This window comes from Peromyscus californicus, unplaced genomic scaffold, assembly GCF_007827085.1.
Source record: "Peromyscus californicus insignis strain IS unplaced genomic scaffold, ASM782708v3 Scaffold_8__1_contigs__length_139910024, whole genome shotgun sequence".
NCBI lineage: Eukaryota > Metazoa > Chordata > Mammalia > Rodentia > Cricetidae > Peromyscus > Peromyscus californicus.
Genome location: NW_026294606.1, coordinates 131,188,530 through 131,257,278, shown reverse-complemented (window position 1 = coordinate 131,257,278; position 68,749 = coordinate 131,188,530). Strand labels below are relative to the sequence as shown.

At 42.8% G+C, this 68,749-nt stretch overlaps 1 protein-coding gene across 1 annotated transcript; it reads right to left on the bottom strand.

The window, feature by feature from the left end:
- Window positions 1–20,399: 20,399 nt before the first annotated feature.
- On the bottom strand, window positions 20,400–52,560 carry Usp38 (ubiquitin specific peptidase 38). Its single transcript, XM_052727542.1, has 10 exons — window positions 51,445–52,560; window positions 49,898–50,033; window positions 42,964–43,093; window positions 40,555–40,656; window positions 37,982–38,140; window positions 35,567–35,760; window positions 30,879–30,972; window positions 28,022–28,128; window positions 25,301–26,663; window positions 20,400–21,664 (listed from the first exon to the last, which is right to left on the bottom strand). The coding sequence occupies exons 1-10, from the start codon at window positions 52,124–52,126 to the stop codon at window positions 21,503–21,505; spliced, it is 3,129 nt and encodes a 1,042-aa protein (XP_052583502.1). The 5' UTR covers window positions 52,127–52,560; the 3' UTR covers window positions 20,400–21,502.
- Window positions 52,561–68,749: the final 16,189 nt, after the last annotated feature.

The following is a 68,749-nucleotide window of genomic DNA, read 5'->3' as shown; positions in this document are numbered from 1 at the left end:
TCAAAGGTGGAAAATGTTTTTAAAAAATATAAGGAAATAAAGTACCAGGAGTTTACTATTAAATAATAAGTTGTCGGGCTGGAGAGATGGCTCAGCGGTTAAGAGCACTGGCTGCTCTTCCAGAGGTCCTGAGTTCAATTCCCAGCAACCACATGGTGACTCCCAACCATCTGTAATGAGATCTGGAGCCCTCTTCTGGCATGCAGGCAAAACACTGTACACATAATAAATAACATCTTTAAAAAAAATAAAATAAAAAAATAAGTTGTCTTAAATTGACCAGAAAAGGAGGATGTCAAGAGCTAATTCCCCCCAATTTAAAATGTTAAAGGAAGCTGGGTGTGACTGTGTGCAGCTTTAATCCCAGCACTTGGGAGGCAGAGGTAAAGGCAGGTGGATCTCTATGAGTTCAAGGTCACCTTGGTCTATATAGTGAGTTCCAGGACAGCCAGGAAACCCTGTTTCAAAAAACAAACAAGAACAAAAAACAATCAAATATAATAATAAATAAATAATAGTAATAATAATAATGGTCTTAGTGTTCTATTACTGTGAAGAGACGCCATGACCATGGCTCTTATAAGGAAAGTATTTAATTGGGGTGGCTTACAGATTCAGAGGTTTGGTTCATTGTCATGATGGCTGGGAGCATGGTGCATACGCAGGCAGACACGGTGCTGGAGAAATTGAGAGCTCTACATCTGGATCACCACAGGCAGCAGAAAGAGAGAGAGCCACTGGGCCTAGCTTGGGCTTTTGAAAACCCCAGAGCCCACCCCCATGACACACTTCCTCCAACAAGGCCACACCTCCAGATCCTTCTCAAGTAGTGCCATTCCCTAATGACTAAGGGTTCAAATCTATTAAAATGTTGGTAGCCAGACAGTGGTGGTGGTGCACACCTTTAATCCCAACACTCAGGAGGCAGAGGCCAGCGGATCTTTGTGGAGTTCAAGGCCATCCTGGTCTACAGAGAAAGATCCAGGACAGCAGCCAGGGCTACACAGAGAAACCCTGTCTCGAAAAAAACTAAAAAAAAAAAATTGTTGAAGGAGTTGGGGTGCTGCCACCACTCAGATCCTGCAGTTCATGGGTTCCTTTGAAGGTCAGTGGACAGGATCCAGGCAGCAGCTTCCCCTGAGCCTCTCCCACCTGCCTGGAGACTGACCCTCTAAAAAAGTTATCTTGAACTCCCTCCTGGGACCCTCATCAACGAGGGTCCCAGGAGGGAGAAAATGGAGGCTGACACCGTACTCAGATGGACTGCCACCTCCTCTTCTGGGAGCTCCTCTAAACAACTTCCCTGCTTGGGGAAGCTTTATCTGCATAGCAGGGCCCCCTTCAGCCCTGCCTCGGAGCAACTGTCCCGATGTCCCCTCCCGGCAGCCCAAGCTCATTCCTTCCTCTGGTGCAGGCAGGATGCTGTGGAAGCGTTAAGCTTTAACCTGACCCTTACTGAGCCTTTCACTTTGTTTATTTTTCTCTTGTAAATTTAGTTTTATGTGAATTTAATTTGTAGCTCGGCCAGGGAATCCAAGAGTGTGGTGGAAGCTGCCTTTCACTCCCCGGTTCTTTTGCAAGCTGAAGCACAACTGAGGATTACAGGGAAGAAAAAAAAAATGTCCAGTGGTGACGCCTCCAACCTCCATACACACACTGTCACTATAGTTAATTTCCATTCTCACCCAGACTATCTATTAACACCCTGTGCTGTATTTACCTAAATAGAGGAAGACTGCAGGGACTTCCGCTATGGAAGGCCTGGCTGGAGATGGTCCAGGCTGCAGTGGGGGCAGGCAGAGGGCAGTGAGCAGCCCCGGCCTGTACGTTCCAGCCCTATTGGGAAAGCAGGGGCAGCTGAGATGGGGGTGAGTGAACATTTTGTAGTTAATGGGAAGTTACTGTAATTTCACATAACACTTCAAACTTGTGCTGTAGCTCAATTTCCCTCCCACAGTCAACATGCAACCTTTTGAAATACATTTGCAGAGTTAAATTTGCTTTAGCGCTTTTTAAACATCTTCCGGAGAGGGCAGAGATGAGCTTTGGCTTGGCTCAGGCTGTCAACTGACACTATTTTCCACTTCCTTAAGTCCCCGGGTTTCTGTGTCCTGGCTCAGGGAATCTGTTGAGGCTCCTCAGGGGAGAGTCACAGAAAGTAAAACATACCCAAACCTAGGTGTAGACTCCTCCTCAGGGGAGGGTCACCCCTGGCACCTTTCCATGGTTCGGATTCATTTAGAAGAGCAGTGGTGCTTTGGGTGCCTTCCTGGGTCACCTGCGACAGGTGCTGATTGGTGGCTGCTGAGAGTTCACTTTCCCAGACCCAGGTGCTGGCCCTGCTTTCTGTCCTCACCTGCACAGACTCACCAGTGACCCCAGTGAGGGACACCGTACTCTGCCCCAGATGAACTTGACTCTGTCTGTACAGTTCAATTGCCAGGGACGTCAATCTGTAGAGACCCGTGGTCCTTGGCGATCACTTCCCTGCTTTCCCACTGCCTCTCCTGCCTCTACACCACCTCCCCCTCCCCTCCCCTCCCCTCTTTTCTCTATCCCTCCTTCCCTCTTCTCTTCCCTCCCCTCTCCTCCCTTCCACTTTCCTCCCCTCCCCTCCCCTCTCCTCCCCTCTACTTCCCTCCCCTTCTCTCCCTCCCCTCCCCTCTTTCCTCCATCCCTCCTTCCCTCCTCTCTTCCCTCCCCTCTCCTCCTCTCCACTTCCCTCCCCTCCCCTTCTCTCCCTCCCCTCTTTCCTCCATCCCTCCTTCCCTCCTCTCTTCCCTCCCCTTCCCGTCCCTTCTTCTCCTAGTCTACTTTCTTCCCAAATATTTTTTTCAAGTGAAAAGAATTCTTATCTCAGGCTTTGCTTCTTTGAAACCAAACTCAGGACATGGCATGAAAGCAGGGTCCCTTAGCTTCTCAGTTATACTGCTATGGGATCCCTTTCTGTATGCTGTGAATGTGTGCTGCTCCCATTAGCTAACAAATAAAGCTGTATTGGCCTATGGCAGGGCAGGATGGAGCCAGGTGGGAAAATCCACGAGAGACAGTGAGAGGAGAAAGGAGAGTGTGTGCGGGGGAGAGACGCCAAACCGCTGTCCAAGGAGCAACATGTAATGGGGCACAGATAAAGCCACAGAACACATGGTGATACATAGATAATAGTCATGGGTTGAGTTAAGTTATAAGAGCTAGCTAGCAAGAAGCCTGAGCCACAGGCCATATAATTTCCAATTAATATTAAGCCTCTGAATGATTATTTTATAAGTGGCTGTGGGACCGTGGGGCTGGGCAGAACCAGAGAAACTTACAGGTACATCATACACTTAAAATTATTCAGAATGTAGACAGAAGTCACAATGTGCTCGAGGATACTTTTTTTTTTTTGAGACAAGGTCTCATGTAGTCCAGGTTGGACTTAAACTCACTTTGTAGCTGAGGAAAACCCTGAACTTCTGATCCTCCTGCCTTTGCTAGGATTACAGATACGCACTGCTGTGCTCAGTTTATGCAGTGCTGGGATGGGATCCCGGGCTTCGTGCATGCCAGGCAGGCTCTACAACCTGAGTTACCTCCTCAGCCCTCAGTGCCACGGAACAGGCCTAGACAGTGAGCTACCTCCTCAGCCCCTCAGTGCCACGGAATGGGCCTAGACAGCGAGTTACCTCCTCAGCCCTCAGTGCCACGGAACAGGCCTAGACAGTGAGTTACCTCCTCAGCCCCTCAGTGCCACGGAACGGGCCTAGACAGTGAGCTACCTCCTCAGCCCCTCAGTGCCACGGAACGGGCCTAGACAGTGAGCTACCTCCTCAGCCCCTCAGTGCCACGGAACGGGCCTAGACAGTGAGTTACCTCCTCAGCCCTGCAGTGCTCCCTCTCAGGGATCTGTGTGGGGAGAGGAACAGAAGTTATTTTCTTTAAACACACACTCATCTGCAAAGCGTCAACTTTAAGACCACGTGGATGTATAATTCTATACAACTTTTTAAAAATTAATTTTTAATGGAAACAAAACCACAGGAATTATACATATTAATTGGGGCACCATGTAATGTTTTTTACCCATTTGTATTTTGTGGCAGGCTTGTGGCAGGCCTTTTTGTCACGAAGCCTTTTCCTTACGGTGTAAAGTTAGTGCCTCTCTCCTGGCTTAGTACCTATGGTCACGCTGCCGTGCAGCATCGTCCAGAGAGCGTCTGTGGCAGTGGTCCTCAACCTTCCTAACACTGCACCCTTCAATACCGCTCCTCATGTTGTGGTGACTCCCAACCATAAAACCATTATTTCAATGCTACCTCATAAATGTAATTTTGCTACCGTTATGAATCATAATGTAAATATCTGATATGTGGGAGACCCCTAAAGGGGTTGCAACCCACAGGAGGTTAAGAACTGCTGCCCTAGAGGGAAGTGTTCTATGAGAAATTATACAACAAAAATGGTTCCTTTAACAACGGCAACAGGATTCACAAGGAAAATAAGAGAGAAAGATGGAGATCAAAGCCGCTAGCATGCCGGGCGGTGGTGGCGCACGCCTTTAATCCCAGCACTCGGGAGGCAGAGCCAGGCGGATTTCTGTGAGTTCGAGGCCAGCGGCTACCAAGTGAGTTCCAGGAAAGGCGCAAAGCTACACAGAGAAACCCTGTCTCGAAAAACCAAAAAAAAAAAAAAAAAAAAATTAAAAAAAAAAAAAAAAAAAGCCGCTAGCTGAGAACTTCGAGGCCGCGTCTCCATCAGTCACAGCGTATGGACACTGTTCCGTTCTTGAAACAGACCACCTGGGAAAAAAGGGAACACATGGCAAGGCAGTTGGAGAAATCAGGATACTGCCTGAAAAGCTGATGATGTTAAGGAAGTATTGATATCTTTTCATAATCACCTAGTGTTTAAATACTGATTTACAAAATGAAATCTGAAGGTGACGTAATTTACAACTCAATTTGTTCCTATGACTGATCTTCCACACACACTCCAACTATGATCCTGTGTGCGCCGTGGAATAGCTCAGAAGAAGCAGCTGCTTTGGGGACTTGGCTAGGCCACCAGACTGTGAGGCGAGGGTCACCCTGTCCTTGCTGGACACACAGACCATTTCTGGGTGATGACTCACCTTCTCCCCACACAGGCAAACCCTGGACAGAAAGCCAAATACCTGATTCCTTTTTTTGCAGGTAAACTCTTTGGACAACTTCTCTCCTACTTAATTTCAGCCATCCTTCTGCCTCAGGCCAAGATGAACTTAGTTCTCTTCTTGGCTGTCTACCATTGAGCGCCTCCTGACAAGCGATCAGGCCAGGGCTTGTGCTCACAGCTCCACCAAAATGTGCTGCCTTGGCCTTGGGCCTCTGCACACACAAAATCACCATGACCAAGGCGACTTTAGAAGGAAGTGTTTATTTGGGACTTAGGGTTCTGGAGGGTCTACTACCACTGCAGTGGGAGAGTGTGACAAGCACCTAGGGTGGGGGCAAGGGTTAGCTACAGACCCCTCTACCCCAGTCCCAGTGCTGGTGACATTGTCCTAAACAGAAGGGCTTTGGCCAGGTAAACACAAGGATTGTTATTGGGTGAACAGGCCTAAAGGTGGGTTTCTGTTTACAAGAAGAGTTGATTGCCTATGGAGGGGTCCTGTTTACAAGGAACCTCCCTTAACCTTCCCACAAAGGTCAACTACCTTGGGCAAGGGCACCTCGTTCTCAGCCAATCCGAACAACCCGTACCAGCTCAGATCCCCACCCTGCTGTCCCAGAAAATGTGCTTGCTCTTCTGCCATTTGCTCTTCTCTCTGCTGCCCCCCAATGGCATTGGCAGTTTGATCCCCAATAAATCTTCCTTTCTGTCCACAGAGTGGTCTAGTTTGGAAGTTTCTCTGGGTTACTGCTTATAGCAGGAATTTCCGGGAGCTCACATTTTGATCCTCAAACAGGAAGCAGAGAGAACAAACTCCAAATGGCACGTCTTTTTTGAACCTCAAGTCTTGCCCAGTGACACATTAACTCTCACAAGGTCCTAAGTCTCCCCTCAAAGCCACTCACTGATGACCAAGTATTCAGATACACAAGACAATGGAGGACATCCCGTTCAAACCGTATAGTAACAGACGTAGAGATATTTAATGACTAAGTGGTGTCTAGGATGTTTTCAGATATTTAATGACTAAGTGGTGTCTAGGATGTTTTCAGAATAATTCTAGGGTGAAATAGGTGATAGGTACTTGAACTTAGAGTGTACATGTTTCAAAATAATACACAGAACCCCACTGATTTGCATACTTTCCATGCTTTTATGTATCAGTTAACATCAAAAATGTTGTGTAGCAAGTGATATGAAGTGGAAGGGAACACTTGGGCTGGTAAAATTGAACAGGGATGGGAAGAGAGAGAATGGGAAAGGGAAGGACTGTGGGGAGGGTCAGCCAAATCTCAGAATATAGACGGAAGCTGTGTAGAAGTCCAGTGCTTCATAAGCTCACGAAAGTATAATTAGAAGAGTCCTAATGGAGGTCCCCTGCATAGGTGGACAATGATGCTCTCGGAAGCCATAGATGGTTTTAAATGAAAATCCTGGAGGCAGCTGTGGCCAGGAAGCTCTCAGAGACTGCCAGAACAATAGAGGCTATTGGCATTGCTCTTGGCCACCTCCTAGAACTAAATGATAAGCCCCTTTTCTTAGCATCAAAGACGTCACTTGCTCAGGGCATAGAGAAAACAAGTTGGGACTGAGCTAGAAGTGTGCTCCCTGTTGGGTAGCGTTCATAGCACCAGAGGCGCTCTACAGGTTACTGGGGGTGAAAGTTCACCATCAGCCTTACCCAGCTGTGGACCCTGCAAGCTACAATACTGATGCTCCAGACAAGATGTGCCTCCTGATGCAATCGTGGCATGGCTGTTTGTAGGTTAACACCCCCTTAACCCAAGTTGCTGCTGTCAGATACTTGGCCACAGCGACATGGAAATAAGAAACAAAGCATTGTTCTGCTTTGGGATCCATTCAGTTCCTCAGACCACACCATCCATGTTCAGAGTGGGTCTTCCACACTCATTGATTACATGCCAATTATTTCTGGGAACATCCTCACAGGCACACCTGGAAGAATGCTTTATTCTTTTCTAGGTAACTCTGAATCCAGTCAGGTACTGTAAGTCAGCGTCCTGTCCGCTGTTCCCTCGTGGGCACCTATGTCCCACAGCAACAGTGTCTTAAGTGTCTTTAACACGTGTGGTTTGGGGAGTCTGCTTTGGACTTTTGCTTTTAAAGATGCCACACAGTAGGAGGGTCATCTCTAGGAATATGTGACCTGAGCAAACCTACGCTGAGGCATTATTATTGAGGAAAAATTTCAAATAGACTCTAGTGCTGTTTTCGGAAGCAGGACACAGAAGAGCATGGGGAAAGATGCAGAAGAGGAGCTGTCTGAGAGTGAAGTCTGTGCAGAGATATCCCGCGTGTTTGACCTGAAAGGGGCAGGAGACAGAGCAAGGAGGTTTCGTAAGCAGACCTGGTGCATTTGTGCTGTCCTCTGGGTGCTTGCCTTCTCTGTCAGCTCTCAGAGTGTTGCACTCAGGGCAGCTTTATTATTCTGTTCCATGTGGACTGTAAAACAGGGATAATGGTGCCTATCTGTTAGAGTGATTGATGGCATTTTAAGGAGGGCCAAGAGTGTGGCTCACTGGTAGGCTGCTCACCGAGCACATGGGAGGCTCTGGGTTCCATCACCAGAACCAACCACCATCACAACAGGATCAATGAAACTACTAAAACCTCTCTTAAACATTACTGATGGGGCAAGAAAGTTAGAGTGATGCTCACGTACATGTAGGTATGTTTGGGAATGTGCAAGCATGCTACTCTTCGCTTATAAGCTGTTAAATTTCTGTTAGAGTAGGTCATTAAGTAATGTGAGTCATGAGAATTATCACCAAACTCAGCAAAGATGATCATGTTATCACCATCATCATCATCATCATCAATTTTGTGTTCTTAACTATGGGTGAAGAAAGTAATATACTTTTGTCTAGCTACTGGCCAATCTAGTTGTGAAACTGCTTCTGCTCTTACTAAAAGCCCAAAGGATAAACATTATCCAGGCAATATCCAGTGGAGATCCTCTGTGGAAACACCACACATACTCTTCTTTCAGAATCAATCCTCCAGGTGTTAACTGATGCTGAGTTGCCTGGAAAACAGATGCAGGAATCATTCGAAGCACTCATTATGACTCAGCAGTTGGTCTGGGAAGATAGCTGGCCAGATTATAGCTGATCTACTATTTTGTCACAAGTATTTAACACACACTTAGCTCGTTGTATACTTAGGTTGTCTATGCCTAACTATGGTGGTTTAATATTACATTCCAATGAAAGCAGAATAAATTACTGTTCAGACAACTGCTGACCTGTTTGTGGATAGCCACTGTCCTCAGTGAAGACAAAGTAGATTATCCCGACGATCAATTCCCAAGACAAGAGTCCAAGTTGAGCTTAGAAACTTTTCTTATGATTTTGCTGAGGTTTGAGGGAAGATGGTGCAAGCTGGGAGACAAGTTTTACAATTTTATTAGACTAATTAATTAATGTGTGTGTGTGTGTGTGTGTGTGTGTGTGTGTGTGTGTGTGTGTGTGTGTGTGTGGCCATGTCATGATATGGGTGTGGAGGTCAGAGGACAGCTTTCAGGAGTTGGTTCTCTCCTCCCACTATGTGAGTCCCAGCGATTGAACTTGGGTTGTCAGACTTTGTGACCTTTATTTACTGAGTCATTTCACTGGCAGAGAGACAAGTTTCCTATTTTACTATTATTACTGTTGTGCTCATCTTAGCTGTAGTTGTTGGTTTTAAATAATAAGTGGCATTGTTACCGTTTGAGAAAGGTCACAAGGCACGACAAACCCAGTATCAGAGCTTTATTAGGAGGAGGTGGGAGAGACAGAGGAGAGTGACCAGGTCTGTGGAAGACATGTGCCGAGGGAGGAGGAGGAGAGAGCAGAAGAGAGGAGAGGGCACGAGTCTGTGACCAGCTTTTTAAGGATTTCCCTGCACATGTGCATGTGGGCTTACTGAGCTACGCCACGCATGCGCAGATTGTGTGACCACACTGCACTCATTATGCAATCACGCAGCACACAGATGATGCAGGACGTAAGGCCCCTTGCTTAGCTACTGAATTGCTCATGTGTGGTCACGAAGCTGAAGGAGTGGCAGGATCCTAACACTCCAGACTTTTTGCTTGTTATAAAAAGCAGGTGAACAGGAATAGGGGCATCATTTCTCCCAGAAAAACTATTTCCAGCTGACCTGGTGGGTGTTGGTTGACTCTTGGGGGGTTAGGGAAGGGGGCTTCTGAGGTAGCTAGCCATCCTGGGGTCGTCTGCTGCTTTGGGAATTGTCTGATTCTCTGGAGCTCAGAAAAATTTTGAACATATTAAGAAGCAGCCATGAGAAAATTAAAGTCTTGGACTGGTAACCATGGCATGATATTGTAGTGTTTAGTACTCTGCTTATATTGGTTAGTGTTAGTGAGAGAGAGAGAAAGAGAGAGAGAGAGAGAGAGAGAGAGAGAGAGAGAGAGAGAGAGAGAGAGAGAGAGAGAGAGAGAGATTTGGAACATGTTTTTAATTTTTACCTGAGATAAGCTTTATCAGAGACAGATTATTTTAAGGCACCTGTTTCCTTTATTAGTTTAGCATCCAGGAGACACAGGTGATCAATTGCTGAGAACATTTAGCAGTAATAGATTGTTATATTAAAGTCAGTTTTTGCAGAGCCCAGACCCTTTTTGGTCTGGGGGTGTAAATACCTTTGGACTGTTACTGTTCCTTACCACCTGGGTATATACTTGATGGTCCCTGGCTCCAGCTCTATGATGGTCCTGTAACAATGATCTGAGTAGTTAATTAGAAGAGGGAACCAGGAAGAGAAAAGCTTATGGGGTGAAACCTCATTCTTCTGGAATTGGTGTCAAGGCAGTGGATCCTGATGTCCTCTGGAACAGAGAGAGCAGGGCCCCCTTTCCGTGTCACTGTGCATGAGAAGCACTGCTGATCGGTCTGGAGTGAGGCACATGGAGGGAGCAAATAAAACGAAAGCTCCTACTTTAGCTGGAAAATCTCTTCCCATTAGGTACCCCTTAAAGTACAATTAAGTGGTGGGGTCTGGTGAGGTGCATAAGGCTGTCCCTGTACCCCAGCAATGGGGAAATGAGAAGGAGAGGTGGGACCCCAAAACTCCCTCAGTACTGAGTAAATGGCTTGGTGTCCAAAGGAAGGAAATGGATCGCTTCCATGCTGGTTCCCCCTGGGTTCCCTGTGAGCCTGTGGCCAAGCCTAGGAGGTTTGCTGGAGGTCTTTGTTTGGTGTCCCCATGCCATGGGGTGCATGAGGGCAGTTAGCTGTCCAGTATCTTTCTCAGTGGCACTTTGAACAAGGCTCAATTGATAGCCTGAGGGGCAGGGCACGCACAAGCCCACATGACTTGTTTTAGCACACATTTAAAACAGGGACCTAGAAGACCTCATGCAGCAGCTGCTCAGATAGCGTGTGCCAGCATTTGGCAATTCTGTTCATGGGCTTTCTCATCTCTCCTATGGTACCTTAAATGCCACAGCTGAAATTTCCACCTGTGGGGTCCATTTGCCTAAGCATAGCCCTGATGTCGGTAAGCTCTGGGAGACAAGAGATGGCTTTTATTGTGCATCTTGAATTAGGTTTTGTTTGTTTGTTTGTTTGTTTGTTTTAGTTTGCTGGTTTGAGGACAGCTTTAGGAAAACCTGCCAGGAGGCAGGCTGTAAACTGATCTCTGGCTAGAGAGCCATCCGGATTATTATGATCCCAATATGGGTCCTGATTGTAAACTCATTTTTATGCATCCTAGCCTGCTTCCAGACCTGTCTGTGCTTCTCAGGGCAGCTGGGAACGGTGACAGTAAGAGTGAATGTGGGAGCCAGAGTCGGGCAGTTAGAACAGCCCGCCTGATACCAGAGAGCAGAGTGGAGGTCAGATAGGTGGAGGTTCTTTGGAGTCAGAGATTCCTCCGGTTCAGGTTGCACATGGGCAGGAGAGAAAGACTCAGAAAAGGAGGGTTCAGAGCTTAGGTAAAAGCGTGGGGATAAGGTAACTCTTTTCATTTGCCTGTTCGCTGGCAGAAGTTAGATAATTTCCGTGAAATATCGGAGTTCAAGCAGCCATCATGGGGCCAAATTTACTGGTATCTGGGGATATTTAAAGCATTTCTCAGAGGAGGAGTGAGACCAAGAGGAAGCCTTTATGTTCCATGACTGTAGCCAAGAGAAAATAAAAAGAAAAATTAAAATAACAAATGGGATTCAAGACTCCTTTCCTGGTGTCCCTGAGGGTAGGTAATCTGTGGCCCAGCATAAATTAACAGCACAAGTTACCCCACCCTCCGTCAAGGGAGGGGCAAGGGCTGGGGGTCATACATACCAGAGGACTCCCTGGGAGTCCAGACATCATTCAATACTTTGTCAAGAGAGAACAAGTCATGGTGCCCAGCCTGAGGACCCCCCGGGGGGTCCGACGCAAGAGATATATCTCAGGCTACAGTCGTGGGAAATGGCGAGGGATCAGAAAGGGAAAACTCACCAATCTAGGTAGCCAGTGTGTTGCGCAGTCCTGGAGGCTGGGCAAATGAAAAAGTGGGCTGTAGTAGATGCAATAAACCTCGGTCAGGGTCCTGGATACAGCGCGCTGGGAGAGCCTGCTTCATCACAGCACCAATGTTGGTTTTAATAATGGTTGGTTTAATAAGTGGCGCTGTTACCGTGTGAGAAAGGTCACCAGGCACGACAAAACCCAGTATCAGAGCTTCATTAGGAGTGGGGGGACAGAAGTGACCAAGCCTGTGGAAGACACGTGCAGAGGGGGAGGAGGAGAGAGCAGAAGAGAAGAGAGGGGAGGAGTCTGTGACTGGCTTTTTAAGGATTTCCCTGCACATGTGCATGTAGGCTTATGGAGCTATGCCATGCTTGCATGACCACACCATGCGCATTACATAATCATGCAGCGCATGGATGACATAAGACGTAAGACCCCTTACTTAGCTACTGAACTGCGCATGTGTGGTCATGCAGCTGGAGGAGTGGCAGAATCCTAACAATAGTGAGGAAGGCAGTACCCATTGTCTACTAGCTAATCTGCTTATGAAATTGCTTTTGTTGTTATAGAAGCCCAAACTATGGGGAAAGAAATTGCTCAGCAGAGACCTACAGAGGGACACTATCAATTTCAGTGACAAGTTAGTTTTCCATGTTCTGAGTCTAAATTTCAATATTTTCCCCATTAGCTCTGGACTGTGGCTTGAGAACAAATTGCTTCCAGCACTACCAAGTTGAGGTCAAGCTTGTCTTTCACACCTGAAAATGAAGTTCTTTGGAAATAGGAGTTGTCAGAAATACAACAGGAGCATGATTTGTAAACATGTGTCCTGGGTTTAGCCAAGCACACACTGTGCTAGAGAGATGAAATGGCTGCAGAGCTCTGCCCTGGAATGTTCTGTGGTTTTGATATTGAGACTATATAAACCACAAGGAAACATCCTGAAAAACACTCACCTCTGGTCCTGTTCATCTCAATAAACTAGGGTCCTTGGTAGGGAGTGGAAGAAAGAATATGACCCCAAACTAAACTTCTGAGGAAGACATGGTGTTCCCTTGGGGTCAAGCACATGTTATGAGTTATTCCTTTATTACAGACATGGAAAGATTGACTAATAAGCTGCCAACAGCAGCAGGAGCAAAAGTAACTTCATCGGTGTGCTGTGTTAACCATGGGGAAGCCATCGACATTCATAGACGACCTGCTCTCTGCATTGAGCTGGACATTTCCTGGAAGACAGGTACCCAGAATACTTTCCTTAGGCCTATTCATTTATTTCATAATTAGAGAATATGTAAGCATTTAATAGTCTAAGAGTGCCCTGCTGATGGACAAGGTGGTAAAGGAAGTAAGTATAAATGACAAAAGGTGATAAATTCTTCAATACCATCTAGAGCTGAGTTCTTTAGGGTGGGTGGCCATGAGCCACGGCTCATGAGACCATCTCCTCTTAAGGTGTGGCTAGAGTACCCAAGGGACTGACATTTTATTTAATTTACATTTCAGTGGATACTTAGAGACTGCAAACGACTATTCCCATCTCCACAGGGATGGGCCTCCCTCTGTCCTCCCTTCTTTCCCTTGTCATCTTTTCTGTCTCCCTCCCGTCTCAGGACTTGCTACGTAGCCCAGGTTGGCACCAGAACTCACAGTCTTCCTGACTCAGCCTCCAAGTCCTTAAATTCTTCCCTTCCTCTAGTCTTGTATCTCAGGAGGCTCATCACAGAAGAACAAATGTAAAGCCTTTTGAGAGCATAAGACAGACACTAATATTCTAAGTACCAAGAGGAACACTCTGCAGTAAATGAAGAACTCGCTATAAAACACAACCGCCACACACCATAGACCACTCCTTCCCCAAAGGTACCCTCTTAAACTTAACTTTTTTTTAATGGTAAGCTAATTCTAAAAGTGTCTGTGTAAGCTAAATATTTCATGTAAAGTATTCTGTATTTTTTTATTTATTTATTATGCATAAAGTGTTCTGTCCGCACATATCCCTGCAGGCCAGAAGAGGGCACCAGATCTCATTACAGATGGTTGTGGGAATTGAACTCAGGACCTCTGGAAGGGCAGCCAGTGCTCTTAACCTCTGAGCCATCTCTCCAGCCCCGGATGTTTAAAACTATAAACGATGGTTTGTGATTTGCCCGCTCCTGGTTTGGTTCGTGCCCATACATCTCTGAGACAGCAGATGTAGGATGATGTCCAGTGGCAGCTCGTGGACGCTGGTTTGAGCATTCTAAAGCTCTTCTTTGCTGGACAGTTTGTAAGCTGAGTGTAGGCGACAAATCCATGTCCAGCGCTCTTTGTGCAGGGATAAGTTTCTACCTGGTAGCACTTCCCATCGTCTTGAAGAACTTCCCTTCACACAGAACAAACATCCGAGGTGTTAGGAGCCACCCAGGGTCCTGACATCAATGTCCCCTTTAAGAGAAAACTGCTCCCCCCCATTCCCACGAGGTGTGCACCTCCTCTGTCTCTCCCCTTCCCTTACTCCTTCCCTCCAATCCGTTCTCCCTTCCCCAATAAACTTTCCACGTGGACATGTGTCTGCTCCACCCTGCTGCTGCTGCCGGCCGCCACATCTGCCCAACGTGTCTCCCTCACCCACGGGGAACCTTGGCCCAAGCCGCCAAGGCCTCCCGGGTTGTATCATCACGTGAGGGACGTTCTCTCTGTTCTTTTGTCTAGTGCTATTGCTGGGATGTAAAGTGCTCATGTGTCTGAGACTTGGTCCCCAGGTGGTGGCGCTCCTTTGGGAAGTCGTGGAGCCATTACCGAGCATAGCCTGGAGAAGAAATAGGCCACCGAGTAGGTACACGGCTTAAAATTGATAGGCTGTCCCCACTGCTGTTGTTTCTGCTTCCTGATCTTTCTAGAGCTGAGCAAGCAGCCTCAAGCTTCTACCGCCAGCCTAGAGCTGCGGTTATCAACCTTGTGGGTCCTGACCCCGCCAGGTCGTATATCACATATCCACAGCACAATCCTTAACAGTAGCAAAATTACAGTTATGAAGTAGCAACGAAATAATTTTATGGTTGGGGGTCACCACAACACAAAGAAGGGTCACAGTTTTAGGAAGGTTGAGAACCAATGACCTAGAGCCGTTTGCACATCCATGCCTTCCCCTCCACAACGATGATCTGCATTGTCAAACTGAGTCAGAGCAAGTCCCTCCTTCTTCATGCTGCCTGTTCAGTGTTTGGTCACCAATTAAAAACAGGCACTTCTTTTTTTTTTTTTTTTTGAGACAGGGTTTCTCTGTGTAGCTTTGCGCCTTTCCTGGAACTCACTTGGTAGTCCAGGCTGGCCTCGAACTCACAGAGATCCGCCTGGCTCTGCCTCCTGAGTGCTGGGATTAAAGGCGTGCGCCACCACCGCCCGGCTAAACAGGCACTTCTTAATAAATAAATAATAAAAAAAATTCAGCTGCCATCTTGCATCCCTGAGTGTGTGCGCCTTATCTTGGCTGGTCTGCCTGAGAACCTCTCAGTCAAAACTCTAGTCCCCTGAGGGGTCCATTTCCACTTGACAAAAGAAACAGTCATGAACGAGGAAAAACTCCAAACTGCAGGCCCAAGTGTGTGTATAAGTAAAAACTAAAAAGAGCTGCTGTGTTCAGGGGGATTGGGCTTAAAAATATTAGAGATCTAGATTTTTATCAGATCCATAAAAGAATTTTAAAAAGCAGTCATGACATAAAATAGCATTGGTGGGAAAGGAACCACTCACAGAAGGAAGGAGGTTCACAGAACAGCCACAAGCAGATAATAAAAACCTGCAGTTCTTAAAGAAGGTAGGGGTGAACAATATGGCTGGTATGGAGGAGGTGAACATGTTTACAAACAAGGAACGGTGACCCGTTTTAACAGCCCTAAAGCTCAGGCGTCTCTGGCAGCAAACACCTTCCCCATTACAGGGCACGCTGAGACCAAGCAGCTGACTAGAAAAATTTCCAGCATCTCACACCAGCTAGGAGCAGACAGTCTGACTAGAGTGAGCAGACTGGCTGAAGCTTTGCCCACTCTGTGGATGGAAGAGCACCACTTGCGGCTGCTGGAAAGGAGGAGGAGGATGAAGTTCCAGATCTGGTGAATTTTGATGAGGCTCCTAAGGAGGGAAACTGAACAGAGGCAATTTCTGAAAAAGGTGCCACTTGCAGAAGTTACAGGAGCTGCCATTTTATGTCATGACTGCTTTTTAATTCTTTTATGGATCTGATAAAAATCTAGATCTCTAATATTTTTAAGTCCAATCCCCCTGAACACAGCAGCTCTTTTTAGTTTTTACTTATACACAACTTATTCTTTGTGGCAAATGAAGCTGACGAAACTTGGGAATAAAACTTGGAAAAAGACTAATAAGATTCTTTGTTTAGTTAAAAAATTACTTTATGTCCGCTTTGAAAATTTCCCTGGACACTCTCCCTGGAGTTTTTCCTCCTCCATTTTGCAGATGTCACTCTCCAACTTCTAGCTTGTGTGCCGAGTTCTAGTCTTTACTGAGTCACGGAGTTTCTGTACTCTGATAACTGCTCCCGATGGTTTACCACAGCACCCAGGCTGCCAGAGTGGCATGCAAACAAAGGCAGTATGTAAACCAGCAGAGCCTAGGGCTTCAATGCAGCTTCATGAAAAGGTGGCAGGAGAGGGGACCTAAGCGCTGCCCTTGGTCCTGTTTACTCTTCTCTGGCTCCTTTAAGACATCCTCTATTACTGCTCCTAAGTGACAAGACAGCGGCAGCGGCGGCCTCAGGGGCTTCCTAGTCTCTGGCTTCAGTTGACTATCTTCCATTTCTCTCCATGTGTTTTTCTTCACATTTCTTTTAAACTTCTGGTTTTCATTTTCCCTCCTTTCCATTAATTTTTAGATCTAATAGATTTTCACCTGAGTGTGAGTGAAAAAGATGTTTTTCCGATACCTTGAATGGTAATTTTGATCATTATGAATTTCCTAAATGCTTATTTTTTAAAAAGTGTTGGTCTTTGTTCTATTACCTACACAATGAATTAAAGAGAATCTTTCTGGACCAGGAAAGTTATTGAAAGCAGAGACATTAAGGACGATGGTATGCTCACCAAGACCCATGTACACAAAGGCCAAGGCAGACTAGAAACCTTTCAAACTTACTATGAGCCTTTACTAATGTGTGGTTTGGGAAAATTCTATTCTTCTTCTGTCATTGTTCTTTTATTTTAGAGTATCAACTATAGTTTTGAAGATGTGGGTGAAATCCTCACTCTGATGTTGTTTATGGGCATGAACCCACTATGGAGCTGGTGTTAAAAACCAAAAATGTCTGCCACTATACAGCACATAGATGAACACTTAAGGCAGGCCCCAGGAAGAAGACCCCTCCTCTGGCCCCAAGCTCTCAACCAGCATTCACATTAAAACCACATCCTCACATGCAGATGTCCTGTGTTCACGGAATTTACTTGGTCTGGGATGAGGCCTGAACATGGATTATTTCTAAAAAGCTTTCCAAGTGATTTGTTTTGTTTTGTTTGAGACAGACAAAACAAAACACATCTCTGTATCTAGCCCTGCCTGTCCTGGAACTCACAGAAATGCTCCTGCTTCTGCTTTCTGAGTGCTGGGATCAAAGGCGTGTGCCACCGCCACCACCTGGCTGATTTGTTTGAGACAGGGTCTTTCTATGTAGCCCTGGCTGTCCTGGAACTCACTCTGTAGACCAGGCTGGCCTTGAACTCTGAGATCCACCTGCCTCTGCCTCCTGAGTGCTGGGATTAAAGGTGTGAGACTCTACACTGGGCTTCCAAGTGGTTTTAACAAGAGTGTGATGTGGAAAACAAAGCAGCAAAACCAACAAGCAAACCCCTCAAAAGCTCCTGATAATCCAGTAAGTGAGCCAAACGTTTCATCCCTCCCAATCACTGGAGAGGGTGGGGGTGTTTTATGTGTGTGTGTGTTGGGGTGTGTGTGTGTGTATGTGTTGGTGTGTAGCACACAAGAGGAAAACAACTGCAGACTCTGACAGACACTGACAAGAGCTGGCAGTACACTTGGCTGACTCTTAGATTCTATTTTTAATGTTAAATCCACACAGGTTATGTAACACTGGGCTAAAGGTTTTACATAACGACTGTTGAGTTTATAGAAATGTTAATTCTCATTCCTTTGAAAGTTACTTCTATAGGAATTTACCTTTGCCTGGGAAAGCTGTAGTTTAACAAGCTATTTTTTAAAAGCACTGTTTACTTTGAATCCAAAACAACAACAACAAAAAAACCTCCAAACTCTTTTATTTGGAGGTTCATTCATTTCCAAAAAAAGGACTCTACAAAAATTAACTTAGCAAAAGGAGAAAAGTCCCACAGTGGCGAAGCAGTGGACAGTCTGGCACATTTGCTCAGTATGTGACCAACTTATTGTTTCATGTAGGATGTCTTAATTCTGACTTCCTTGGTACTGCACTTAAACCTCAGTTACAGGATATCAGCTGAGATTTAGTCTTGTTCTTCCAGATGATGCCACTCAAGTTTTAGTAACAGCCAACACTTCTTGGGTATTTTAAAATAAAACATAAACTTAACCTTTTCCACCTCAGGAAGTTTCAGAAATCCAAACTCAACAGAAACAAAATACTATAAACAGTGAAATAAAGCACAGCATTTTTTAATTTTTTTTCTAAAGACAGGGTCATCTTTGTCCCAGGCTGGCCTTGATCCTCTTGCCTCCGCTGAGATTAAAGATGTAGGTTACTAAGGCTGGTTTATAGGTGGATGCTTGAAATAAAACCCAGGGATTTTCAAATGCCAGGCAAGCACTCTGCCAGCTGAACTGCCCCTAGCCCTACCATATAGAATTCTTAAGATGCTACATACAAGTGTATGGTATCATTGCCTTTGAAACACTCCCTTAAAAAGTGCTCTAGAGCTTATGTAGAGTATATATAAACTATGTAATGCACATACCTTGAGCAAACAAATGTCGAAGTGGTGTCTTCCCGTAACCGGACAAACTCTACCAACTTTTTTCCTTACAGTGTGATGGGCATAGAATAAGCTTCCAATTTTCATTTACAGAGGGACAGGATTAAAGGGATAGTACATGAAAAGAAATATTTTTGTAGATAACACCATTATAAAAGAATAAATAAATCATACATTTTCATTTCTAGCATGTACATGTATGTGGGTGGGTATGCTTGTGCTACGGCACGTGTGTGGAGGTCAGAAGAGAGCTAGCAGAAATTGGTTCTTTCCACCATGTGGATCCTGAAGATTGAAGTCAGGGCCTCAGGATCGGCGGCAAGCACCTTTATACACTGACTGCTATTATAGACCTAAGAATGACTTTTTCTCTTCCCAGATGTGATGTAATGGACTGCTTAGAACTGTCAGAAGGATCTCAGGACCTCGGACACAACGAGGGACTCTTGTCTCTTCATCAAAGGACTCTAGCGGCATCTTAAGGTACAGACAGGTTCTGGCTATTCAAATGGAAGATGATGCTTGGAGAATGAGCCAACTGGCTATTAAGTGTCAGGAGTCAGAGTTGCACATGCACCCACTACGGACATATTCAATGGGCTTGCAAGACCATGCCCTACATGCATTTTCTTCTTGCATAGTTCTTTGTGGAAGAATATGCCAACCTTTACAACGTATCAACAGATATCTTTCAGAGGGACAGACTTACACATCTAGCTTTAAGTGTTGGTTTACAGAGAAGCCTAATACAGTACTCTCTTCAGCAGCGATGGGCAGTTAGTTGTATTTGAGCTGTCTTGCACTGACCTGAACAGAAATAACAATGGTCCTCTGGTCAGTCTTTTAGCATGAGATCCCAACCACATTTACAAAGAGCATGGAAAGGACATGGAGTACAGGAGACAGAGAGGCCTGGTGTGAGTGTATAAATGAGGCAGCAGTAACAGATGGGTGGGGGGCAAGGCAGTCCAGGGTGCCGCCTTATTAAGTTCAGCCGAATGGGCTTCTCACTTTGCAAACACAAGAAATCCAGCAAACCATTAGTGTGCGCCATTTCTCATCTTAAAAGAAAGCCCTCAACTTTGGTATTAGTTATCCAACTAAACCTTGCATAATCCTAGTATTATTACTAGAATTTAGACTTTCTCATTTACAATTATGTTTTGACACACATAAAATCCTTGAAATATTTGGTAGTCATAGGTAAAACTGGGGGCATACTGCCTTTGTGGAAGTTCCAGAAGCACATTCACCCAATTTTAATCCAATTTCGGCAAATGCTCAGACTGACAGAATCTGTTAGAAGTTACCATTCAGCCTATGGCTGACTGAACACGGGGTGACTCAGGAGATCACTCTCAGGACTAGAGGAAGCCAGTGCTAACCATCTGCTTTCAGTCCTCTGGTGACTGGAAACAGGTTGGGGTTGGGGCAGCAGGATGAAGATGAGTTGTTTTTAATCACTGCCACAAAAGCTTGGGAAAAAGATAAACCTTAAGTCACCAAAGGCCATTATTTCCTTAAAGTGTTTTCAAAATAAATATGTGACCAATCTTCAGAACAATACATGGTCATGGATGTGTTAAAACAGCCAGGAAGAACAGTATTTGGGACAACGCTTGAGTACTGTATAATCAAGACCCAGGAGGACTGACATGTTTCCAGTTTCCTGGCCAAAAGAAAAACAAAAAGAACTCCCCCTCTCCACCCAAAGAAGAAACACCCCAGAACCAAAAACGGATAGTAGGGATGGTGGGGTGAGGCATTTTGAGTACTTTATAAAGCAGAAACTGTGGAAGGCATGTATCTCAAACAAAGAAAAAAATCCCAAATATACAACTCTAAAAATGTTATCAATGTTTAATGTTTTGAGGATTAAGTAACAAATCAATTGAAGATTTTTTACTTAAACTAGCTTCATTTCCTCAGACTTTTTCTAAGAGTTAGAAATTTATCATTATACTTACTGCTTTAGAACCATCAGCTTTTACCTCTGAAAAAATCTAATACCTTTAAAAAAATTATAATTTTAATGTTAGCACAAAATTTATTTCCTAACATTTTGTTTTAGAAAACTTCCTTCAGCCAAAGATACCTATTTTTGAATTACAGTACTGCAAGGCACATACAGGACTCGTCTCCTCTGAAACACACAGGAGATACACTCCCTGAAACAGGATTTTACAGTCCGTGGACAATGGGAACGACTACAAAGTTAGGTTAAAAACACTGCCCTTACAGGGTCGTGCACCTTCTGTGAATTCACTCACCACGTGTGTGTAAATAATCCTTTAAAAGACACCATTCCTGAAACTCAGAGCGACGCCGAGGGCAGCGGAAGCAGAGGCCCAAGTCTGGCAGCTGAAGTTTAAACTGTCATTGCCTCCAGAGACTGGTCATCCCTACTGTTTTCAAAGACCTGAATTTCATAATGGGGCAATTCTACCAGAAACAAAGATTGCCATTTTTCTTAAAACGTGTGCGTGTGCGTATGCGCGCGCGTGTGTGTGTGTGTGTGTGTGTGTGTGTGTGTGTGTACATATATATGCATTGAACTTCTAGCATCAATTCTTTTATAAAGAATGCTAAATGGATTATTTTTGTTCAGTAAAACTGAAAATACACCATTTAAATCCTTCTACCAAATTTAATGCAGCTTAATTAGGGACCAGGTACACTTTTTTCCTCTCAACATTTTTGGTCAAGCACGTCTAACCATAAATGCAAATGGAAATTTAAGAGGTAGATTTTTTTTTCCCATGATGCATTTTGTATTTCAAGAATAAAAACAACCACCAAGTGTGTTTTCTTAAAGTATTCGGGTCTAATGAAAAGAAAAATAAAAGTTAGATAGATGTGCTATTGGTCACAGCCTGACATTTAACAGCCACAGTATTGGATGTTTTGCAATCAGATGCATTTTCAGTTCTCTCAGGGTCAAAATACGAGTCTGCCGACGGTATTAAATCCTCCTCCGCCCCCTCCGCCGGTTGGCCCACAGCTTCCCGGTGGATCATTGTCGTCAAATCCATTGGGCCGAAATGAACACGAAGCAGATGCAGCCTGTAGGGCCCGGGCTCGAGCATTCAATTCTTGTTCCTAAAATTAAAAGTAATGTCTATGAAATTAAAAAGCTAAATACAATGGATGAGTACAGCACATATACAAATCTTCTAAAACCATCTTAGTCTTTACCAAGAATCCTTCATTTGAAAATATTAACATCAAGCCAGGCATAGTGGCACATGCCTTTACTCCCAGCACTCGAGAGGCAGAGGTAGGTGGATCTCTGAGTTCTAGGCCAGTCTGGTCTACAGGGCGAGTTCCAGGACAGCCAGGGCTACACAGAGAAACCCTGTCTTGAAAAACCAAGAATGAATGAGATAAAATAAAAACTGACATTTATCTCTGCTAAGTAGTTATCACTTAAGTACACAAATGAAGTAGACACCCACCTTTGGAGGAAACAAGGCAGAGAGGGTCAATTCCTTGTAACTGTAGAGTGACAGCCCCTGAAAGTCACTGCTACTATTTCACTTCACGACAGAGGCAGGGGAAACGCCTGCAGACTCTCTAACACAGTTAAGAATGGAATTCTTTAACAGCTATGCTCCATTTTAAGTGTGTGAGTGCAACAGGTCAGGAACCACTACCAATGCCCGAACTGTCCCTGCTGCTTCCTTAGATTCACGAGTCAGGCAGATCTCAGGGAACACTCACAGTAAAACGAAGCTAGCTTCTTACAGGAGCACTTACAACTCTCTCCCACTAGTTTATCAGAATGTTTATCAGGGAACCAGATATACTAGTCTATGTGCTAAGTACATGTTAGGTGCTTAATAAATACTAATACTCTTAGAACATTATTAGCTACTGGGACGGTGAGATGGCCTGTCGACTGGAATATCTCTGGAACCCACTTGATAAAGTGCTGACTTCCACAAACTGTTTCTCACTTCCACATGTGAACAACACACATGTATACACATACACTCTTTCAAAAAAAAAAGTAAAAAATTTACAAGAGGTCATTATCCAGTTTTACAAAGAGCATCTGTGAATAGATAACGGTAGATTCATGTGGCAGGGTGTAAAACTGGACCCTGAAAGACCAGTGAAAAGAATGGCTGCTCACACTCACATCCCATGGAGCCAGAGAGGTTGGGTAAGCCAGAAGAACACGTGGATCTGGACGGCATTCTAAGTAGGAGTAGCTGTGGCTAGAAAACATGCTTGCCAGTCCAATCCTGGAAATCATTTTCTCCTCTGATAAACCTCTTATAACACTATCAGTCTGTTTCCTTCAGAAGGGGGGCTATAGTGGGCCTTGCGACAGCCCTCAGCTCTTCCTTCCATCTCTCTAACCTTTGAACACTGTGGTGATTGACAGCGTTAAGCGACACGAGGCCAGAAGAGAGCGATGGATACATCCTATTTCCTTTACCTGGATATTAAGCCCTGAGAGTGGGTATTTATTAATGCTAATCGGTCCAATTCTAAAATTCTAATTATTTTGTAAAGTTAATTTTGCAGCACCCTAGAACACTGCCACACCCCTTTAAAATGTATCATATATCATCCTTTGGATATTTTATAATTCAGTAAATTTGAAAGCCTCTGAAAAAATTTTCCCATAAAAATCAGTATTAATGGTTCATTTCTTCTGTTCTAATATTTTACGGGTTCTGTGACCTTAAAACACAGAACTTGAAAGTTACTATTAAAGCTCATAAAATTACTTCAACTAGCCACTTCTTATTCCTGTAATTTCATCTATAAATTACTGCTGATCCGTCCTTGTCTGTTTGTGGGACAGGGTTTCCTTATGTGGCACATGTCAGTCTCCAACTTGCAATCCTCCTGCCTCCAGTTCCTCAGTGCTAGGCTTGCAGGCATACATGCACCACCACCACCCCTAGCTTCTGCTGGCTCTGTGGACACAAAGTTGGAAAATCTGACAAATACTTGAGGACTCTGATTAACATTAAAGGAAATAGTTTCTTGAAAAACAATATACTCATAGATAAATTTACCTCATGTGGAACTTCTGGTCCATAGCTTTTACTCAGTAACTGTTCTACCACCCCTTGGTTCTGTGGCAGATCCTCCACATGTTCATTTTAGTTCTTCCTCTAATTCATCTGAATGTCAATGTTTTCCTTAAAATACTATAAAAAAGACCCTGCAAGAATCAGCATCAGACTTAGCTGTGGATGGTGTGTGGACGGTGTGTGAGATGGTGTGTGGATGGTGTGTGGGACGGTGTGGGGATGGTGTGTGGGATGGTGTGTGGGATGGTGTGTGGATGGTGTGTGAGATGGTGTGTGGATGGTGTGTGGACGGTGTGTGGGACAGTGTGTGAATGGTGTGTGGACGGTGTGTGGGACAGTTTGTGAATGGTGTGTGGGACGGTGTGTGGATGGTGTGTGGATGGTATGTGGGACGGTGTGTGGACGGTGTGTGGGACAGTGTGTGGATGGTGTGTGGGACGGTGTGTGGATGGTGTGTAGGACGGTGTGTGGGATGGTGTGTGGACGGTGTGTGGGATGGTGTGTGGACGGTGTGTGAATGGTGTGTGGGACGGTGTGTGGATGGTGTGTGGGACGGTGTGTGGTATGGTGTGTGGATGGTGTGTGGGACGGTGTGTGGATGGTGTGTGGGACAGTGTGTGGATGGTGTGTGAGACAGTGTGTGGATGGTGTGTGGGACAGTGTGTGGATGGTGTGTGGGACGGTGTGTGGATGGTGTGTGGGACAGTGTGTGGATGGTGTGTGAGACAGTGTGTGGATGGTGTGTGGGACAGTGTGTGGATGGTGTGTGGGACGGTGTGTGGATGGTGTGTGGGACGGTGTGTGGATGGTGTGTGGGATGGTGTGTGGATGGTGTGTGGGACGGTGTGTGGGATGGTGTGTGAGACAGTGTGTGGATGGTGTGTGAGACAGTGTGTGGATGGTGTGTGGGACAGTGTGTGGATGGTGTGTGAGACAGTGTGTGGATGGTGTGTGGGACGGTGTGTGGATGGTGTGTGGGATGGTGTGTGGACGGTGTGTGGATGGTGAGTGAGACAGTGTGTGGATGGTGTGTGGGACAGTGTGTGGATGGTGTGTGAGACAGTGTGTGGATGGTGTGTGGGACAGTGTGTGGATGGTGTGTGGGATGGTGTGTGGATGGTGTGTGGGATGGTGTGTGGATGGTGTGTGGGACGGTGTGTGGGATGGTGTGTGGGACGGTGTGTGGATGGCCTGTGACTCAGAGTGGCTGCTGTGCAGGCCTGGGGTCAGTTCAACAGACCACAGAGAGGGAGAAGGAGAGAGCTGGTTCTACAAAGCTGTCCTCCGACTTCCACATGTGCACCACTCCCCACAATAAATAAAACGGAAGAAGAGTTAGCAGCTGCTTTCCCTGCGGGTGGAACTGAGAGAAGCAGGGGAAGCAGGACATTGACATTCCACTAACTTCCTGTTTCTGTATGGCACGATTGTACAATCTTTTCTAATTAAAATGACATCTTTTGCAGCTATAAACACTGAGGCAGAGTTGTGTAGTTAAAAACAAAGTCTTCTATATTGCATATAATTGGCACCTTTCACACTACATTTACAGAGAGTTGAAATATATAAATCCAGACTTAAGCTTCAGTATCCCTGGAAAATGTGCCCAGTGTAAAATGAGAGCACAGATTAGCTTCCTACTATTCACCACTGTCCGGAAGTGACCCCTGGGTCTGCAACTCACCTGTAAGTACAGTTTGTTGTCCTTGGTTATGGCGTCCATCAGCTCCTTCTGTAGTGGTGGGTCTCCATTGACCCAGACGCCACTGGCTGGACTGTCACTGCGCAGGCCATTAGCACTGCTCTGTCTTTTGTACAACAGCACGTAAGCGGTGTCTTTTGGAAACCTACTTGTGATTTTCTGGACCGACTGAAATGAAGTAAATGTCACCCTGCTGTCATTAAATAAAAACCACTCTTGTGACATTTCCTTATTTTCCAAGTCCTGTTCAATGACTGCATTGGGGCTTTCTCCCCCTAGTAAACAACTCTGGGAGGGTGCTAACGCCAGACGTCCAGACTGGGGGCACATCTGGTATGAAGACTCTGTACCTGTGATGTTTCTGGCATACGAATAGTAGTGTCCACTTTCAGAGGACACCCCAGAGTGCACAACAACAGAACTTAACAGGTAGGGCACTAATGCGGGGCAGAAGGCTTCTTCTGCTGCAGAAGGCTTTAGTTTTTTAGCTAAGTTCTCATTAATATCAGCGAAGTCAACATCTACAGACCAACTTTCTGACAAGGAAGAGAAGGAAGCAGTTCTTTTAACTGGCAACTCCAAAACCAGCGGCAGCGACACATTGTCTAAAATTTTTCTTCTCACGTGGTACTTCTGGTCATACGAGAACCTCAGAAGCGTAAGGATAAGGTACTCGGGCTCCTCCGTGATTTGCATAGTTTTCTCAGCGTTTTGGAGAGAGGCACAGTTTTCACAATAGTACTGGTTGTCCCCAGTCAGAATCTCTGGAGCCAAAAAATAATTTAGTAAGTCAGTAACTGAAGGTGTGGCTTCACCTCCTGGGTTCTGAGGTCCGTCTTTACTGACGAGGATCTTCGCAGATTCACTAGGGACAGAAGTGCTTTCTGCACAGTGAAACTCAACAGGAGGACTGGCTAACATTCTCTGATTCACAATGGAGTCACAGACGAAAGCAGCTGTTGCTGGATTATAAACTACTGGCTCTTCCTCTGGGTCAGCCACACTGGTTTGCATTAGGCTATCATCTTGCACACTGGGTAATGAAGCTGGGTCTTGAAAAGACAAATCTTCCACAGAAGGGGTAGGACAAAAGGCCAGTGAGAGGTCTGTGAAGGCCTCCACCTTCTGTGAGGTGCTCCTGCAGTTCAGGCAGCAGATGTGAGTGCGTAGCTTCCCTCCAAACATCTTCTCTATCAGCGTCTTCTCACTGTCACTTGTGCCAGGAGACTTTGTCACTGCAGCTGCCTTACTGGCCACTTCTTGTAAGGACGTGTCAACGCAGCCCAGACCTTCGGCAGGCTCGTGTGAGGACTGAACTCGCAAGATCTTTTCTTCTTCATGGAGTCTGCAGGAGGGCACATCATCCCATGTTATTTCTATTTTGAGATCTTGGTGGCTTAGAGAAACATTAATTTAATCAAGTAAAAAGCTGAATTTAAAGTCATTTTCTCCTCTTTTAACCAAGGGTATGAAGGTTAGTCTGGGAAAGCCCTAGAGGACTGTGACTTCTCTACACTGTCACTTCACTTCCTCTGTGCTGCTGGTCTACAGCTCACGTCACACTGTAAACGACACACGCTGCTGCTGCTACGCTGTCTTACACACATCTCCATGTGCTTGAGATCTTGGCAGCCTAGCACCAAGAAAGCACTGACTGTACTCAAAGACCCTCATAATTATAAATTGGCTCTTCAAAGATTTTGGTCTCAGGGCCTTTTTATATTCATTAAACAACAACAACAAAACAAATCCTTTGAAACCAGCGTCCCCAGCTGGCGCTGTTCCGGAAGGTCATGGAACATTTAGGAGGTGTAGCCTTGCTGGAGTCCATTACTGAGGGAGGCTCAAGTCTTTCTAGCCTGGCCTCACCTCCTGCTCTCTCTGCCTCCCCTCTGCAGGCTGGCCTCACACTCCTGCTGCCAGGCCTCCTTTGCCCTGATAAACTGTCTGCTCCCTGCAACTGTGAGCCCAAACCCCCTTTCCCTTCTTGTTGATTTTGGCCATGGTATTTTATCAAGCAACAGAAAAGTCACTGACTTACTTTACTATATAAAACAGAATAAAATATATAAAACAATATATTGAAGAATGAATCCATCACATATTAATATGCAGCATTTTTAAATGAATGGCACTGCTTCACCCACTGTAAGTATTCTAAGCATCTGGCTTCACAGAAGACAGCTGGATATTGGCACCTGGACTGCATCCTTTCCTTTCTTACTGATATCTGCTTTTTTTCCCCCGAGACAGGATTTCTACTATGTAGCTTTTGGCTCTCCTAGAACTTGCTCTGTAGACCAGGCTGCTCTCGAACTCACAGAGATCCGCCTTCCTCTGCCTCTCAAGTGCTAGGACTAAAGGCATTCACCACCACTGCCTGGCCCTGATATCTGCTTTTGAAATATGTGAAGAAAAGCTGAGCTCCCACAGATATGTAGTTTAAAAAGGGAGGACTCAACAGATTTTTCTGGGGTCTCTCTTTATGAATCTTCTACTACGTTTGATAAGAGGTACTTTAAAGTGAAAGCATCCAAAACAAAAACCAAATTAGAAACAAACAAAACTTTAAAAACATCTAGTAACACAAGGGTATTTTGAAGATCAATTCTGAAAATGTTTTCTAAAGCTAAAATCAGTGTTAAGTGGAGCTAAAGTACTAAGAGAAGACATAGTTGAAATGAAATTTAAAATACTCTGTACCTGTCCAGCAGAAACCTGAGGTACTCAGAGCAGTCTTGTTGTGATCTGGGAGTAAACCACGGAGGTCTGGAAGCCTCAAAAAATATCCGAGGTGCGTATGCTTCCCTCTTGATAGCAGAAAGGAAAATGCAAGAAAGTGATTCTTACAGCACACCAGTAACTGAACCTGTAACATGACGCCTAGTAAAGATTTCTTAAAATCCCACTGCACTACATTTCTCGGGAAACGTGCCAGGCCTGGGTGTATCTCAGAGGCAGAGAAAACTTTTTGCTAAGCAGCCTTTAGTCACAAATGAACTCTGTAGAAAACTGAGGCCCAGAAAGGCTGAGGGACCTGCTTAGATCAAACAGCCGAGTGGACAGCAGGGTGATTACAACAGGTCTCAGCTGTCTCTAACTCTTTACATACTGTCCCTGGTATTTATCCCTCCATGACACGTACGTGTTTGAGTCCCTTACTGTGTGTATAATTGTGTATGTGTCTGAGTCCCTAATGAGTGTGTGTGTGTAGCGACAGAGCAACAGAAACCACCCATATCTACTTGGCGGAAAATTTGTCTGTCGTAAGTCATACACATGTGGAACGGGAGCATTCTGGTTACAACCTTGATAATCTCCTCTCTCTCTCTCTCTCTCTCTCTCTCTCTCTCTCTCTCTCTCTCTCTTAGAAGTACAAAGGCAGCTAAAATGGACTCTGGGGTCATCAGGCTCAAATCCCGGATGTTTTTTACAAAAAGGAACTGCACAGACATATGAAAAGACCCTGATTACAATCTGGAATTCTCTCAATATTTTAAATACTGCAGCAAGAAAACTGTATATTAGGGTTGTTTTATGGTATTGTGAAGGGAGAAAGATCAGCATCCCAGCTGGGTGCCAACTTCAAGTTAATTTCATTTTTCCATTGCATCCTAAATAAACTATTGACCAGACTTTTGTGGGTTCTTACTTCAAACTGGATACATATTTTAATCAGCAGACAGATTACAGATCCTCCTGCTTCTGCCTCCTGGGTGCTGGGATTAAAGGCATGCATCACCACCACCACTTTTCTCTTTTTCTTGAGGGCAGGGAAACCTAAGGTTTTCTTTCCTAATGGCTCTGACTTAATAAATAAGTGAAGTAGACATGTCTGCATACATACATATACTTGTTTATGCATAAAGTAAAAACAGACCAATGATTAAATTACTAAATGACTAGAAAACAATGGCGAGGGGGAGAGGGTTTTGTTTTTGGTTATGGTCCAATACTGTTTTGCAGTCTGTCTGATCCTCCTGCCTCATCTCCTGAATACTGAGATTAAACCTGGCTGGGAGGCAGTTTTCACTTCCCTGGGTCCTGATGTGAATTTGTTAACTATTTCTCCCAGATGAAGACATCTGAGTGTATTACCAATTCTAAAGCCATGACTGCCACCTCTCAATCCTGTTCTTATTTTTTTCCATTAAAAAAAATTATATTTGGGGGCTGGAGAGATGGCTCAGAGGTTAAGAGCTCTGACTGCTTTTCCAGAGGTCTTGAGTTCAATTCCCAGCACCCACATGGTGGCTCACAACCATCTGTAATGAGATCTGGCGCCCTCTTCTGTATACATAATAAATAAATAAATAAATCTTAAAAAAATTATATTTGATCTGTATTCCCAGCACTTGGGAGGCAGAGGCAGGAGGATCAGGAATTCAAAGCCAGTCTTGGCTACATAGTTTGAGGCCAGCCTGTGTCACATGAGATCCTGTCCAAAAAAGCAAATTATCCTTGAGATATTCCTCAGCTTGTACATGGGAAACAAGGCATTCCTGTAACTCAATTCTATCAACTATTATTCCCTTCTTAACTACAACCCTTTCCTGACAATAGGTCATCATAATAATCATACTGTGAGGCCATTAGAATGAACCAGAAAACAACAGCTCATGTTACATATGAGTGACATACACAACTCCTATGTATGGCCAAGCCTTAGCTAGAAGTTCCTTGGAAGCAGGATCACCCTTTGAGTCTCGCATAGACTACAAATAAACCTCTCAATATGTCTGTTCAATGAATCTACTACATGACCTTTAGCCACTGCCTCGAGTTGACTTACCTGAATTAATTTGTGGATATAAAAGGTCACCACAAAGTTTTAATTCATGAACTTAAGAGATGAACAATAATTTATAAAGATCTGCAATTATAATGAAAGGTACATAAAAGAAAACAGAGAAAAGCTGGATGTGGTGGCTGGTGCATACCTTTAGTCCCAGTACTTGGGAGGTAGAGGCAGGTGGGATGTACATGAGTTCAAGGTCAACCTTGAACTACACAGAGAAACCTAGTCTTGAAAAACCAGAAAAAGAGAAAAAAGTCTAGACCACAAAATCACTTTAGTTGTTCATTATTATGTGAATATATTCAAGTCCCTAAAAACTAAAAAACAAAACAAAAACCCAACCACAAGAAATCCCAACCACATTTTGAGCTCTTTCCCTTCTCCCTCCATCCCTCCCTCCCTCTGAGACAGGGTCTGCACATACACAGCCCAGATTGGTCCTAGACTCACTGCAGCCCTGCCTCAGCCTCTTGAGTGCTGGGATCATAGGTGTTCGTCACTAAGCTTAGCTTGAAAATTCTTCCTTCATGAAGGAGACTGTTTAATGACAGGAAATTAGACTTTATGTGCAGTAGGTTTTAGAACAATATACTGATCATGATACTAATCATCTGCAGGGATGGGAAACGGGAAATGAGACAAGTGCAGGACCCGAGGTAAGACATGATACATAATTCCATCAGTTCAAAAGACCCATTACAATACCTAGTTTAAAGAATCTTATCATGGAGTTAATATGTACATATTCACACAGATACTCACTTGTGTATGAGCCAAAAAAGCAAAAAGATGTTGTAATTTTTTCATTAACGAATTACACCCATTTAGATTTAAGGATAACACTTGTCTTCTGAAACTGAAAAAGAACAAAATATGTTATATACACAGACATACACTTTTTATAAAAAAAGCTAAAAGGAAATTGCTGTGGGATGGTCTGTATGTCAAGTGTGTTGCTGACTGGTTGGTAAATAAATCACTGATTGGCCAGTGGGTAGGCAGGAAGTATAGGCGGGACAAGGAGGAGAATAAAGCTGGGAAGTGGAAGGCTGAGGCAGAGAGACACTGCCAGCCGCCACGATGACAAGCAGCATGTTAAGATGCCGGTAAGCCACGAGCCATGTGGCAAGGTATAGATTAATAGAAATGGATTAATTTAAGCTGTAAGAACAGTTAGTAAGAAGCCTGGCATGGCCATACAGTTTGTAACCAATATAAGTCTCTGTGTTTACTTGGTCGGGTCTGAGCGGCTATGGCACTGGCAGGTGAGTGAGATTTGTCCTGACTGTGGGCCAGGCAGGAAAACTCTAGCAACAGGAAATGATTTGAGAATAATCCTCAGTTACCTGACTTACAGGGCGGCCTTCACCTAACAGTTACTAGTACACATGTGATGTCGTACATGTAATGTGTGACAATAAATGGATGAGTTCTTGCTACATGACTAGGTCTATATGCTGTCATATTTCTATTTTCTGGGTCAGCAAATATAAATAGACCAAAGCATTAACTTATAAAATGAACTTTTAAATTATTTCAAAATAATCATTGAGTAAAAAATACACTGCTATCAAAACATCATAAAGTTAGGGCGATTTAAAAAGTATAGGAGTGCTGCTAGAGACGGCTCAGCAGTGAAGAGCACTGGCTGCTCTTCCAGAGGACCTGGGTTCCGTTCACAGCACTCACAACCATCTGGGACTTTAGCTTCAGGGCTCTGATGCCCTTTTCTGGCCTCCACAGCACCAGGCACTAAGGTGGGGGCACAGATAGACATGCAGGCAAAACAGCTACACAGATAAAATCAAATGAGAAAGAAGTGTCATACGGAGGCCGGAGAGAAGGCTCAGTCGCTAAAGACTTTACTGCACTTGCAAAGGATCAGAGTTTGGTTCTTGGCACCCATGTCAGGCAGCTCAATGCTACCTGTAACTGCAGCCTCCATAGACACCTGAATTTCTCTCTCTCTCTCTCTCTCTCAAAAAATAAAAGTCAATCTTTTGGTGGGGAGGGGCAGGGGGACAGTTTTCAAGACAGGGTTTCTCTGTGTAGCCCTGGCTGTCCTAGAATTTTCTTTGTAGACCAGGCCGACCTTGAACTCACAGAGATCCCCCTGTCTCTGCCTCCTGAATGCTGGGATTAAAGGTGTGCGCCACTATGCCTGGCTTTTTTTTTTTTTTTTAAATAAAAGCAAATCTTAAACACAAAAGGGAGTAATGCAAACCAGGTCTGGTAGCATATACCTATAATCCAGCACTCAGGAGGCAGAGGGGGAAATACTAGTTTAAGCTGGTCTGGGCTATAGAGTGAGTTCCATGCCAGCACTAGAGGAAGAACAGGGAGAGGGGGAGTCCACTCAAACAAATAAAACAAGAGTGTAGAAGAAAAAAGCAAAACAACAAAAGGGACAAATTATTCCAAAAAAAAGTATGGGAATAATCGGTTAAACATCAGAAAAAAAAAATCACTTACAAGTAAAAAGGAATTTTTTTTTTGTGGGCCTAAAATCTAGATAACACAAAAATTAAAGATGTGACTACATAAAACAAAAATATATAAAATTCTAAAAATTTGAATAACATGACTAGAAGAAAGTAAGCACCACAGAATTATCATACAGAATTTATATAAATTGACATGAAATAAACAAAAAATTAACAGAAAGACACACGAAGAAAATAACAGCTTATTCATTTCATTTTGCTCTGAGTAAAGAGGAGAGAATTCCACAACGGTCAGCAGTGTTCAGATAAAAACACAAAGACTATCTGTGTGCAGGGTGAGCACATGTAGTCCCAAAACTCAGGGGCTGTGGCAGGAGGATCATGAGTTTGAGGCCATGCTGGGCGAGACTATCTTTTCTAAAAATAAGAAAACAAGAAGGTGTTTTCACAAAACAAATTGTGAAAAATTTAAGACTGATTAAATCAAGGGCTGTCAGAAGTATAAGGTCACAGTTACAATCATTACTGGTTCATAAGGTCACATTTGGCTGGGGAGATGGCCAGTGAGTAAGGTGAGGACCTAAGTTCACATGTCCACCACTCACGTGAAAGCTGCCTCTCCTCTATGACCTTAACACTGTGGGACAAAGACAGATGGATTCTGGGAGTCTGCTGGCCAGCCAGTCCAGCTGCAGCAGGGAGCCCCAGGTTTCATGAGGGCCATGAGGTGCAAAAGTAATTAAGGAGACATCCAGACTCTACATGTGTCTACAGGGTGAGCACCGCCCTCACACACACACACACACACATACACACACACACACACACAGACACACACAAAGTGTTTAAGGGAGAATAATTTGGCATGTCCTAGTCAAAGAAAAGCTCATCTATACATGGTTAGAGAAATGTTAGCTATGGGCAAAATAATCTGATGTTCAATAAAAGTATGGGTAAGGGGATGTCAGGCTGGCAAGATGGGCTGTACAAGTCTGGAGATCTGAGTTCTAGTCCTGGAACCCATGTAAAGATGGAAGGAGAGAGTTGACTCCACAGAGCTTCCTTCTGCCTTTTACAGGTGTGTCATTGCATACATGTATGTTCCCATCCCACACTAACAAATAAATTTAAAGCAAAAATAAATAAATAAATAAAATCCATGTCCTACTTACTCAGAGTAACAGATTTATATTCTCACATGGCAAAGTTATTAAGTGCTAAAAGCAAGTAAAATTTCAACAGGATTCTCTCCACGTGTGTGTACACATATATTAATTATATTAATTATATGTAACTGCTTTTGTATTAGATGATTGTAGAAAAATAATCAGGAACAATGCACATAGTTGACCTTTTTGAGAATGTCTACATCTTGGTTTTTATTGATGATATGATTTTTAAAACCATGAAAAAGAATTCGCGTATTCCTTAAGAGATCGTCCTGTTCTGAGATATAATTATTTGCCGCCACAACACTTTCCAGTTACAGTTGCTTTTGGTCCATACTTTGCATCATGTAAGATGAGCTGGCTGGCAAGGTGACCTCTGGTGGTGAGACATGGACTCTTCAGTCTTACATCTAATACCACCTGTGTCTAAGAGTACACCTTTAAACAACAACAAAAGTTGTCAAATACAAACCAACCAACAACAAAACTGAATGAAACCCCAAACACCCGGGTTCTTATAATTGGGGGACAAACACAGAAACTAAAGCAAAACTGCATCCAAGAGTCTGATGCCTCCAGGTGGGTGTTAACAATGCCCATCTTGGGGTCAGCTCAATTTAATTGGTACTAAGAGAAAAATTCACTTTTTTAAAAGGAAAAGTTGACCATAATTTTGTACCTTCAAGGACAGTATTTTTTATTTTTATTTTTTTGAGATAGAGCCTCATGTAGTCCAGATTAGCCGTGAACACACCATATAGACAAGGGTCACCAAGAACTTACGCTCCTCCTGCCTCCACCTCCCACGTGCTAGGATCATACACAGGGGCTTGCTTCATGCACTTGAGGCAGGCACTCTACCTCTATCTGAGCTACATTTCCAGCACAAGGATGCCACTCAGCTAACAACAAACTAATTTCAGATTTGTTGCTTACAAAAGAAAACTGATTTGAAAGTAAGTACAGGAATGTTAAGGAGCATGCCTCTTTTACACATCTGGTCAGTAACCAACATCTTGACGGGGAACTTAAGTCTCCTAACAGCAAAAAAGAAGCCGTTGATAAGATCAACAGCAGTGCCTATGGCCACAGAACACTGTGTGTGGCTCTTCAAGATACATGGATTAAAATACAGTGGACAGTAGAAGCAAAGGTACAGGGAAAAAGCACACAAGTATTGTAGGGCATGTAAACTCTTTGGAGTAGGCTCAGTCAATCCCTTGATTACATTATAAAAATATCAAGACAAACTGATTTTTAAAAAAGTGACACTGTAAATACGATGTACAATGTAATCAGACAGAATTGATATGCTGGCATTTCAATTGTTCCCAAACATTAAGAGCAGTTTCAGAATGAAACAACTGAATGGCAATTGCTGTGGTGTATTTGTGCACTGTGTGAGGGTGTACTGCTGTGACTGGCGTAATAAAAAGCTCCACAGCCAATAGTAAGGCAGGAGGTAGAGACGGGATTTCCAGGGAGAGAAAGGAAGAGGAGGAGGAGGAAATCTAGGCGCGCAAGATGCCAGGAGAAACGGAGAGGAAACGAGATGAAAGATGGAAGAGAGGTAATGCCACGTAATGGAACGTAGATCAATATAAATGGGTTAATTTAAGTTTTAAGAGCTAGTTAGGAAAAAGCCTAAGCTATAGGCGAGCTTTCATAATTAATAAGAAGTCTCTGTGTCATTATTTGGGAGCTGGCTGTCAGGACAGAAAAAGGCCTGTTACAGGCAATGTTAACATTTATGCTGCTTACATGGGAGGGGTGATTCTCACCTTCTCAGCATGTACCCAATTCTAGTTACACTCAGAAAGCTCACAGGTAAACTTACTCTGTAGCCATAAACAATGCTTGTAAAACACTGTTCATGTAACATGTGTTTCCCAGGTTAATAAGACCAGTTTTCCCAGTTTCAGATTTTCCAGAAAGTCTAGACAAGCAAGATGCCAAAGCATTGGATTGAGAAGTCCAGGCACTTTGATTGAGAATCAACTTAATCTTCTCTTCACTGGGTTTAGGAAAATCCTAGGTCATAAAGAAAAATAAAAATAAAAAGTTTAAAAGTAAAGTGAAAGTTATTTTTTTCAAATTAAACAAGCTAACACCATAATAGGATTTCCCCCAACATTTAAGCTTTCTTTGTTCTCACTCATTTTGTGTATTACTGACAGCATTTAGTCAGCCCTGTACACTACAGGTAGTAGCTAACTAATTTCAATTGTCAATTAAAAACAAGGGGGAATTAATCAGTTACACTTCTGGGTATGTATGTGATGGTGTCTCTAGACTGGATTAACTAAGGGACAGACTCACCCTGAATGTGGGCTGTGCCATCCCATAGGCTGGGGCCCAGGACTAAATAACAAAAAGGAAAAAGAAAAAGCTAGCCGAGTGCCGATAGTCACCTTTCTCCGCTTCCTGCTCTGCGCAGGGTGGACAGCTCTCGATTTACAGCCAAGAGCTGCTCTTGCTACCATGACTTCCCTACAGGGACGGAGTAAGCCCTCAGATTGTGAATCAAAAGAATCCTTCTTCCTTTTGATGGTTTCTTGACACTAACTTCATCACAACCAGAAAAGTAATAGATATGGGAAATAAATGTCTCCTAAAACCTTAAGGGGCTTTACTTTTTTGAGACAATCTGAATCTGTAGTCCAAGCTAGCCTTGAAATCACAATGTAGATTAGACTGGACTTGAACTCACAGTAGTCCTCCTGCCTCAGTATCCCAAGTGCTGAGATGACAGGCATGAGAAAACATGCTGTCTTAAAATACTTTAAAGTCGGACAGGAATTCCAATCACATGTCAATTACTTGTATTGAAATTCTGGTTCACTACTCACTCAGAACTAACCCTTAGAAATAATGGCCTAGAGTAGGGATAAAAAATGAGGTTAGCATGACCTCAGACTGTGAAAAGTAAAATTCAACCTCATGTTTGCCATCTAGAAAATCACCACTACAGCAAAGCAGCAGTTCACACTTTAATCTCAGCACTCCAGAAGCCGAGGTAGACAGATCTCTGAGTTTGAGGCCAGTCTGGTCTACACAGTGAGTTCCAGGACAGCTAGGGCTACACAGAGAAACCTTGCTTAAAAAAACAAAACAAAACACAAAAATAAAAAAAGAATAAAAAAGAAAGGAAAGAAAATCACTACTACATACAGTCTTCTTTCTTAGTAAAGCAGGAAATAATGAAATAGAAATGTAAGTGTAAATGACTTCATGCCCAAGCAGAGCAATGGGCAATAAGGAACACTGGAAAAGCCACTTTGGCTTAAATGATTCGTTTTTCTAGACCGAGATTACCATCTAATGCTTACACCGCAGAAAACTAACACTTTGAAATAGCAAATTAAGCTGCCTTTTTTTTGGGGGGGGGGGGCTATTGACAGCTGGTAGAAAATACTTTCTTTGGGCTCAGAGTACTGGAAAACTGAGGAATGTTGGTCAATAGAATGGCAGCAGTGAGGACAGACAGTAATGACCATGGCAAATGCTTCTGTACGTAATCTGTTTCCGAAAGGGCAGTGTCATATTAGCACCACAGACCTAATAGCCTTGTGTTCTTAGTCTGAATTAGCTGAACAGATATGAAAACAACGTTCTTAATTTCCCTTACACATATGGGTAGTAAGGCAATGGGGCCTATATATTATATTTCCAACATTCATAACACGATTAGAATTGGTATTAGTAACTTCTAATTAAGCCTGGCTGAATAAAGTTCTCCAATTCTTTGACTATACTCATCCATTCCATAACACAGACAGAATCAACACATTTTAGAACCTGCCTTTTAAGAACTTGAAAAACAAGGCAAATAATTTAAGTAACAATTATAAAAAATATAGACATTCATGAAGTCTACAATACAAAAGAGAACCAAAATGGTAGGGAATCAGTCAAGTATTTCCTTGATTCCAAGATGGATTTAATTGTTTCATATTTCTGACACTGAGATGCGAAACCATGTCTGTATGCATTTAATGCAGCATACTGTCACTAACCAGTTTCTTTAACAGCTCTCACAAACTTAGAGTGGCACCTTTTACTTGACGGCACTACAGAACTAAGAAATGTGCCTACTGATTTAGAACGGTGGTGTCAAATACGAGATTATGCCCTGGCATTAATGAAACCACCATCTTAAAAGCAGCTTATTGCTGTACAAGAATACATTTCCCCAGATTTGTCCATTCATTACACTCCTGCAGCTCACAGGACTGGTACAAAGCTCTCATACCTTTACTGCCTCCAGAATAGGTTCGTAGAGATCTGGAAATCCGGAGTAGTGATACATCATACAGTGCACCAACTCTGTTACCTGCACTAAGAAGGCTGTGCTGGAAGGCAGGCCATCACTTTTGAAGGAGTGAACCAAGTTAACTACATGAGGGACAATCTGAAGAGAAACAGACAAGCACTCTGCTCACACAAGTTGACAGCACATTCCCCAGCCTACAGACAGAATGCAATTGTTACATGATAAGCACACACTTTTATGCATATTTAGTCATGCTTTTTCTTAAAGAAGTCACACACTGTTAGACTAGCAAGGTAAACCTAGTTTCTGAAGTCACATGATTGTAACTGCATTAAAAATTTATTTTTTATTTATGTGTATATGTGATTGTATGAATGTCTGCCACATGTGTGTGGGTGCCCACAGAGGACAGAAGAGGGTGTAGAATTTCCCTGGAGCTGGAGTTACAGGTGGTTGTAAGCTACTTGGGTCCTCTGGTAAAGCACTTTCAACTGCTGAACCACTTCTCCAGCTCCTGTAATTTCATTTAATACGCTTCTCCTTCAGCTCAGCAGTCAAGTGTCTGTCACCAAGCCTGACAACCTAAATTCAATCCCCGGAACCTACATGGTGTAAGGAGAGAACTCACTGTCAAATTGTCCTGACCTCCACACATACATTGTAACCGCCCTCTCCCCCCCCATAAATAAAATAAAATTTTAAAAAGGGCCTTTGTAGGTAAAGGACTTACTAACAAGCCTGAGGACCTGAGTTTAATTCTCAGAACCCACATGGTAGAACAAGAGGCCCAACTCCCATAAACTGTCTTTGACCCCTGTATGTACGCCATGGTACACATACAGTCCACCTAAAATACAAACTAAGTGTAAGATAGAAGGGTCAGTCATTGTTGCATTGAAAAAATACCATCAGCTGAAAAATGCTATGGTTATTCTGTTGACTAGATCATTTGTTTTTAAAAAATTGTTTGGGGTACTGTGGCTCAAGTCTCACCCTTGTGTATGCCAGGCAAGATCTCTACTATTGAGTTACACACGCAACCCAACCAGATTATTTAACAGAACATTAAAAAAATCCAAACTATAATTAGTGAAAGAGCTCCATCTAGTGTGAGTTCAAAATTTTCAACTGAAAAAATTATATATACATTTTGCATAGTAATGTGTACTTCAAGAAAGTCTTTGAAATAACTTACATATGTAACTAAAGTTGTGCTCAGGTATCAGGATTATATTGTTTGATAAGCACAGGAAGGATACCTTAGATTAGACCAAATCCTCATTTACAAAACAGCTGCTCCAAAAATAAAGCCAATCAAACATCTACTATTTTAAGAAACTGGAAATAAAAGTAAATTGAAAAATTTTAATGCTCATTACTGATAAAAATCTTGAAAATATTTAATACTGGTAACCAATACAATAATGACCTTTAATTTAAAATCAGTCTAAAAGCCAACTCATATAATGAAAAAGGTTTAAGATATTATAATCAAAACGAAACATTTTATTTTACAGAAATAGCTATTATTGGGACAGAATACTTTTTCAACTAATTATTAATCACAATCTGAGACTCTATATGTATACTTCTGAAACTAAAGGTGTCTCAGGTTCTGTATGCAGAACAACTCCCGACACACTTTGAAAGAACCCTTTGCTCAAATGGCCTGTACATGATGGTGTCAGAAGACAGGAACCAATGTTTTCTCTCCTGGAGCATTTTGTTTGTATGCCTAGTAAATTAGCCCCAAATTGAGATTTGGCTGATACACCATCAATTTCACCACAGTGAGAACAATGACTACAGAAAGCACTTAGCCAAAACATCAGACAAAATGACTTATTGCCAAGGTTTCCCCAAAGGAAGAGGCACTGGGCCGCCTATGTGAGCCTACGGTGCTATGGCCCGCAGCTGAGCACAGCCAGGAGGCATGAACTCATTCTGCACTTCTGCATGTCTCCTCTGACATGTCATGTGCACTGACATCCCTACGGTGCTGTGTGCTGCTGCTGAGCTTCCACTCTTGTAAAACGTGACCAGACCTTGGAGAACGCAGGTAACCATGTGAAGTTTCCTGAAACGGACAGGTTCCCAAATAACATTTTGTCATTTTATCATCTGTAGTCACCGACAACTGCAATCCAATCAGAGCCAGCGAGCAGCTGGTGGCAGATGGCAGGGAGAATTGGGACTACTGTTAAAGATGGCGTTAGTGGACTGAGAAAGAGGGAAAGGCCCCAACTCCAGGACTCAACTGCTTTTGTGCTTTCCAGTGCCGTCAGCAGCAGTTTCTGCACCCTGCAGCAACAGCCCGTGTACAGCAGAAACTTCCAGTTGCTGGCAATGGCTATGAGTGGGGCAGTTTAGGTGAAACACAAAACTTTCTGAAAATATATTCTTTGCCAGGGTATTCCACAACTTCAATTTGCTAAGAATTTACCAAGTTACACGAACTACTACAAAGCTAGCCTACAGTCTTCCCGTTGTTACACACACAGTGTGAGCTAGCCTTTGACAAGTATTTTGTAGAGAGCTTATATTATACTCACCAAATGGAATGCCTCTGGAGAATGCTGAAAACTAAGCAGCATATGAGAGAGAACTGCAAGAGCACCAGGTCTCACAAGAGGAAACCAAAGTCGATTAAAAACCTGCAGAATGAGACAGCATCCTCAGGGTTGACAGGAAAAGCAGTAACCCTGCCCTAGGGCTGACAGTCCTTTATGTGAATGTCTCCTTCTTCCTTGAAATCCCTATCGAAGCCCATTATTAGACTTTGGGGGAGAGAAAGGAAATATAACAGGATTGAAATCAAAGAGAATTTAATGATCTAAACAATTCTCAAAACTCTAAGTAAAAAAAACCAAAAAACCAAAAAACTCTCTACGATTATTTGGCATTGCTCCAGGCACTGTAGGTCATACATGGCTTATGGTTAGAGGACATGTAGAAGATGACAAAAAGTAGTAACAGCGATACACGCTAAAAATACAATGCAGAATACAGGGACCAGGAAACACTGGGTAGCAAGGGAGTCTGTCATTTCATAGAAGGTGTTCAAAAGGCCTCAGGAAAAAGGTCACATCTGAGTGTAAATTGAAGGGACATCAGCTTCACAAACACTTAGGACAAGAACATTTACAAAGAGGGCAGACAGTACTGCAAAGGCCCTAGGTCCTCCAGACTGGTGTGCCAGACAACAAAGGACAATGTCACTCCAGTGAGAAATGAAGGCGAGAGTATCTGGAGAAGGGATAAGCAAGCCAGCAAATGGAGCTCTTGTGCAACATTTATAAGGCACCAAAGGCAGGAGCAAGGAAGCCACTGAAATCAACAGTACAAGAGAAGATGACAACTTTGGACCAAGGTAACAGTGATGTAACTGGTTAAATGTGGTAGTAGGATTCTGGGTATATTTTAAAGAGAGTTAGAATTTGTAGGACAGTAGCTGAGGCAATAAAAAGATATAAGGGTTGCTTCAAAGACTAGGGCCTAAGAGAGGGGAAGCTATTTGATAGCTATTTATCAAGAGGGAGAGGAGCAGGTTTGGGAGTAAAAATCAGAAGATTGTGGATAAGCCGAATTGAATATTTCTGAGTATTGACAGGATAGTCACTTCTTGAGTTAGTTAGTACCTATGTTTTTGGAATGTACTTTAGCTTTCTCTTGCTGCAATAAATATTTTATGAAAACAAAAACAAAAACAAAATCCAAAACAGCCCCATCCCCTCAAAAAAGGAAAGAAAAGAAAAAGAGAAAGAGCTGAATTTAGATACCTGAATAAATGTGTGGTGGTTTGAATGAGGACGGCCCCCAAAGGTTCATATATTTGAATGCTTAGTCACCAGGGAGTGGAACTGCTTGAGAAGGATTGGAAGGATTAAGAGGTATGGCCTTGTTGGAGGTGTGTTACTGGGGGTGGGCTCTGAGGTTTCAAAGCCCATTCCAAGCCCAGTGTTTCTCCCTCCCTCTCTGCCTGTTATCAGGATATAAAGCTCTCAGCTACTGCTCCAGAGTCATATCTGTCTTCTTCCAACAAAGATGATCATGAACTGACCCTCTGAAACTGTAAGCAAGCCCCAATTAAGTGCTTTCATTTATAAGAGTTTTTCTTGGTCAAAGTGTCTCTTCTTACCAACAGACAAAATGGATATGGAATTCAAGGGCAAATAATGAAATAAAACATAAATCTCTCAGGCATAATTTGGACACCTTCTTTAAAGCTATAGGGAGAGGATCCAGGATTCCTGCATGGTATAGAACACTTGTTGCAGTAAGTATGGATTGAGAACAAAGTGGGTCAAAGAAATGTAGAAGGAGACTGATACCCCAGTAAAAGATGATGACAAGAGATGAGAGCACAATGTCCTGGAATTAAGTAAAGAGAGTGTTTTAATGAGGGAATGATTTGGCTCAGGATGTGGATCAGGGGTGGAATTGTCTAACCTTGATCCCCAGCACTGTGGAAAAACCAAACCCTACCCAAAAAAATATGTGGCGACCAACTGCGTCCGGTTTAGTAAGAGAGGAAGCAGAGGCTCAAAGGCAGTTAGGTAAAGCACAGTGCTACAAGTTTCATGACTTGGACTTAAGAGCTCATGGGAGTCAAGCATGGTGCTAAATACCTATAACCTTTCTATTTGTGTGGCTACGGCAGGAGGATTGTGAGCTGGAGGTCATCCTGACCTCCAAAGTGAGACAGTCTCAAAAAGCACAAGATAAAAACAAACATCATCATAACCATAAACAACAAAGAAACTAACCTGAAAAACAAACAAAAAAGCTAATAGGTGGACTGTATTTTCACATTAAATGTTGGAAAATAGCAAACTAATTTCAACTGACTATCCCTACACTGTAATGGCTTTTGCCCCCTAAAACTTACTTAAAACAACACCCAAACTGGGAACAGATTCAGAAGTCTATGCATTCCAATGGGCTGATCCACTTCTACTCACCAGTTCTATTTTCAGTAAAGTAACGTCTATCAAAATAGTAAACTTCTGAACAGCTGCTAGTCCTTTCAGGAGAGCAATTACCCATGTATCCACATGCTGAGCCAATGGCCAAGACAGCCAGTCAATCATTCTGAAAAGTGAAAGAAGACACAATTATCAGTATTTAACAACATAAGTCAGGAGTAGCAGGAGTTACAATAGGTAATCATTCACTCTGTGACTCAAAGTAACTGTGGCCTGTCTTCAAGCACTTTCTAATCTTGTAAGCTGACAGTTTCTTTATTCAATATATTCTCATAAAAGACTTTATGATAAATGATCATTTCTTATAACTGCAAAATTTCAAATGGGATGCTATATGGGATATCAAGAACTTGTTCAACAGTAACTGTTAAAAGAGGAGTTTAAGCCGGGCTGTGGTGGCGCACGCCTTTAATCCCAGCACTCGGGAGGCAGAGCCAGGCGGATCTCTGTGAGTTCGAGGCCAGCCTGGGCTACAGAGTGAGATCCAGGAAAGGCGCAAAGCTGCACAGAGAAACCCTGTCTCGAAAAACCAAAAAAAAAAAAAAAAAAAAAAAAAAAAAAAAAAAAAAAAAAAAGAGGAGTTTAAAATCAGACATCTGAACTAAGATGTATAAGTATCAAGCAAGATTTTGCTTCTTGCTAAGTAGTGAAATGTGAAACATACCATTAAAGAGGTTACATTCTGAATCCTGGTGCAAGTGTCTCCACCTCTTTCAAAATCCTACACACAATGACAACAGAAGAAAACTTCCAATCATAAAAAACACTGACTAATGACCTGATTTCCCATTATTGTGTATTTCCTTTCTTAAATATCAAGCCAGTTCAATGGAAAAAAGACAAAGTAATTTGGGTTCTGATGGAACCTCTTTCTAAAGCTAGATATATAGCACACTGAAGACTAGTCTTTGGAAAGCAGCCAGGCTATATGCTTATGTAATCGATGAAGTAATTACTTAGATGGATTAGATACTACTAAAGAGTAAAGAAAAAACCTCTTAAGGCTTCTGAAGTGTAACTGGTTTAAAATCTCAATTCACAATTTATTAATTGGGAGAATCAAAATACCTTATTTTCTCTTTCTTAATTTCTTTATCTCTAGGTTAAATATTTATTTTATAAATAAATTTATAAATAAATATTATTCATAGGGTCAATAAAACTTATTCATAGGGTCATTCTGAAGATTAAATGAATGAATAACACTGGAAACACTCATCATGAATGTAACCCTCCACCAAATACAAACCCAAAGAGCAACTAGCATCTTTTGTTTGTTTTTTTTCGAGACAGGGTTTCTCTGTGTAGCTTTTTTTTTTTAAGATTTATTTATTTATTCATTATGTATACAGTATTCTGTTTGCATGCATCCCTGCAGGCCAGAAGAGGGAGGCAGATTTCATTACAGATGGTTGTAAGCCACCATGTGGGTGCTGGAAATTGAACTCAGGACCTCTGGAAGAACAGCCAGTGTTCTTAACCTCTGAGCCATCTCTCCAGCCCCTCTGTGTAGCTTTGGAGCCTGTCCTGGAACTCAGTCTGTAGACCAGGCTGGCCTCGAACTCAGAGATCCACCTGCCTCTGCCTCCCGAGTGCTAGGACTAAAGGCGTGCACCACCATCACCCGGCTAGCAATTAGCATCTTTTAAAAAAGTTTATTATTGTTGTGTGAGTATGGATATGTGTGCATGTGTGTGTATATGCATGCCTTGACACACACAAGGAGGCCAAAGCGTGGGTTCTGAGGAATGAACTGAGGTTGCTAGACTTGTGCAGCAAGTACATTTACCCCACTGAGCCATCCTGTTAGTCCAGCAATAAACACCTTGATTGCACAAAATGTCAAACATAAATACTGAGGATATAAACTGTGACCATGTTACCAAGTTAAAAGTACTGACACCGACATCATATAACTATCTTAAGACTGGAATACCATCATTATCAATCTTTTTCTTTTGGCTTACAAGACAAGGGTCTCACTCTGTTGCCCAAGATGGCCTTAAACTTGTAGAAATCCTCTTGTCTCAGGCTCCCAAGTATTGGGTTTATAGCAGTGCACAATGATGTTTTTTTGCTTTTCAGATTTAAATGTTCTAAAAAGTATGAAGTGTGGATCCCAAGTACAATGCATACTGACTGCCAGTTATCTGGGTGTCCCTCATTCCTCACATAAATTTTACTTATTTTCTTCTTTTTCTGGCTTCTTCCAACAATAATGGTTACAAATCATTGAATTAGTTGTTATTAGCTATTCTTTTATCATCCAACTATTGCAGGGCTGTTTTTCAGAAAAATCTGTAGCTGTTACACAGAGAATAAGAAAGAGACATATGCATTTCTGTACAGTATATTCAAGCTGGAGGCAGGTACATGGTTGAGCTGGTAGAGTGCTCATTGGCTGATCATGCACAAAGCCTTGGGTTTGATCTCCAGCACTTCATAAATCAGATATGGTGGCACATGGGTGTGGTGGCACATGCCTCTAATTCTAACACTTGGGAGACAGAGGCAGGAAGATCTCTGTAAGTTAGAGGTCAGAAAAGAAAAATAAGACTCTGTCTCGGGGCTGGGGAGATGGCTCAGAGGTTAAGAACACTGGCTGTTCTTCCAGAGGTCCGGAGTTCAATTCCCAGCACCCATATGGTGGCTCACAACCATCTGTAATGAGATCTGGCGCCCTCTTCTGGCCTGCAGGGATACATGCAAACAGAACACTGAATACATAATAATTAAATAAATCTTAAAAAAAAAAAGGCTCTGTCTCAAAGGAAAAAGAAAAGCAACATAAAACAATAAAATCTATAGGAGTAGCCTCATGCTGGGAACATCCCTTAGTGGTATGTGCAAGGCCCTGGGCTTTGTCAGCAGTATGCAGCCAATGTTTATGACATGGTAGAACTGCAAACAACGTAAATGGCCACCCATAAGGTAAAGATAAATAAAATTAATATAAATATAATAAATAAATAAGAAATAGAAATGTACTGTAGTACTGACAATGCAGAATACTGTGGAGGAATCTGAGTACTGAGGAAGTTCTATATAAAGCTACCCACAGCAATCTAAAATAGAAAGATATGAGCAGGGCCTGGGGCTCATCTGTAATCTCAGCACTTAAGAGCCAAAGGCAGGAAGACTGCCATAAGTTTGAGGATAGCCTGGATCATAGGGTGAATTCTAAGCCAGCCTAGGCTAGACTAGAGTCTCAACCTGTTCCCCTCTCCCCCACCCCCAAATAAAAGATCTGAGATACTGTTAAATTAAAATTAATGCCAGTAAGCTAAAAACAGCAGCAGCTCCGTATTTTTGTTGAAGTGGAAATATGACATGTAAATGAGGTAGTGTGAGCCCCTGGCTCTGTGGACTCACTACCCTGTGGAGAGCGGCAATGCCAGTGCAGGACAAGTGCACAGAGGGCCAGAACTTCATCTCAGTCTAGGAGAGGACCGACTGGAGGGAGGGAGGAGTACTGACCACTTGACAATGGCTCTTTATTATTGTTAATCACCTTTCACTCAGCCTTCTCCTCGAGTCCTCTTCTAGCTTCTCATCTTCAAATGGCCTCCACCTGCTATGGTCTGAGTCTCTGCATCTTTCAATCTAAGCCTAAGTTGAGAAGTGAGGCCTTGGGAGGCACTAAAGCCATGACGAAAGACCGCCCTTAAGACTGGATGAGTACTCTGATAAAGATGCTCAAGGGGAGTGCCCCTGTACCTCCCACCACATAAGAACACGTGGAAGGGTCCATGGTCTTGATTTCAGAATGTTCACCCATCAGGACTGTAAGAAATGTACTTTTGTTGTTTATAAATTACCAGTCTAAGGTGGTTTTTTTTTTTTTTTTTAAATAGCAGCCTAAACAGGTTTAAGACAGAAGTCATTTATGAGACAGGTATTTGAGCATGTACTCTATAGCTAGTACAGCATTAGGTACCTAGAACGCTGTGGTCAGATTTGCTGTCTGCCCCAAATTGGAAGGAAAAGGCGGGAAACCTGTCAACTGTCATCAGGAAACTGTCAACAATCACCAAGCAGTGTTAGCCATGTCTGCACTATGCTCTGGAACAGACACTGCAATTCTGGCTTATACTTGAATCTTCATAGTGGCAGTCCTTTGTATTTCAGCCTTCTTTCCTTCACTGATTGCATTGTTTCCATCTAATACTTTGGAGACTAGTGTCTACAAGTAAGGGCATTTATTTCTACAGCTCAAAGAAATACAGTTTTAAAACCGTAACATTAAAACAGGCAATATTGTGAAAAGCAACAAAACAGAGTTAATCATAAATTATGGGAACTAAACCAACTTTCACTTCTACAAGGCATCTTGAGGACCCCATCCAGCTTCAGTTGTCCTTGGCCCAATGCTTTATAGATAGGAAATTTTATGCAGACAAATTGACTTCAGACTTCTTTTGAAAATTCTGATGAGGTAAGACCAGATTCAGGTTTCTCTGTATCAACAGACACCTGGAGCTGAGGCCAATCTTTCTCTGTCGGAAGCTGCTTACACACCCCAACTGCCCTCATTTCACTGATTGCTGGCCTGTTTCATACTTGAATGTTATCCATGTTCTTGGACTATATTTACATCTGACCAACTAGAAGACTACTGTAACAAAACAGGTTTGATTTCCACAAATGGTAGAGACAGAATTCAAAGGACTTAGTGATATTAATCAAAGTGAGTAAGAAAAAGAATGGAGTTATACTTGCTTCTAGATTTGTGATCTGAGAAGTCAGAAGCACAAGTCACAGATGAACTGGTTCCATTAATTAAATACCACAAAGAAGCAAGAGTGACTCTGTGTTATAGAGAGTAGCATTAGTGAGCATGGCACTTTCTGAGGGCTCAACATAAAATACTTCAGTTCATGTCACTGTCATGACAGAGACAGAAGCCACTGTAATCCTCACCTCCCATTTAACCAGGCTAAATACGTAAGTTAGAAAAACTCAAGAAACAAATTAAGCAGCTAAGAAACAAGAGAAAGTTCGAGCTCAATCAGAAACCACTACTGTCATGACAACACAGAACTCGACAAGTGGAACAAGCACTGTGGCTGGGCACCGTCACAGAGGAGAACGAGCAGGTTTTAGGACAAGGCAGGTCCTCCCTGACGAGGACAGTGCTTGAAACCTTTTCTAAGTGGAAAAGACCGTAAGGAGTAAAGCCTTAACTACACACAACAACCTACCAAATACCCTGATTTAGCAACCCAGTCCGATGTAGACTACTGGGTGCTTACCCTGCTTGTGCGGCTGACTCGGAGCTGTGGCTCCCTGTGTCTACCCAGCATTTCCAGAGTGTATCATACTCCATACTCTAGCCCAGGAAAAGCAGAATTAAAAACCTGAAGCATGGCTTCTATTGAATGTTTGTTTTGGCACCATCAGAAAGTTGAGAAATCATAAACTGAGCCCACCTAAGTCAGATACTGTCTGTGCTGGTATGTCCCTCTAATACCCAAGGCGTGGCTTTCTCTTTTACTTTAGTACACAGTCACCTCAATGAACCCTCCGTAGCCATCTTACTGAAAACTGCAAACCACTTATTTACAGCCTACCCCTCCTTCTTGTCTACCTTTCCCAATAAATACTTATTATCATTTAACATATTAAATTATTTACTGTATATTCTAAAATGAAATTTAAATCCAAAACAAAATCAATTTAATTATTCAGCAGAATGATAAAAAAGCCAGGCCTAACTACGGCACCCATTACTACACATTTTAACATTTTTAAAATCAGGATGAATGCTGGAATCAGTGAATTATTGCTACATTACTGTTGGTCTCTCTGACTATAAAGGAAGCTCATGAAAATATATATTTTTATCAATTTACTCAGGGTATTTTGGGCGTTGCCTGACACTTTCGTTAAGTGCTCAGTAAGTCATTTTGTTTTTTGGGAGTTTTGTTTGTTTGTTTGTTTGTCTTCTCGAGACAAGGTTTCCCTGTGTAGCTTTGGAGCCTGTCCTGGAACTCACTTTGTAGCCCAGGCTGGCCTCGAACTCACAGAGATCCACCTGCCTCTGCCTCCTGAGTGCTGGGATTAAAGGTGTGCACCACCACTGCCCGGCTTCAGCAAGTAACTTTGAATGAATGACTCAGTACAAGCATAAAGGTGTTGCAAAGGGCAAATCTATTTATATTTAGACATGGGACACGAGACTGCAGATCATTTAGGATAAGAAGGAAAACATGTTATCAGAAACACCTGACAACCAGACGAGCAACAGCTTCTACCAGCAACAGTAGATGCCCAACAAGGGTGTGCTATGAGTTTCAAAATGTTACAAGAAAAGAGCTATCAAACCAGAATTCTGTATCAGGCCAAATTCACCCATTTATGGATAAGGAAGAGAAAACAAATTCCAAAGAGGCAAAGGTAGGAGCTGGAGAAATGGTTCAGCAGTTAAGAGCACGTGTTGCTCTTGCAGGGGATCCAGGTTCAATTCCCAGCACACACCTAGTGGGTTCACAACCATCCATAATTCCAGTTGCTGGAGCGGATCTCTTCGGACACCAAGCATGCATATGGGTACACATACATACACAAAAGCAAAACACACACATAAAATAAAATAAATCCAAAGAGGCAAGTGCAAAGGTATCATCTATGGAGTCCGGTTGAAAGAGAAAATAAAATCCTTACCTAGCTAAGAGGAACAGAACCAAATAATGATGACAACTACCACCCGACCCGGGAAGGCTGCGGAAGACAGTTAAGGAATAAAGAATCTAGAAAACAACCCAACCAAACAAGTTCAGATGAGGCTATAAAAAGGTGAGTCATTCTAATCAATTTGGAGAAACTACAAATTTATTTCATGATTTCCGTTTTAGCCAGAAGAGTCTCTCCTCAGGCCTGTACTTATCGTCTGGTATAAACATCCACGTACCTGCAGAGCGCGTGGGTCATACTTGCATCTTTCACGTTCGGGTCGGCGGTCAGGCTCCTGATGAGGACTGTGATCATCTGCAGAGGAATGTGCTGCACAAGGCTTGCCAAGGCAACGGAGGGCTCAAAGGACGCATCTAGTTTTCAGTTAGAAAGATAGACAAATACAGCAAAGAGGTTCAAAGTTTAGTACTTCAAGGGACACCCCCCCCACACACACACACACTCGTAGTAAAGGTGCTAGAAGTTGTTATACTATATCTCATGAGTAGACTCTGAATTGGAAAAGTTAAATCATAGAAAAGAGAGGTTAGGAGTGAATAGCAATAATCACTCATTCTATAGAAACAGTGCTGAATTATAAAAACTATTGTTAAATTTAGTCAATAAGCTACTTCATTGTTAATGTTACATTTTTTTGGGGGGGGTTTAGATACTGCTTTGAAAAGCAGTAATCAGAAAAAAAAAAAAAAAAAAAAAGAACCAGTCAGATATCATTCTAATTTCCATGTCAGAGGTTCCAAAATAATTAAGAACTATTACAGTAGTCAATATACCACTCTAAGAGAGACTTAAAAAATCTTGAGTAGACATTAGGGTGAAGGGGGCTGGCTTTGCTTATATAGACCGTCAGGCATTAAGACAGTCAGCTTCACTACTACAGTTTAAAGACTTGGAAAAGAAATGAACAACTATGACAAACTACAAGTAAAATCACAGGAAGGGGAAGATAATGTACTTGGTATATAATAAATGCTTTACATTACAGGAGCTTTAAAAAAATCCTCATTTCTGGTTAAGATAAAAAGAGGACAGCTTCACAAGTTCAGTCTGACTGACAGATTTTAAAGCACCTCCAAGGACAGACACATAGACAAAATTCTTAGGTCAAAGTGTTTTCTTAGCCCTTTAAACCATTCCAAGTTTCTAAGGATGCAGTTCCTGATAAAGACAAGACAAGCATCTCCCTAAGCTGTCATACTGCCCTTGTCATACTTCCTGTTTTCATGCTACCTGGATCTCTTGTCACATAGACTGTTGTGGGGTGAAAATGACAATACTTTGATAGATTGTGCACCACCCATGATTTTTTTTTTAAATGAGAACACTGAAAAACAGAAAAATAACTTCAACAAGGTAAGTTACATACAGTAATAATAATATGGTAAGCATCACATGAGAACATTAGTCAGTAATGACTAGAAGCTTTCCATAATGGCTGTCAGCCTGTAAGCATTCCAAAACTGAGGCAGAGGCTGCGTAGTTAAGTGACCTGTTCAGTGACAAAGGTCTTTGGACTTAGGCATCCGCAACCTTTTGGCTACAACATAGGATTCTGAACAAGGCAGTGAAGTAGAATAAAATTCTGGATAAGAGTGTTTAGATTTGTTCTCCATCAAGAATGCCTCTTACTGGAGGATTTACTCAAAATATGCTTGCCCACCTTCCAGTCCCCCCAAAGAGAATGTTTTCGGGCAGAAAGTGTAGTGTGTTTGAGACACGTTGCTGAATTTCCAAGGCATATTTTCCTGAAATAATGACCCTTACCTGTGGAAGAGATGCTTGCAAAAACTTCTTGCAGAGAAGGCAGCAGCGTGGAGGGCTCAGCCTTCCAGATATTTTGTAGTAAGTTACTCACTTTTGTCACCTGGGAGACATACTCCCGCAGCTCCTTCTCCTGGGTGGACACACACTGGAAATGACCTATCGTTCGAACCAGCTGTTGACAGAAGGTAATGGACAGTTTCCCTTTGGGGACGCACTGCACGAAATCCGTCAGAAGGTCGCTCAGTCGGGCACAGAGCTGCGGCTCCGGCCTCTCACAGACCATTCGCAGCACCTCCACCTGCAGCAGGCTGAAGAGGTCCAGCACCGACGGGCAGCTCATGATCAGCTTCAGGCCGTTGTGAATGTAGTCCAGGATGGCTACGTCCTTCCTGTCCAGTGAGTGGTAGCCCTGTTGAAGGAGGCCCAACACGAAGGTCTTGTTGAAGAAGGACTCGAACTCCGGCCGGTGGTACCGCGCGTAGGCCTCCAGCACCTGGTGGCCCACTTGCCGCTGGAAAGGGTCCGGGCCCTCCAGGATGAGGCGGGTCGTCAGGTCAAACATGGCCTCGCACTGCGCCTCGTCGAGCCAGTGCTCCGCGGACTCCACCACCTTCCGCACAATCATCCGCTTGAGGGGCAGAGGGTGCGAGGAACTCACCAGGCCCTCCAGGATCTTGTCCATCGTCGCCACGCTGCAAGGCCAGGCCCAGGGGAGGAAGAGCGGGCGACGGCAGCCCCGGGGGGCAGCAGAGCGCCGCGGCGCAGGTGAACTTGGAGCCAAGCAGCAGCAGGTCCGGCCACCACCACCGCCGCCGCCTCAGCAGCCACATCTATCGGGTGGGAGGGCCCATGCGAGCCGGGACGCCTAAGGGCTGCCGGTGCCCGCGGTTCGCCTCCAGCGCCGGAGGCCCGCACACGGCAGCCTCGCTGGGCCCGCGGCCCCTCTCAGCATCCGGGCGCAGGGGCCCTCCAGGCCCCCAGGCTGAGCCGGAAGGTGAGGAGCGCCTCCGCGTCCCGGGACGGTGAGGGCGTCCAGGCTCCCGCGGCTGGGCAGAAGAAAGCCGCCCCGGGTTGAGTCAGGAGGCGCTGTCACTGGGAGCACCACGTACAGCCAGGGAGAGGAACTGGAGGCGGCGAACACCCTTGACCCGGAAGCAGAAATACCGGCAAGTAGGAAGTGAAGCTCCGAGGTACCCCAGATAGGTCCGCCCTCGCCCCACCCACTTCCTTCCGGTCTTTTCTCCTCTCCTACATTCGACCCCCTTCCTTCTAGCCCCGCCCCTTCCCCCGCCTCTCGCCCCATCTAGCTCCTCCCCTCCCCTGCAGGCCGCGCCCCTTTCCCTGACGCGCAGGCGCCGCGGCACTGAACGAGTCGGGCAGCCACTTCCGCGTCACTGGAGAGGGAGCGGCGCGTCACAGGCAGACATCCAGAGCAGCCCTCAGACGCTCTAGAGGGGACCTCGCTGCCCTGAGGTTCTTGTCGCCTTACTTCGATTCTGTCGGTGTTGCTGGTTAGAGCCGCCGACAGCACTGAGCACGACCGGATCGGGAGTCCGTTAGGCCGCTGGCGACTGCCCGGAGAGAAGCACTTGTCACGGAGCGGCCCGAACGCACTTTACAGGGAGCTTTTAAAGGCAAAGGACGCAGAACACTACGTCCTTGTTTGCTGTTGGCAGGGGGAAGTAAAGTAAGCAAGCAGCTCAACAGAAGCCAAAACTTGCAGTTAGCTGGGGCGTTTCCCCGGGTTTCTAGGACAGGACTGGGTACAGGACTTCTCACGGTGGGTAGAAAAGGGGGTGGTGGTGGCGGTTTAAGCTTAAACCAAAGATGGCTCCAGCCGAGACAAGGTGGAGGAACCTTTTACCCTGTCACAATCTGGGTCACGGTGTTTATAAAAATTCGAGGAAGTGTGTTTATTTGAAAATCTTGTGTCTGAGAAAGTTTTGGAAACTCGAGAAGTGAGGAAGTGAGAAAAGTATAAGAATAAACAAACTTCTTGAGAAATCTTTCAAAAGACCTTATTGGGTCAAGGCATGCTCCAGTGCCTAAGTGACTGGATTTTCCCCATGAAACCATTGCTCAGACATTGAGCGATGATTCGAAACAAGGTCGAAACAAGGTTGTGGTAAAAATACAGTTAGTCAGCTTTCGTATCCTGTGCACAGTGTATAAGCTGCGCCTCAAGTAGTCTGGAGTGTGAAGTTGAGAATGAAAGTACGTGTATGTGCCTGTATAAGAGTGCTTCGGAACGAAAACTTTTGATGATGCCATAAAGTTTACATTAAAGATCTTTTACGGCAAGGAAGGACAGATGCGGTCATCATACATGTGCCCCTTCAAGTTAACTCCCAAAGATTCAAAACGATTTTAAACTCTAGGCCAGGGCATGTGACCATATGCTAAAAGTATCCAACAAGGTCCAGGATTTGACCCCCTTTTACAGAAACAAACAAAAACTTTAATCACAGGCTTTTACTTTGGAAAATGTTGCCTAATTATAGCTTATTTCAAACTTGTTTAATATAGCTGTGAAACCAGACATTGTTGGTTATTATTATATACTTTTTTATTGTCTAATAGGAAAAAAAAAAGTGACTTGTTTCCATTTTGCTGGAATGTTTCTTTTCTTCTTAAGTTGCAAACATGATCACATCAATATATTTAACACATCCATTTTCATAATATTAAAAATAGCAGTTGAGAGGCATTAGGACCTGGGTGAAGGGGAACTGGAGACTCAGTTTGTGGGAAGAGATGGGAAAAAAGAGGTTAGCTCTAGACCCAGGAATGGCTTTCAAACTCCTTTTTTTTCAGGTAGGTAGAAGATAAAGCCACAGAGAAGAGTCTGGTTGTCTTTCCTGCTACATTTGAAAACAAATACAGCAAAGAAAGTAATTGTGGCATTTGTTGTTGCTTTTGCCCCAGGCTGCCCTCAGAAAGACTTAGTTGAGTGTTATCTTGACTTACTGACTCCTCCAGCCTCCCGCCTCTCTAATGCTGGGCTCACCTGCCTTTGCCACTGTGCACTGTTTCATGAGGAATTTAAGCATAGAGTAGTTCCACTTCTAGGCACATACCTCAAAGAATTAAAAGCAATGACTACAATATATCAGCGTTCCTGGAATCATTATTTAAAATGACCTACAGGTGAAAACTATTCATGAAGAAATGAGTGGTTAAGAAAGATGTGATGCATGCATACAAAGGGACATTATTCAGCATTAAAAGAATGAAATTTGGATATATGAACAAACGCTGGACACGGTAGCCTAAATGAAGGAGCTACTCACAAAACAATAAATACTGGATGATCCCATGTATGTGCATTAACTAGAATAGTCAAGTTAACAGAGACAGAAAAATAGGGTGTTTATTTAGAGGGTGTTCATTTCTGCTTAGAAAGATGGACAGTTCTGGAAACGAACAGCACTGGTGATTGTATGATAGTGTGAAAATATTTTACCACTGAACTTAACACTTTAAAGCTAAGTGTTCTGGCTGGAGATCACAGTGCTTGTTTGCCTAGCATGCATTAAGCCCTGGACCTCGCACTTGGTAAACTGGGTAAGGTGGTACATGCCTATAATACCAACATTCGGGAGGTAGATACAGGAGTATCAGGAGATTGGTATTGTCTTTTTTTTTTATATAGTTCACTCCAGGCTATGTGAAACGATGTAAAAAGAATATATAAAGAAGTTATCCAGCTAAAAATGGTCAAAGTGCATGAAACATTTAATTGAAAAAGGCATACAGATGGCAAATACGTATAGGAAAAGATACTCAGTATCACTAGCCACAAAAGCAATGCAGAGTAAAAACATGAAGTACCAAAACATACTTGTTAGAACTTTAAAACTGGTGACAGTTCTGGCAAGGATGCAGAGAAAATAGATATTATTGGTGTTGATACAAAATGGTTTAGCTCTTCTGAAAAATTATTTGGCAGTTTGTTGTTTTCTTTTTAAAGCAGGGTCTCATTATGTAAACCCAGGTTTGCTTCAACTTGTAGTCTTTCCGCCTCAGACTCTGAAGTACTAGAATTATAGGCATGCTTCCCCACATCCATCTTACTCAGCAGCTTCTTAAAATTAAACATGTTGGCTGGAGCGATGGCTCAGCAGTTAAGAGTGCATACTGCCAGCATTTGGATCAGAGTCCCCACATTGGTTCATTCACAGAAGCCTGTAATTCCAGCTCCGGAGAGACCAGTGCCTGTGGCCTCAGTGTGCACCTGCACTGAAGTGTGCATATGCACTCCCACAAGACATATATGCATAACTTAAAAATCTTCCAAAATTAAACATGTAATTATCACATGACCATGTAGTTGAACTGTAAGATATTTATTTCAGAGAAGTGAGAACTTATATTCAAATAAAAATAGTCATACACAGATGTTTACAGTAGTTTATGTGTAATAGTCAACAATAATGGCAATCAACGGAATGGTTAAACTGGATAAATAAACTGGTTCATTCAAAACAGAATACTAACAAGAAAAAGCAACAGACTGTTGATAGGCACACCCACTTGACAGATGTCAAGAGCATTATTCCAAGCTAAAGAGGCAGTCTCCAAGGTCATACACTAAGTCCCTTTATATAGTATTGTCAGGAAATAGAGATGAAAGATGGGTGGTTGTTACAGTTTGGGATGGTAGGGGAGGATGGGCATGACTAAAGTGTAGAACACAGTTGACTAATGGACTGGTTCTGTACCTGGATAAAATGGCATGCAACTGTACATGCATGCGTGCATTCATCCATCATGCCAGTGTCGACTTCCTAATTTTCGTATTGTGCTATATTTAGGTAAGATGTATAACACTGGGGGAAATGAAAGGAAGGATTCTAAGGATCTCTGTATTTGTAACTCTTTGTAATCAACTTGAAAATAAAAAGACAAGTGACCTCCCACTCTCATATCCAGCCTTAGTTTGTAAGTGGTTAGAGCTTATGATTAGGTGATTCTGCTGCACCCTGTATTATTCTTCCCAACAAACAAACAACCACAGCATGTAATATTTAGAATCAGTGGTGCTGGAGCTTTCCAAATCATATTTCAAGAGGCAAATGTGAACATGACTATGCAGAAATAATAAACTAACTGAATTTTCTCCCCTATCTAGTTATATATAACTGAAGAACAATGTATGGATAAGTTATGGTGGCCAAGAATAAAAGTTCTTATTTCTACTCATCCTTAAGCTAAAAAAGAGTTAAGAGTTCTGTGTAATAAAGATCCCAGCATGTCTGGGCCCTACCCTTGTGTAATAAGGAACTGCTGATTGTGAAGAAGTGTAGACAGACTTATCTTAGGTTTCATGGGATGCCATGACAACGTACCACACTGGGAGGCTTAAACAGCTGAAATGTAGTCTTTCACAGCTCTGGGTGCCAGAAGTTTAAAATCAGGTTGCCAGCAGACCTCTTTCTGGCTGTCACCTTGCTGTGTCTTCATATGAACACTTCTCTTTGTGTGTAAGGAGAAAGAATAATTCCTACTCTTTCTCATGCCACTCTTTTCTCTCTTGTCCATAGGAGCAGAAAGACTATCTGGGGAGAGGAAGGAGTCCAAAGAGATTTTATTTACACACACACACACACACACACACACACACACACACACACACACACACACACACATGCCACACGCATGAAAGCAGAAGTGCAATGGTTTGTGGGGAGGAAGGGGGAAAGGAGTAGGGCCAAGGGAGGGTCATGGGGGTTAAATATGCTCCATCTCGCTCGCGCTCTCTCTCTCTCTCTATATATATATGTGTGTGTGTGTGTGTGTGTGTGTGTGTGTGTGTGTGTGTGTGTGTGTCTGTGAAAATGTCATGATGGAACCTATTTCATATGCTAAATAAAATTAAAAGGCTTAATAAAAACAAAAATAAGAAACACAAAAGAACATCAGTCTTATTAGATAAGTGCCACATTTAATTATCTTTTAAAGGTTTTTGTCTCCAAATATGATCACACAGGGGAAGTGAAGAAGTCAACATATGGATTTGGAAGTTAGCCATGGGGGGCAAAACAAATCAGTTTCCCCTACTGTAGAATATTCTTGCTCATATCCAAAAAACAGCCAATTTTAAGTCAGTCTATTACCTGAAATAGAGGTCAATTGAATTTTAAATTGGGGTAGAGCTCAGAAATACGAAATTTTTAGCACCCTGAGTGATGCTTACTCACAAAAAGACGAGTACATTAACCTAAGGATCTTCTTTCGGTATCTTATAGTCAGAAAATAAGTGCAAACAGGTTAAGCCAATCATTGACATAATTGTAATGCTATAGGTTTTGTATTCTTTGTGGATAACTGTAATAAAGCCGCTTTTTTGTTTGATTTTTTGTGTGTGCATTGTGTGGAATAGTAGAGAAAGAAACTCACTTAGAAAGATCTAGAAATTGAAGACATCCTAAAATTCAGGGAAAGGCCAGACTGAAAGGCAAACCGGCCTTACATTTGTATTGTGAGCCACATGTGATGTTAGACACCATAACCCAGCACTTGGGAGGTTTGAGGCATCAAGAGTTCAGAGTCATCCTCTGCTACAGAGTGCATTAGAGTCCATCCTGAGCTACATGAGACTTCGTCTCAAAAACCCAATGTCCTTGGAACCTACATGGTAGAAAGAGAACTGACTCCTAAAAGTTGTCCTTTGACCTCCCAAACACGTGCTGTGGTACCCACTCCCCATAAATAAATTAATATTTTTTAAAAGAAATGAAAATGGAATTAGATGTGGTTCATATGATTCCTAGACAGTTTTAGGGCCCTATTTGAAGCTAGAGATCATGAATATTAATGAGACTTGTCTATTTGTTTTCTTTGCACATAGCCATGTTCGACTTTACAGATCTAAGAAGAAAATAAATAAGTAGAGAGTGGGACGGAACCACCTGTGATATAGCCAAAATCCAGGGAAGTAGATTCTAAGTGCCAGCACTTCTTACTAGGCCAGGGTTACCTGACAGGGCTGGTGAGAAATGAATCTTGGCCAGGCACAGGTTGCAGGGGTCACAGGAAGACTGAGGCTGTGACAAGTTTATTGCAAGCAATCAGACTTTGTATGCCCTTATCAGAAACAAAATATACTGGTGGGGTTCAAGGAAGAATACAGTGGTAGTTGCCAGGTTACAATGGCATTTGCAAGCTATACAGGGTACATGAGATTAATGTCTAAGCCCAATTGTCCTGTCAAATTTTTATATGCTTTGTTTACTTCTAAGGAACACAGAAACACAGAGGTGGCCTGAATGCTCCACCGCCCAAGGGAGTGCCTCAGTTTCTCAGGAACTAAAAGGCATACAGTGTCTCAGGAGCCATGGACTTCAAAAACCTACGACAGACACTTTTCAAAGCAGCTAGACTAGGCCAGCTCCATGACTCCCTTGCACAGGATGAAGTCAGTAAAGAGTGTATAAGTGTAAGGGGATGGTTATAAATGACCACGGGGTTTGACTTGCAAAAGGCATTAGACTCTGAGGGAGTGAGAGAGTGGGAAAGTGCGGGAACAATAAATTGTAAGATCCGGTTGGGCCAGAAGCCTGCGTCCTGTAGTTTCTGTCAGAGAGTGAGCTGGGAAGGTGCAAGGAGGTTAGAAATGGGGTAGTTCAAGTTCATATGTCAGGGAATGGCAAGGGTTGAGTTTTGACGGTGAGAGTAAGTGGCTGGAGGTGGGGTCGGGGCAGAACTGGGAAGGCAGGGGGTCAGAACCTGTAAATTAGGGCACTGGGTGGCAGAATATTACATATCTGTGGGTACTGAAGTCAACTGTAAACTATGACAAAGGTAAGTTCTAAAGCCATATCCACAAGTCAGGAGCTAAACTCTTTGAGTGTGCCACAGAAACAGCGCTGCAACAGGGCAGTGTGGTACGGTAGCTCGAGCTAAATGACGTTTCTTTGGAGAGGGAAACGGAAGAGTACAAAGGCCTGGAGACTGGATTCGGGCTTTTTGAGGGCATTAAAATCACGCGTGAATGGAGTAAGCTGCTTCCTCTTCTTCCTCATCTCTCTCTCTTTTTTCTTTTTTCTTTTTTGGAGAGTGGGTCTCACTGTATATCCAGACTTCCTTGAACTCATTATCTTGTCTCACCCTCTTGAGAAATCACACCACACATATGCCCACACACATGTAGGTGCACAACACATGCACCTACACATACATGCACACACACACACACACACACACACACACACACACACACACACACATAAATCCATTTTAACATAAACAACACTAAGATATAATTTGCTACTTATGTACCCATGAATGATAGGAGGAAAGCTTAAAAATTTTCATTTTCCATAGTTAAATCATTGTTTATATAAGAACGAAGAATTTAGTATACACAGTAGAAACTTGATAACATAGAATAGTCTTGAAGTTGTTTCAGGCAGTGTCCACTGACACTGTGTGTTGGGATGGCATTCACATGTGAAGTTTGAAGCATATTCTGTATTTAGAAATAAGGCCACAATAAGATGCTGTGATATAACATGGGCAAACACGCTAGAAACACCTCATCTTTATTAAGCATTTGACTTTGAATTTATTTTTGGTCATATGTTCAGAAACCTTTTTACTCATGCCAAAATTTTCATGACCCCCGCCCCCACGTTTAGTAATGTGACTCCATATTGGGCCACAAGCCACAGTTTAAGAAGCTGGGCAATAGGAGATTGAATGCCCCCCCCTCCCATGCTCACTGATTAGCAGAACAATGTGAAAGTGGTTATATCACCAAAAGAGTTCTGCAGATTCTATGCGGTCTCTGTCAAGATGTCAATGCCGTTTTCTTTTCACAGAACAAGAAAACAGTCTTGAAATTGATATTGAAGCTTGAAAGACTCCATATAGCCAAAGCAATTTTAAGCAGGAAGAGCAAGATTGAGGCATTACAGTATCTTATTTCAATTTATATGACAGGGCTATAGCAATAGAGAGTTTAGGGCTGGCACATAAACAAACATATAAATTAATGAGACAGAAGGCCCGGAAATGAGCCCATGCGACCACCTTGTTTCCGACAAAGCTTGAAAAGCACACATTAGAGATCAGACAGCGTCTTTATTAAGAGGTGCTGGGAAAACTGGATTTCCACATATCGAAAGTGAAACTAGATTCTTATCTCCCACTCTGCACAAAAATCAATTCAAAATTGGTCAGTGACTGTAAGACCTGAAACAAACTGTTAGAAGGAAACACCAAGGAGACCCTTCAAGGTAGGGCATATACAAGGGCTTTCTGGAAAGGACCCCAACATCTCAGGAAATAATCATAAGCGCAGGTATGACGGTTCTGTACAGCAGAGGAAACAATCACCAGAATGTAGAGACAGTCTACAGAATGACAAAAAATCTGCTTACTACACACCAGTGGCCAGATTAGTATTTAGAATATTATAAATAACTATAAAAATAAAAACAACGAATCATTTAATGAATGAATGAGTGGGTTAATGAATGGAGCAGACAGCTTTCTTGTTTTAATTTTTTTTGATGTGTATTGGTGTTTTGCCTGCATATATGTCTGTATGAAGGTATCAGATCCACTGAAACTGGAGTTACAGTTGTGAGCTGCCATGTGGGTGCTGGAAATTGAACCTGGGTTTTCTGGAAGAACAACCAGTGCTTCTAACCTCTGAGCCATCTCTCCAGCCTCCCAACAAACAGTTTTCAACAGAAGAAATACAAATGGCCAGTAAATAATCTTAAAAAGTGTTCAACATCCTTAGCCATCAGTGAAATTTTTTGAGATTCTGTCTCACACCAGTCAAATGCCTGTCATCGAGAAAACAATGAAAACATGCTGGTGAGAATGTGGGGAGGGGGCGGTATGGATTGCTTATGTGCAGCCTCTGTGGAAACCAGTGTTTAGGTTTCCCAAATAGCGAGAGAGCGAGAGCGAGAGTGAGAGCAAGAGAGTGAGAGAGCGAGAGAGAGTGAAAGAGAGAGAGAGAGAGAGAGAGAGAGAGAGAGAGAGAGAGAGAGAGAGAGAGAGAGAGAGAGGAGAGAGAGAAAGCGCTAGAGAGAGACTAGAGGACTGTAAGAAGGGAGTGAAAGAGTATGAAGGAATGCATGTGACATGGAGCAGAAAGCAGAGGAATCTTGACTGGAGGAACCCAGAATGGGTGGGGTGGCTGAGGGACAAGCAGAACAGGGGGCAGCACACTGGAAGAAACTATAATGAACATGAAATTGCCATAAACTAAACTGTATATGAAATTGCCATAACGACATCCATTACAACCTACGCTAACTGGAGAAGGAGCTCTGAAATGAAGTGATTAGATTTGCTATCTGAATGTAACAGAAGTCAGGCAGGCAATGGCGTCTGGCTGCAGGAATGCTGGTGTTCAGATGAGCCTGCCCTGCTCGGGAGCATTAAACCACTTGTCTCTTTGTAAGTCACCGTGGATCTGTTCTGACCTGGCTCCTTCCCTCTAGCCTTGTTAACTCACCCTTCAGGAGTCAGCTCAGAGGGCTCCATGCTCTAGCCTTTAGTCATGGCAACAGAGTGTCTGATATAAATAACTTCAAAGGAGGGAAGATTCAATCTGTCACAGGGCGAGGGTTCAGTCTGTGCTCACTTGGCCCTATGTGCTTGGTCAGACCATCATGGAAGTGGGACAATGACATGCAAGAAATAGAGAGGAGTGTGGGAAGGTGTAAGTTAAAGCCCTCGGGGACATGTCCAGTGACCCCCTTCCTCCATCTAGGCTTCACCCACCTTTCTCCAACTCTTAGTAATGACATCATATTATTGATCTACACTTCAGTAGTCCCTTCATTAGGTTAGAGCCCTCATGACCTAGTCTTAGAAATGCCTCACAGACATGCCAGAGCTGTACTTTACTAATCTTCCAGGGGTTTCTTTCCTGAAAATAAATTTTTTTTGGAGACAGGGTCTTTCTACATAGCCCTGGCTGTCCTGGACTTCACTATGTAGACCAGGCTGGCCTCACAGAGGTCTGTCTGCTTCTGCCTCCTGAGTGCTAGGTTTAAAAGTGTGCAACATGCCCAGCCCTCCTAGGGGTTTCTTAGCCCATTCAAACTGGCAACTAAAATTAACCATTTCACTATCTCCTGAGGACACTTGACCAAACTAAGGCAATAGCCAACTGGTCTATAAAATGTTCTCAGAGTGCTCTGTATTTCTAGCAATTACCATGATTGTATTTCTATGATTCTTATTTGTGTTATGTGCTAGGACCTCATAGGTGTGGGTCATCTCTTCTGTTCGTTACCCAGCACCCAGCTTGATACCTGTTAGCATTTAGGCATCTGTACTGGCCAGACAGGATACATCTTGAGCTGCAGCCACTAAGAGAGAGCACTGTGCTCATTTGCCATGGCCACCCTCCCGGTCTCTGCCCGCTTCTCTGCCCTTCCCCCAGTAAACCTCCCACACGAGTCCTGTTGTATGGCATGACTCCTTCTTGCCGCTTTTAAATTACAACAGTACCACCTTGCTAACCTTTGGGATATTAAATATTCTGTGGTTCTCAACCTTCCTAACGCTGTGGTCAACCCCATCCATAAAATTATTTCATTGCTACTTCATAACTGTAATGAATTGTAGTGTAAATATCTGTGTTTTCTGATGGTCTTAGGTGACCCCTGTGAAAGGGTTGTTCCCACCCAAAGGGGTCGTTGCCCCACATGTTGAGAACCACTGTCCTAGCACTTAATACTCAAAGAATTATTCAAAAAGTTTATCTTTGTTGTAACAAAAGTCCTTTTTGGTATATGCTCATATATCTATTTTCTTTCTTTCTTTCTTTCTTTCTTTCTTTCTTTCTTTCTTTCTTTCTTTCTTTCTCTCTCTCTCTCTCTCTCTCTCTCTCTCTCTCTCTCTCTCTCTCTCTCTCTCTCTCTCTCTCTTTCTTTGTTTTTTCAAGACAGGATTTCTCTGTGTAGCTTTGGCACTTTTCCTGAAACTCACTCTGAAGCCCAGGCTGGTCTCAAACTCACAGAGATCCGCCTGGATCTGCCTCCCAAGTGCTGGGATTAAAGGCATGAGCCACCACTGCCCAGCCAGTCATATATCGATTTTCTTTTCTTTCTTTCTTTCTTTCTTTCTTTCTTTCTTTCTTTCTTTCTTTCTTTCTTTCTTTCTTTCTTTCTTTCTTTCTTTCTTTCTTTCTTTCTTTCTTTCTTTCTTTCTTTCTTTCTTTCTTTTTTTCCAGAGCTAAGGACTGAACCCAGGACCTTGTGCTTGCTAGGCAAGCATTCTACCACTGAGCTAAATCCCCAACCCCATATATCTATTTTCAAAGAAATATTTGCCAAGAAGATTGTACTATTATAAATTTTCTTTATTGTAACATATATATTGTAACACACACATACACACATACACATATATGTAAATTTCATTCAGGCATTAAGTTTGAGCAAGGTAATGGTTATTGGGGTTTGTATACATGGTCACAAATAGTAAAATAAACAAAAAAAATCAAACTTCTTAATCACTTCCAAACATAATAAATTATAATTTCTAGTGAAAAACTTATTTGGATGCTAATACATTTATTTTTTCTTTTTACCCTTTGATATTTTTTCTGAATTAAAAATTACAAATTGTAATTACAAATTAGAAATAATCTTTTGTGTTATCTTCCTCATTAACACTACAATCACATTTCTTCTTTTGGCTACATTTTTATCTTTTAAGGCAGGATACACTTACTAAACAGGTTATACTTCATAATCTTGTGAATGAAAAAGATGTTAGAAACCAAAGAACAAGTAATGGTGCAATTATTCCACCAAGTCTCATATAATTTCAGGAAAAATCGCTTTTATAAGGCTGTAATTCTGCCTGGTAAACCCTTTTCATGTCAGAAACAAAGATGAAATTGTAGGAAATGTATGGTAGTTTGCTGTGTGCGTTATACAGTGCATTGCTTGGGACACTTGGTAATCTAATTATTAGACTGGACTTAAATTATATTCTAATATGTACAAAGTATATACACAATTAGGGTGAGTGTGTGAAGAAGCTGACCAAGATACTTAAATTGTGAGATACAAGTATCCACACGAATTATCCATGTTTCACTTTTTCCAGAACTTTTATTAAAGTTGTTGAATTTATAATTTATCGTTCATTGTAAAGATAGTTCTTTTATCTGATGACATACAGTGGCCATGATAATTATTAACTTGGCTTCCACATTTTGGATAAATTCTACCTCTTCTCAAAATGTTTTGCTCTGTATTTCTGAGGTAATATTTTTGTTATTTCTTCAGTGTCTCGGGGATCCCATTGTTCTAGCAGATCTGGCAATCAGCTTCCCTTAGAATGCTGGGAAATTCCAGAAGAGTGAGATGGGAGCCATGCTGATGTAAGAGCTTCTCTAGCACTGGGTTTAGGATTTTTTTCTTCTATCAGAGAATCCTGTTGATGGAGTGTGTAGCTTGACTCTCTGAATGTCTCTGTTGGGCAACACTTTCTAGCTACCCATCACAACCAGTAAGGCGTGGAGGGACACATCTCGGCTGAGCAGTTTCCATAAATTGGTAACAGACCTTGCTAACCTTTGGGATATTGAATATTTGTTGAAATGTGTTACTGACTTTTTTAAATTAATTAATTAATTAATTAATTAATTAAATTTTTGAGGTTTTAACCAGGAACATTTGTTTCTTAGATTAAACAAAATGTGATAGTTTGTTATAGGCTTCAAGGTAGAAGAAAATATTTGCCCTTTGGGCGAAGAGTGTTTGTCATATTTGAATTTAAAGTGTCTACCCCGATTCTTGTTTGGAGTCCTTGCCCCCATTGGTGGTGTAACATTGGGAGGTGGAGCCTAGATGGTGAGAACAAGCCACCAGTGCAGGGCTGTAAAAGCTGCGCTTGGCCCCAAGTTCTTTCCCTGCTCACAGCTTCCTAAAATATTTTGGTGATATTTTAATGGGAGAGCCTTTGCCACGAGCTCTCACCAATGTGATCGGAGCACTCTGTGACGCCTTCTCTAGTGATGGACTGCAATCATCTGCAACTGTGAGCCAAAGCAAGGCTTTCCTTTTCTAAACTGTTTCTGTTGGGTCAGAGACGTGCAGGAAGAGCTGGTAAGAGGTCTGAGTTAGCCTCGGCGATGGAGCACTTTCATGTGCTGAGCACTTTGACAAGCTAACTTGAAGTATTCTTTTTAGCTGGAAAATACAGCTATGGGGTTGCCAAGCAAAGAATCTGAGTGTTGGGAACCTTCTTCCTGTTTTTGATCTTGTATGCTCTGTCTAGTTTGAGTTGCAGATTCATGAAGATATATCCCTGCTTTCCAAAACAGACAAAGCTTGGTTTGCTTTACTTCCAATTAATTTTAACCTTGGGTAAATTACATGGACTTTTAGTTATTCATTGGCAGAATGCTAGTATTACTCTGATCTCAGAGATGTTCTATAGAGTAAAATGTGTGAATAATGTGACTTAATAGGCTCGCAGGGAGTAGTTTTCCCTTTGTATCGATGAGAAACTGGTTATAAAAACACAAGAGAAGCTCATGTCCCTTGTGTAGAGTGATGTAGTATTTTGTATGGCTGAAAAAAATCAATAGAGTGTTACTGAACCAAATCCTTTATCACTACAGACCTGTTACTGCTCTCCGAGATCTCTCTCCCTCATAGCATCTCTCCCTGCTTCGTTCCCTCCATCTTACTTCCTGCCTTAAAAAGCAGAAGTTGTGGTTTGAATTGCCATTGTAGTTATGATGCAGATCATTAAGGCATAAGGAGAGTGAAAGGTGTAAACATGTTCAGCTCCTACCTATAAATCTTGGACTGGTTTAGAAAACTCTGAGGGCTAGGAATGCAGTTCAGTGGTGGAATGCTTTACCTACCATGCAAGAAGCCCCCAACATCTCTCTCTCTCTCTCTCTCTCTCTCTCTCTCTCTCTCTCTGTCACTCTGTCTCTGTCTCTGTCTCTGTCTCTCTCTCTCTCTCTCACACACACACACACACACACACACACACACACACACACACACACACACAGACAAGCTCAGAAAACTGGGGATTCATGCCTATTGGGAATAAAATTTCTAGTGATTGATGACACTGGAAGATTATTGTAAAGGTAATAGCAATCACAAATATCAATACTCCAATTACAGTGTCTCTATTACAAACGAGCTCATGAAAGGAGGCCTAAAACTATCTTTTTAGTTTTTTTATTGGTTTGCTTGAGATAAAGAGATACTAGCATCATTTTAAAGTTGGAACCTAACCCACAGGTACTTTGTCATGAAGATGAAGAAAACCTGTTCTCTTGTAACGATACTTATGGTGTAAAGTCCATGATGTTGTGTTTCTCTAACCCAAACAACCGCTCTGTCTCACTGTGCTGCATAGTTGGGATAACTGGTCAAATTGAGCACTGGTTAAATTGTCTGATAGTGATACATTGCGGGGAGAAGTTCTAGGTTGAGTGAGTCATTTTTTTCTGATTCTTACCAACAATGTGTACACAGTAGCCTTAATGTCCTATAGCTTCTTGTAATAAGAGGCCTTGTAGAAAGTTATGTTTCAACTAATGTGTACATACATGACACAAACATTACTGAATTCAGTTAAATGATGGTGGCATTCAGATGTTGCATCAGCTCCACAGTTTAACTCATTTCTCATGCCTTGTATCTCAGAACGTCCTAATAGTGTCGAGATTAAGGTGTCAAATCACACCATCTGGTCCCACCATCGGATTAGGTTATCTCCATCCACTGTGACCTCATTGCTCTTCGGTCTTACATTCACTTCTAACTATTTCCTGTGCACAAGAACTCACGTACTCTACCTCTGCCTCTCCTTGGTAGTACCCTTTGTTCTTACTGCAGTGAAGGCAACATCCTAATTTCTCTCTTCTCCAGTGGGAAGGTTTCTGTGTTGTTGTTCTCAATTTTGTTGATTTCTCCGTGTCTTCTGTATGCCTTGTGATTTTTTACTTTCTCAGCCATATCCTGTGGCATCAGTCTCTCTCTGCTCTGGTTTTCACTCCACAGACACACATGGACTGTTCCTCAATCTTATTACTGTCTCATTTGTCTGCCTGTTAGGATCTTACAGTGTTTCAACTAGAGTTTATAAAGTGACAGACACTGAACACTGTCTAAATTCCCTGAAAAGAGAATGTTTACGTCCCTCTGGATGCTCAGGAGTCATTCCTTAGTGAGCTTTAGAGGCTCTTGTGGAGTGAAAATCTTTGAAATCAGTAAAATTGTAAAACCTGTCATAAGGTGCCATTTCCTTCAGGCTGCCTACTCTGAGGTCTTTATTACAACTTAAAGCAGAATTTGTCATTTCTAAGATTTGATTTTGCTGTGTTTCAAAATTAGTAAATTAGACAGATGCTGTTTCATCAGCCATGCGTCCACACTGATAGGAGATGTGTCTTCTGGGTTGGAAACACTTGTATTGCTTCCTCTTGCCTCTCATTCCTATGGGAGTAGTGCAGGGGTCCCAGCTGGAGCTGCCCACACAACTGCTTGTGCTCTAAGAGCTCAACACCAAACTAGATACTCGGATGCTTTTAGAGGAAGCAGTGAGCAACCCTGCCCTTTATCTTAGCCAAACCTTTATTTCTTAGGGTTGCTTGCTGCAGACTCATCTGTGAGAAATGACCTGGGCAAAGATTATTGTGGACCACACACTAAGTAATGATGGCAGTGGACTTCTTCCAACAGGTCATTTCTGCCCTGAGCTCTCTTTTTAACAACATGGAAGGAAAGAAATCCTGCACATTATGATTTAGAAAACCACCACACAGGTATTTTTATGTACTGCTGTCAGACGTACAAAATTAAGAACCAGTTCTTTGCAATGGATACTGTTGCCAACTTCCATTTCTTGCTTAACAAGCCTTCATCTGTGCTCTTCCAAGTTCTCCATATCTTCCTCAAGACGGTTCTGATCCATTGCAAATCTGCCAGCGACGGTGGTATTATTTTTATGGAAACTCCTATTATGCACCATCGTCCAAGTCCTTATTACTATTTCTGGGCGTTTCTTTCCACGTATCTGCAGTCCTAAGAAGTTACTTGGAATCTATGAGAATTCCTCTCACACGGGCGCTGCCCACCTGACTTCCTCCTCGCCTTGGTTTCTACAACCCCAGAGGCTCTTTGGTAGGAAAAACTGCTTTAGCTTTTTATATTTTAAGGATGCGTTGACCTCAGAATGGAAACCAGGGTATGTGTTATGTTGGGGAAGAGGTTTTCCTTTGAGTCCACAGGAGAAGAAAAGCTATGGATACCGCTGAGATTCAAAAAGATTAGATTCGAACAGGAGA

Excerpts from the sequence above, each read along its gene's own strand:
- Usp38 (XM_052727542.1), bottom strand. The coding sequence starts at position 52,126 with ATGGACAAGATCCTGGAGGGCCTGGTGAGTTCCTCGCACCCTCTGCCC. Across the intron at positions 28,129-30,878 it reads CTTTTTTGGCTCATACACAA|AGGGAAGCATACGCACCTCG; the intron begins GTGAGTATCTGT and ends TCTGCTATCAAG. Across the intron at positions 26,664-28,021 it reads CTCAGGTTTCTGCTGGACAG|ACTCCATGAAGAAGAAAAGA; the intron begins GTACAGAGTATT and ends GCCCTCCTGCAG.